At 39.3% G+C, this 72,089-nt stretch overlaps 2 protein-coding genes across 4 annotated transcripts; both read right to left on the bottom strand.

Moving 5' to 3' along the window:
- Positions 1-2,423: 2,423 nt before the first annotated feature.
- LOC132765620 (protein SSUH2 homolog) lies at positions 2,424-14,353 on the bottom strand. Its single transcript, XM_067464782.1, has 5 exons — positions 14,205-14,353; positions 6,619-6,748; positions 3,885-3,945; positions 3,668-3,792; positions 2,424-2,528 (listed from the first exon to the last, which is right to left on the bottom strand). Exons 1-5 carry the CDS (start codon positions 14,351-14,353, stop codon positions 2,424-2,426), a joined length of 570 nt encoding a protein of 189 aa, XP_067320883.1.
- Positions 14,354-15,278: 925 nt separating this feature from the next.
- On the bottom strand, positions 15,279-44,322 carry LOC132765619 (protein SSUH2 homolog). 3 transcript variants are annotated; one of them, XM_067463486.1, is made up of 13 exons: positions 44,201-44,322; positions 41,587-41,645; positions 39,262-39,333; positions 37,097-37,175; positions 33,919-34,048; positions 33,114-33,174; positions 30,774-30,898; positions 28,080-28,142; positions 23,327-23,403; positions 21,139-21,231; positions 20,528-20,633; positions 19,773-19,880; positions 15,279-18,127 (listed from the first exon to the last, which is right to left on the bottom strand). In XM_067463486.1, the coding sequence occupies exons 1-13, from the start codon at positions 44,224-44,226 to the stop codon at positions 17,987-17,989; spliced, it is 1,140 nt and encodes a 379-aa protein (XP_067319587.1). In that variant the 5' UTR covers positions 44,227-44,322; the 3' UTR covers positions 15,279-17,986. The 3 variants fall into 3 exon arrangements, with proteins under 3 accessions (XP_067319587.1, XP_067319586.1, XP_067319588.1); XM_067463485.1 differs by having other exon boundaries at positions 23,327-23,409; positions 44,201-44,321; XM_067463487.1 differs by lacking the exon at positions 44,201-44,322 and adding an exon at positions 43,803-43,958 and having other exon boundaries at positions 23,327-23,409.
- Positions 44,323-72,089: the final 27,767 nt, after the last annotated feature.

A 72,089-nucleotide genomic window follows, 5' to 3' on the forward strand; every position in this document is an offset into this window, starting at 1 on the left:
CATGGCCATATAGCCTGAAAAAACCTACAACAACCCAGTGATTCTGGCCATGAAAGCCTTTGACAATACATAATTCAGACTGTTTCATCCCTGAGCAACAGGCTGTCTCCAGGTCCATTCTTATAGCACCCACAAGCCCCTAAAATATAAATATATCAAATAATCATTTGCCTCCAAATAACCTGTTTGGGAAATTGGGAGAATTATCGCCACATTTTTGGGCCACCTGGACCTTTTTAGTATGGAGTGAAACTTTTTCTTTAAAAGAAAGTGGACAGATGTTATTTCATATTGTCAAGTAAAGACTCCCCTGGAGTTAAAATGACTGGATGAATCCAAAATCATGGCAATGGTGTTTGTAAGCATTTTAGGATTTCTTTTTGGGTTTTGTTTGGTTTGTTTTGGGTTTGGTTTGATTTGGTTTGGTTTTTTGTTTTTTGCAGGAAGACACAGCACTCCAATATATCAAGGGAGGTGATGGCAATGAAGCAGCCTAGCTTCCCACAGTGGCTCATGTTTGCCATACGCTTCCACTTCTTTTATTGTTTATTTGCTACATGCCAAACATATAAACAATCTTTTTCTCTTTTTTCCTCACAAAATTTTATGGCATTCATATTTATAGATAATAACTATCTTTAAGTTCTAGATTTTCCCCCTTCATGCACCGTTATACCTATCTTTATTTATACTTCCTCTCCTGTCATTATTTATTTGCTCCATGCTGAGAAAGTGTGACTTGCCCAAAATCACCCAGTGAGTTCCATGATTGAGTGGAGCTCCAAATCCACATCTCCAGAGTTGCACTCCAATACTGAAGCCACTACACTGGTTTCTTTAAGGGCCTTTCTACACTGCCCTCTATCCCAGAATCTGATCCCAGATAAACTGAATTATATGGCCAATTCCAAAACACAAAAGTCATTTTCAAATCTTTCAGAGCTTTTGAGTTGTATTTTTTAAAATGCCACTGCTTGTGAATTTGGGATGCAGTAGAAAGCGGGATTCTTATCTTAAAATCTTTCTCCTGCACAACAGCATCATCTGCTGGTCCTGAAGATACATAACAAGTTAAGGGGTTTTGGTTTTTTTTGGGGGGGGGGGGGGGGTTATATAATTGTTTTTGTTTTTTCATATACTCCAGGATGAGCTGTTTTAGTTCCATTTTGTGGTTACAGAATGTACAAGAAAACTAAACCTAGACACTAGGCATTCTGATGCATCATACTCTGCACATTCACATTTGTTTTTGATTTGGGGGGGGGGGGGGGTTGGCATGATGGTTAACTTTTTTTTCCTAGTATAGTAAAACCAAGACAGATGGAAGTGCTATTATATTGCCCCTATGTCTCCAACACAGATGACACAGATGTAATATGACATAACATTCCATATACTATGAAAACAATTCAGCTAAATCCTTTTGTTTAGTTTTATTGTGATTTGTTTAATGCTACAGTATGACTCCAGTTCTCTTAACACTGGTATCCAGGGTTCCCCTACTCACATCCAACAATATGTAAAATTCACTAGGCAGGTGATTCTATGGTATGCTTCTATGAATACCATACAGTCACCCTGGAAGGCATAGCAATTTCCTCCAGGATACATCTCTAGGGTTTTTCTAGCTCCTCCAGCATGTTATGGCAACTTCCAATGGTAGTCATTCATCTTAATAGTTTACATGTGTAACTATGTAGGATCACTATGCAACAAGGATGCAATATACCTGTTCTATTTGGTACTAATAGGGTGTTTTCAATCAATATTGTACTTTCTCGGCCTTGGAGATTGTACTTGGGGATTCTTTCCCTCAAACAATGATGGAAAACTATGCAACTTTCATAAGAAAGCTACAGAGCTTCCCACCTTCCCACCCTCCCAAATGCATAATTTTCTAGCAAGTTGTGGAGTTTTCCCAAAAGGTAGAGGAAAAAAGTATAAAATGTAAAAACTGGATTTTTGCACATAATTAAATGTAGTACAACTTTAAATGTTGATATGTTTTAGAAAACAGGTTGGTGCATAGTTACAAAAGCTGTGAACCTGCAAAAAAGTGTGTGTGTGTATGGGGGGGGGGGTGTCACAAAACTGTTTTACAGCTTTAAATGTTTCCCAACTTTAAGGTTGCAAAACTTTAATTATGATACAACTTTAAATTTCTACAATTTGATAAGTTGCACAATTTTTAAAAATTGTAGTTTTCATATTGTTTAACATTCAAATTCATGGCACAGATCAATCACACATGTCTCATATCCCTTTATATATTGACTTACTTACTTGACAATTCGACGTCCAGCACAGAGGGTACATGATAGATTATTAAAAAGAGGATATCCTCTTCCAGTGCACACGAGGCATGGCACCTGTTGGTATTCAATTTAAAATTTAAGAGCCAGAAGTAATCAAAGGCTGAAATCTCATATCAAATGCTTCATAGGTTTGTGTAAGCAGATACTTACAGTTTTGTGACCCCAGCACAAGGTGCATGTTTTTCTGCCTGAACACTCACACACTGGGCATCCCTTTGAATCAAAGAAATAAAAGCATGAAAATGTTGCTACCTTTTTTGATTGAGGTTTTATTTGATGAGACAACAAAGTTGTAAATTGTTGTTATAATTGTCTTGTTTGGGCATCTAATGGTGCCAATTGTGAGGCTGTCTTCAGTCCCCCGTCCCATTCCCATCCCTCAGGGGTAAGAAGGGCTGGATACAAATAGTTGAAATAAATAAATACAAAATAAAGAGCTCAGTATCAGAGCAGAGAAATTGGCATTAAGTATACAGATCTTCTATTTCATGTGCTATAGCCTTATTCTGGCTGTCATTTTTTCAGATAACTTGGTTCTAGATTTAAGAAGACATAACTGTACTTTATAGAAAACTGGAGAATAACTTCCCCTGCCCCAGAAGGCTGACATCTTTATGCATTTTAGGCAGAACTCTAAATAGTGGAGCAGGATGTAGACCCTTCTCCGACATACCTAGATACAGTATGAGGTCAGGAAGATGACTAAAATTTAATGATAACACTTCTTTGATAGCATCACTGACTTTAATGGGACTTTTTCAAATTAAAAAGTCACAGGGTTACACTGCAAGGGATGGCATTATGACCACTAGGCTATGGGTAGAAATATTTGCTTTAGTTTCAAAAGAAAGCAAGGGCAGGGCCATCCTGGTTGTGCTGGGGAGGGAGTTCCAATTCTGGGAGTAGTCACTGAGAATTTCCTGTCCATTTGTTCCCAACAAAACATATCTAAAAATCTGGTGGAAAGGAGAAGGGCTTCTCCAGGTGGAATCGGAGCTCTAGTGGATTCACACTGAGAAACAGTCCTTCAAATAACCTTGACCCATGTTTTATAGGTCAAAACAGATCAAATATCTTCTTTGTGTTGAAAAAAGTCTACCACACCAATTCTGCTGTCATAGATGTGGATGAGAACTGCTAGTTTGTCTTTAAAGAATTTCTTTAGATGCAGGAAAGAAAGAGTTTGAGATTTCTGAAAACTTGAATGAAAGAACTTGAGATTAAAAATAAAAAAATGTGAAGAGAAAACCAAAGTGACACAGAAATCAACATAAAAGTTGCTTTGGCTTCCAAGATCAGTCAAGAATGGCTTTGCTCTTTCAATCATCCATACATTTGCATTCACTATGTACCGTTATAGAAGATGTGTGAGGTACTTTGATCGTCATAATCTTGTCTTTGAACATGTCAGGAACATCTGCTCTTAGATCCCAAGGCAAAGGAGCTGCACCATTTTGAGGAGAATCTACCTCTTCATCTAAGGAAGAAGAAAGAAAAGTTGGGCTACTTTCTAACTACCTCAGTTATGCCATGCCACAAGTAAAACATGGAGAGTCTAATAATACTTACCCCAGTATGGTTCTGATTTCCATGATGCAAACCTTGATTCAGTGAAGGTCTCTAAGCGATACTAAGAAATGGTTTTCAAAAGTCAAATATGAAAACATTAGGAGGAAAGTCAGAAAATAATGAATTATACTTATGGACATTATGCATAGATACTAGTAAATTCTATTTATGTTACAAACTGGGAAGATTGCTTTTTGCAATGAAACTCCCAGAATTCTCCAGCCAGCATGGCTATTATACTTTCCCAAATCCTCGCTCTACTTGACTGAGGAGCATTTGGGGTGCTTTTAAACAAAAAAAATTGTATATCCCTCTAATTAACAGATGAGTAGCTAGGAATCAAATATGGTGAATAGCCAAATGCTGATAATGGTCTTCTGGAGTTTAAAGGTGGACATTTTAAGATTGTGTTTGCTTAGGGAAATATCTTAGGAGCCTAGGAGATGGTATCTCATTAAGGTACCTGGCACAAGAGGTTGATATAGCAATTATTAAACAACAGCATGCTTTTCTTGTTGAGCCTTAAGGGATGAAAATGCTGGTGCTACCAGTACCGTCATGCTGGGTTTAGCTCAATGTCCTAAGAAAATGACAACTGGAAAAAACTGTCTGTTCACATAGAAACAAAAATTGCCTTATCTGAATACAGCAATGTGTAAACAATTAGACATGTTTAATACAAAATAGGAGGGAGTCCTGAGAAGCAAATAGATAATTAGAGAGATACTATTAGGGAAGGCAAAGGCATACTGGACAAGTTCTGTAAACAAAGACTGTTGAATTAAACACTATCGGTCAGGTCCCATGTTTTAGCAGAGTAAATCACTATAGGACTAATGTTCAAGGACAGAGGTTTATCTGAAGAATGTTGGATTGTAAAACTTTATTATTCATGGTCTAAACTGTACATGAAGAAACTTATTGTAAGTTTCTTCCCCATCCCAACTTGAATTGTATTAGCAAATATAGCATACCTGACCCAACACCATACTATACATTAATATGTACTATATAATATATGCTATTTATGTGTGTGTGTGTGTGTGTGCAAAGCACAATGCACAATTCACAACCACAATGAACAATGGACAGCTAGAAAACACTGCACTGAGATATACTGTGACTTCTGCATGCTCAACAACAAACAAATCTTCGTGTCTTGGTTTTTAGTCCTGTTCCTGGGGTTACTGGTGCACTGACTAAGAAAATGGCATTAGGTAAACAGCATTCACTCTACTTATGATTTTCTATAATTATATATATATCGCTTTATCTCCCTGGAAGGACTCAGGATGGATACATATAAGGCAAAAATTCAATGTCTTTTAACACAAACATGGCATACAATACACAGATAGGTAAAGATCATCCCCTTTTATCCATTTCCGGCGTCTGAAGGTGATGCTCAACTTCCGGCCATGGGGAGGTGCTGTTGTTTCATTTTTCCATGCTGAAGGAGCCTGCTGGCCATAGCCTTCTCTGATCTTCTGCCAGCATATTTGCATGTCTGCATTGGGCATCCCTGTACCTTCCTATCAGAGGCAGTACCTATTTATCTACTCATATTGCATGCAAAGGCAAGCAAATGGTGACTCGCATATGGCATGTGTTCTGTATTTCAAAAACTAGAGCTGATGCAGGAACTGGCACTATTTTTTGAATTGGAAGGTCAAATATGTTCAGAAATAAGGCTAACATTTGAGGCATCAAATGTGTGTTGGCCAGTGATTTTTCTCACAAAATGTCAGCTGCAGGAAAGAATTAATGACAAATATAACAACAAAGTAAACATTATAGGTAGGCAGCAGTGAGGTTAGTGGCTTCCTTTTCAATGAGATAGTGAATCTGTCCAAGTTTTTAGTGTGATGCTTAAAGGCAGTGTTGCATCTATTTGGGGAACAAGTTCAGCACCTTGGACAGCTCACTTAAAATCCAATACAAAACCAGGATTAGAATCACCACCGCACTGATGCAGAAGCTACAGGCTACCATTGCAGCAATGTACAACTACTAAGCCTTTTATAGCAAAGTGAGGTAAAAATGTGCAATGCCTAACAGAATTATGTGAATGGATTAAATTATAAGGAATGAGCAATAGTATGCACATGCACAATCACAAATGTGTATTTCAGCTTTTTTATTTATGACATTTATAGTCCGCCTTTCTCAACCATACAGTGACTCAAGGCGGGTTACAGATTGGCACGATTCAATGCCATGCATTCATAAAAGTATGATTATAAACAGTCAACAGAACAATATAAAAACATATATAAAACCATAAAAACATTTCAACCATCTTCTTGGCATTTTTCTAATTACATATTGCCCATCTAGACATTTAAATACGGTTGCTTTACATTTAGCACAAAGTGCTAGCATATATAAAACCTGCCAATTTTTTAAAAAGTTGCATATTACAACCAACAGTATTTTATGTACTTGCACTTTATTCAAAATAGAGGTTATTCAAAGTAGCTTATGCTGCCTTAGTCTAAGAGGAAGGGAATGACAAACTTTATTTGAATCAATTATGCCAAGAAAGCTTATCAGTCAAAATCAATGTAGAAGGGGCCAAGAATAGAAACAAAAGTTGCTCATTGATATATTGTTTAAACTTGTCTTTCAGGTTTCTGACCATGGAACTTCAAGCAGATAACAATCAGAATATTAGGCATATTTGTAGTATATACTAAGAGTAGTATATACTAGCAAAATATATGTGGCTACTTACTCTGTATGTATTCAGTGCTTGCAGATCAGTAATCACCATCTCCCTGGCAGGGGCTTTATTGTAACAACGTTTCCTTGCCACATACTGGACAAAAGCTTCTTTCGCCTCATTTTCTGAAATAGTTGGGATACTGCAAAAAAGAAGAGATTACAAGGGATCAAAAAAAAAAAAGCAAGGAAACAGTTCCAAGTGTTCATACTCCTTTAATGTCTCAGGCAATTCAGAAAAAAAATATGCTGCATAATGTTTGTTGGGTGCCTTCACGTTGTTTCTGACTTATGACAATTCAAAGGTGAACGTATCCAACAGTTTCCTTTGCAAAATTTGTTCCAAATTTGCTGTTTTCTGAAGCTGAGAAGGTTTGGCTTACTCAAGGTCACCCAATGGGTTTCCATGGCTGAACAGGGATTAAAACCCTAGTCTTCTGGGTCAGTCTAATGTTGAAACCATCAAATAAAATGACTTTAACAGAGAACACACATTTGTATAATATCAAGACACACCTAACTGTTCCCCACCATCTCTACTATTTATCAATATCTATTCATCTTCATTGCCCAGAGGTGAGCAGTTACACTACAGTTAGTTTACAGTAAATATAAAGCTAAAATGAATTGTGATTCCCACTTTTGAAATAGACTACCCATCTTACTTCCAATTCCTCTGAGTTGGATGTGGTTCACCTCCATGGTCAAGAAGCAAACCAGTTGGAGGAAGGAAGATTCTTCTTTCTACAAAGAAATGAGATGTCAGTGCGTAAAGTAATTGTTGGGATAAGCAGCTGCAAAGGATCTGTAGTATGACATGCAAGATTAAAATTCTTCTTCATTTGTCAAGGAAATGCAATCACTTTGCAATGTCCATTTTGTTTAAGAATACTTAAGCAGGACAAATGGAGGCGGGAACGTCAATAAACACAGGTATCTTTTTCAGGCAAAACAATAAACCATGGTTTATCAGAGCAAGCACTATCATTTGGTAGAGTCAGATTACTGCATCAGGAAACATGTTTTAGAAGAGCAGTGGCAAGTTGCAATCAATGCTGGTCTTCCTAAGACCACTACCCATCTCTCTATTTGGGATTAAATACGAATGTCATACATTCTGTCTTGAAATTCATACTGCATTTGTATGTGATGGAAATCCCTAATGTAATCAAGGATCTGTTGCCAATATTGATGCAAACTATTCAACATCTCCACATAGAATGGAAATAGATGCTTCTTTTTCATTTGCCTCAGGCAGGAAAATGTTTCAGGCCACCCCAGTGGCTTATTGCTATGAGTATTAGCCACAATTATGCTCATGTTAACACCCTGCCTCTCTTTTTCCAAGCACAGTTCTAAGAATTTCAGAAATATTTCCTTCTGCTTTAGATCACCTTCAACTTACTTTGTTATTTGAAAACTATGCTTGTCAAAATTCTTTATGATGGTTTGTTGAAAGAAATCAACTTCAAACAACTGTTATGAAATTAGCTTGTTCCAAGTAACTATAGTTAAGAATGGCTATATTTAACATATTGGTGGTAGCATTGGGGGTAAAATTACTCAAGAGCTTGGAAAAGTTGGGTTTTTGAACTGTGGTACCCAGCAGCCTCCAGGCAACATCAACAGAGTTCCAAATCTTGAGTTAATCTACCTAGTAGTGAGAGGTTCCAATCTTCTTAAAGTCAAACCAGCAGAGGTAATGAGAAGAAATGCAAGGAAGTCCATTCCTAAGGATTAACGTATTTATAATTGCATCTCATTTTTATTCAAATGTTGTATGACTTGATAATGTACATGTCCCAAAATGACACCATTTTTGTTGGAAAAGCAGGGAGAAATTTCTTTGTAAGTGTCTTTTACAGCCCCCTGCTTTGGTTCAATCAAAATTGGTATATTTTGGGATGGTGATGGGGTGGGTTGCTTAGGATTTTGTCCCTCAATTGATCAGATTTTAAGGTGGGTCTCAGGGGTCAGATTGGAGGACAGAATATATCCACAGCATTGTACCTACATATCTCTGATTGAAGATATCACCCTATGATATTAAATTTATGAATGAAAATCTACTCCATCACATGAATCTTTTCTATACCAAAATACTTGCCTTCATCCAGAAATGTTATGCCTTCATAGCCAGCGACATAGTCTACTTCATAGACAGATGGCTGAGGTGGCTCTAAGGCTTCAGTCATATCCTTAAGAGAGATGGCATCTATGCTATAAGAGATAAATAAATAGTGTTACCATTTAAACATCAAATAAATGTCATCAAGTACCAAATCTTACATACGAATGATTATCTTTAGAACCTAAATAATAAATCAATAATTAAACTGATTTCGAATCTAAGATCATCTTATGATTCTAATGCATTCACATTAAATCTAAAGTAGATGCCTATTCACTTACGAACTTCAGTCATGTGTAGAACTGTGAAACCAAAGACCCCTTTCTAGTACAAAGCCATAACAGTATGAAATCTATCTGAATTGTATCTCATGACATCCTAGGGCAGTGGTTCTCAACCTGTGGGTCCCCAGATGTTTTGGCCTTCAGCTCCCAGAAATCCTAACAGATGGTAAATTGGCTGGGATTTCTGGAAGTTGTAGGCCAAAACACCTGGAGACCCACAGGTTGAGAATCACTGTCCTAGGGCTTGTTGTTGGGTGAGGCATCAGAGGAGCTATCTGGCTAAGAGCCAGAGATGGTCAGTTCCAAAATTTCACTGGATGCTGTCATGCCAGTAAAAGTTGAACCATAACACTATAATTCTGTAGTGTGAAAGCATCCTAGAGCTGGACTAGACTATTGATGTTGACCAGTAACAGAACTTAAACGCTGGTGACCTAAGACATACATGGAACCTCAGTGTTGCCCAAGGCCTCTATATGCTATCACTGATGATGTCTTTTATCATAGAATCATGAATTCATGGTATTGGAAGAGACAACAAGAGCCATCCAGTTCACCCCACAAAATCAAAGCACTGCCGACAGATGGCCAACAGCCCCTACTTAAAAACCTCCAGAGAAGGAGGCTCCGCCACACTCCATGGCAGCATATTTCATGCTGAAGAGCTCTTACCATAAGGAAGTTCTTCCTAATGTTTATGTGGATTTTTTCCTCCAATTTGAATCTATTGCTCCTTCAAGTCTGTTTGCCCCTCCTCAATGTGACATCTTTTCAAATATTTAAACCTTGCTATCAGGTTCTCTCGTAGCAGACAACTTACACATGTATTAGACATGAGAGTCCTGTAAATTTCCCATGGCTGGTTGTTTTTTTCTTTACAAATCGTAAAAATATCATTCTACTGAAATTTCAGAAGAAAGGTGGGACAAAAATAAATACATTTAAATAGCTGAAATTTAGTGCTTTGTTGCTGTTCTGTGGCTTCAAAATATTTCTGATTTATAGCAATTCTAAGGCAAACCTATGATGGGTTTCCTTAATTTGATTTATTCAGAGAATGGTTGCCTTTCCCTTCTTCTGAGGCTGAGAGTGTGTGACTTGTTAAGGTCCCACAGTTAGTTTCTATGGCTGATGAGGGATCCAAACCCTGGTATCCAGAATTATAATCTAATGTTAGCAGGGATTCTTACAGTAGTATTTTGGAGGAAAGTACAAGCATATGTCTATATGCCTTCAAGTCCCCTGTTGATGTATGCGGACCCCATGAATTTCAAAGGGGTATCTTAGCCAATGAATAGATGTATTTTTGCCAGTTTCTTCCTCTTGGTGGTCTCTCATTCAAGTACTAACCCAAACTGTCACTGCTTAGCATCTACAGACAGGCTCTGGTACCCTTAGGGCATTTAGGCCCTAGGTTCTTTGCTTTAGCTATTTAAACTATTTACACATTATAATTTTAACTTTGGAGTTTTTATGTAAGCTACAAGCTGGGCTGGGCTTCTGCGCATAAGGACATTCATTCATTAATTTGATCTCTTAGGGCAGTGATTTAATTCCAAAGTATTAAATACTGAAACAAATTGTTTCTTATCATCAGTGTGCCGCGGTATTTGAACAACAACAATAAAAACTCTTTAGATATATACTGCATTCCAGTAAGCCCCAGTAATCACGGTAGGATTTACTTTTGAGTAAATATGCATAATTAGCATAATAAACTTTAAGCTGTATAAATACAACGATGGTATGATTTTCTGAGGCCACTTTTTGTGCATGAACCAGATTTATCATTTAATTCTTTAGGATAAAAGAATAGGGTAATTATTGCTGAATATGGATTGGTTTGCATACCAAATGTCACTTGGGCAGATGTCTGATGCAAAATTCTGAAATTCTGAGGAGATGATACTCTGGTAGAAGAAACAGAAGTAGAGAGACAGATATACACTTCATGTAAATAAATGAACAACAGATATACAGGAATATTTCCATTGTATAGCAGTCTGAAAGCCTGGATGAACAGTGGTTGGTTTTTAGCATATGGCAGTCATGTATAGGTTTCTAACAAAGAAATTTGAAAAGGCTCACTGGTTTATATTGCTATTTGTTTCCAAAGCTGATGCAAACTAATTTCCTTGATAATGTTCAGCACTTGTCTATCTCCTTATCAACAGCTTTGAAGGAAAAAACTACCCTCAAGCGCCTTAGGATGAGTGCAGTATGCTGGAACCACAGCACAAAACTAAGTCTGGATCTACACTGCATATAATCCAGATTATCAATTCAGATAATCTAGATTATTGATTTTGAACTGGATTATATGAATCCACACTGCCATATTTAACCTGTTAAAAGCAGATCTAGATTTTATATGGCAGTGTAGATGGGACCTAAGGTAGGCAGAAGAAATGTAAAACTCTTTGTCAGTGCTGAAACTCAGGCTGCATCTACACTGCCCTATCTCCCAGCATCTGATCTCAGATTATTTACTTTGAACTGGATTATATAAGACTACACTGTAAGATAATCTGAGATAAGTAGAAAAACTGGGATCAGATCCTGGGATATAGGGCAGTGTAGATCCTGCCTCTGACACACAAGCAATAGGCTGTTGTAAGGTGCCCCCTTTGCCCTTCATGTAGTACCACTGGAAATCAACTGTATTCTGGATGAGAAAGACCTTATCAATGAAAGTTGAAATTTAGGAGGCTCTTACCAGACTGCCTGAGTCAATTCCATCATGACTGTTTGAAAAATCCACTTGAAATTGCTTGTCAGAACTATGCCGTCTCATTCCTTTCTGTAACCCGTTTCCCAGCTCTGAGATTTTGAATCTAGACGATCATCTGTGTAACTTCATTGTGCAAATTAGACACACCCATATAATAAACCAAATCTTTGGAAATGTTCTTTTTAGATTACAGCTTCCAGAAAAACTATGGCTGTTAGGTCTGGAAATATAGTCCAAACATTCTTAAGGCGCTGTAATATATATATTGACCTTTGCAACAATGTTATTGTTATTGACCTTTGCAACAATGTTGGCAGCTGATAATGCTTAAGTTTATTACTCATTCCAATTCAATTCTTAGATGCATGAAAGTTTGAAACTCGGTATGCTGATAAACTCAAAGCAGAATTCAATGCCCCTTTATTCCAAATGATCTTTGGAATATCACATATTTCCATGCCTAGAGTACAATCCACTTCAAGATCTACCATAATTCTCGCCATCTGAACCTACTACTTCATAGGACTCATTAATGTGTGTGATGACTCCAGTTAACAAATACAAAAAAGGAATCAGGAGGAATGTGCATTTGTATTTATTTATTTGTCCATTCATTGTTTATTCAATTTATAAATGTATATCCCATAAATATAAATTAAAAATAATAATATAACCCACACTACTTTATTGATTCCAGTTTCCCTATGGAATAATTAGCAACCATGATCTATAATCCATGATGTATTATTATATGCTCCCAAATTAGATTGAAATATGAATGACATTAGCTAAATTCCATATTCTCACCATAGTGAAGAGAGCATGGTAAAAAGTCATAGTATAAAAAGAGTATGCTCTTTATATAAAAACACAGGGCATGCAGGAAAGAAGAGAAGGCCTAAATATTATAAAAGCAACAGATTCCATCTGTCCTGGAAGCTAAGCAGTGTCAGCCCTAATGAATACTTGGATGGGAGACCACAAATGAATATCAGTGCTGTAGGCTATATTTCAGCAGAAAGCATGGGTAAAACCAGCTTGGAGTAGTCCTTGTCTAAGTAAAACCTGTGAAAAAATCATGGGGCTACCATAAACCAATAGTCAACCTGAATAAACACACACAGGAAAAAAACAAAAACATAGGAAACATCAAGCTGGATCAGACCAGAGTTTTTTCTAGTCCAGCAGTTTTATCTCAGTGACCAACTGGTTGCCCATGGGAAGCCACACACAAGATGAATGCAAAAACACTCCACTCCGATTTTCCCAAATGTCAGATATGCAGTCACACTGTCCTGGAGAGAATAGGTATTGATCACGACTTGGAGCCACTGAGCCACGATAACCATTTTTCTTGTTTTAAAGCAGTCCAAGCTATCTCTTGTAGTAGTACATGCCAATTTAACTATGAAATATGTGAATAATTATTTTCTTGCAGGTGCAGTACATGTCTAGCTGTAGTTATCTTCAAGAGAAGCCCTGTGGAATCTGTCAAAGTCCAAGGATGATGTAGAAATTGTGTCATAGAGCTAAGTCCAATAAAGCCAGCTCGTTCCAGAACTTTAAATCTAATGTTAATGGCACAGAGGACAAATGTATACTTAATTGCCTACTTATTACCTAGCATTTTTCAATTATAAGAAGACTTTGATATATGAGGCAATGAACCACTCTTGCCAGACTCTGAGCTTATTATAAAAGGCATGCTTTCAGAATAAGGTGTGATATCCTAGATCCCTGACCATCATGGGGAATAAGGTGTCTCCACTGAAGCTTTCTCACTAATCCTTGTTTCCACAACAAGCTAATTTTTTTTCAAAATTGAATGATCACATGGAAAGAAAGTGAGGTGAAATCATCTGAGCAGAGCAAAGACAGCAAAACAAACACCACAGAGATATTAACCCCTATCCTATCCAAAGCTTATATGACTGGAGTTACACTTTAAAATGTAATAACAACAACAGCAATAACTTTATTTGTATATCGTCCTATCTCCCCAATGGGACTCAGGGCGGTTTCCAACATATAAGGCAAACATTCAATTGCCCAAAATAAAACCATACAGACAAATGACATCAAGACAAATACATAGACATAGATAATACATAGACAATTTTAAAAAGAACCTAATTTAACTTAGTAAACAAAATAACAAAAAATAAAAACATCATAAAATACAAAAATCCTACTAAAACACTTTAAAAATAAAAAATAAAAACCAATTGCATTATAGCTCCATCAGTCAGGTTCTGCAACCCAATGGCCAAGAATACAAAATGGATGTGGCCAACTATAAGAGGGCTGGGCAAGCCATGGTGCAAACAGCATATCATAGGGTTGGAGAAGTGGATGAAGTGCAGAACAGAGTATTAACTGGGGACCTAGGGACTGGGGCTAGGGATTATCATTCTCAAATACTTGCTGGATCATCCAGGTTTTAAAATCCTTACAAAAGGAGGAAAGTCTGGGGGACTCCCTGGGGATGGTGTTCCAAAGACAACGAGCCACCACCAAGGTCCTCTCCCTTATCCTCACCAGCTGTGCTTGTGATGGTGGTGGAAGTAAGAGGAGGACCTCCCTGGCAGATCTTAGAGCCCATACCGGTTCATAGGGGGAGATGTGATCATGAAGATAGTCAGGGCCTCAACCAATTAGAGCTTTTTTATGTGATAACCTGCACCTTGAATTGGGACTGGAAACTTATCAGCAACCAATGGAGCTGCTTTAATAGGGGCGTTGTATGTTCCCTATAATTAGCTCCAGTTAGAAATCTAGCTACCAACCTTTGTGCCAATTGCAGCTTCCAGGCCATCTTCAAGGTCCCATATAGAGTGGATTGAAATAATCTAATCTGGATGTAACCATGGCATGGACCACCATGGCCAAGTCTGGCTTCTCTAGGTATAACCACAACTGGCGCACATGCTTTAACTCTGCAAAAGCCCTCCTGGCCACCACCAACACCTGGGCATCAAGCTTCAGCGCTGAATCCAGGTGGACCCTCAGGCTGTGGGCCTGTATCCTCAGGGGGAGTGTAACCCTGTCAAGCACAGGTTGCCACCCAATACCCCAATCAGCCTCCCGACTGACCAGGAGGACCTCGGTCCTGCCAGGATTAAGATTCAACTTGTTAGCCCTCATCCAATTCATCACGGCTGCCAGGCACTAGTTCATGATCCAGGATGCTTCCTTGGAATTCGGTGGAAAGGAGTAGTAAAGTTGAGTGTCACCTGCATAATTGTTCCAATTTACATATAAATTCGGCTTAAGAACAAACCTACAGAACCTATCTTGTTTGTAACTTGGGGACTGCCTGTAGTTCTGGGGATAATGATGCAACTGGATTCAAAGCCATTCAGCTGTTGTTGCGCTTAGTGGGAAATCTGCAGTTGGCACATCAGATATAATTGGAACACAGAATATGAAAAGCACGAATCATGGCAAGCTAGACACAGTAAAACAAAACATGGAACATAAGAAGCAGAACATCAGATTGAATTTTGTGAAGCCAATAGACCACATACTTCTTTTAAAAAGTTATTTATTGATTAATTTTGAATACAAACAAATGTAATTTACAATTAAAGTAACATACATTTTTAAAAGCAGAGAAGAAAGAAAAAACTCATATAGCTACAATTAAAATATAGTACTGTTGTAGGTTTTTTGGGCTATATGGCCATATTCTAGAAGCATTCTCTTCTGACGTTTTGCCTGCATCTACTGCAGGCATTCTCAGAGGCTATGAGGTCTTCACAACCTCTGAGGATGTCTGTCATAGATGCAGGCAAAATGTCAGGAGAGAATGCGTCTAGAACATGGTCATATAGCCGAAAAACCTACAACCACCCAGTGATTTTGGCCATGAAAGCCTTTGACATTACTTATGATTAGTGAAGAAAATGTAAAGGTATGTTTACAGTTGATCATAGGGGGAACAAAAAACATGACCACTAGGGGTGTGCATTTTTCGTTAGTCCTCGTAAGCCAGATCACATTCATTAAATTGATACTTATGACAAGATATCTGTCGTGTGAGCACAGCCAATGCAAAAGCTTAAGAATCTAAATTACCCAATACTTTTTCATTTGCATTTTGTAAACCTCAGAAGTCTCCTAAGGTCAGTTTCATTTTCAGAGCAAGGAGGTAAAGCAAATCCAAAAGGCTGCCTTTCCTCTATACATTAATGGCCTCTCGCTATTAGGAGAGGCAAGCAGCAAGAAGAAAGTAGTTTGCAGGGGGAAAAAGCACAAAATTCTGGGAAATTTAGTTTGGGAAGGTGAGGAGTCCTACACCAGGGAATTCAAAGGTCCCCGCCCTAAACTACATTTCTCACCTCAGCATCAGAAAGCCCCAATCAGGTTAAAGGAGAGATTTGTCTCGCCATAGCAGCAGCCAGCCAGAGTTCCAATAAATTGTTGAATCTGCAAAGAGGAGGACTGACTGATAGTTCTAGCAAGTAAATGTCTGTACTGGGCTGGGAAGAAATCCCTAAATGGAAGTTCTCTTGATTAATATGAGAGACATTCATTGAGATTTCTGTTAGAGCTTTTCTTTTTGAAAAAAATGTTTTTGCCCATCCACAGCTGACAGTCCTCAAAGAAAGTGTAGCCCCAATTGTACCATGAATTTGAGCCAATAATCAAATTGTCGATTTCTGGGTTAGTTGGGGCATTTTTATGCTGGTGTGGAATAGTGAGGTCTTTTCAGACAAATGTCCAGAAACATCATTTACTACTTAGCGCCCTTCCACGCGGTCATATAACCCAGAATTATTAAGGCACTGCCATATAATCCAGTTCAGTGTGGATTTTACGCAGCTGTGTGGAAGAGGTCTTAGTGGGTTTCTTTTGTCTGATCATCTGAATACAACAAGGTTTTTACTTATAAAACGTATAATATTCCTGAAGAAATTTATGGAAAATCAACTGGAATTATGTTTGCAATTTTCAGTAAAACCGCTGCTGCTCAAGTATAACCCCTTAAGATCCCTTCCGCATTAGAAGTTAGCTCCCAGATTTGGGGTACATGTACACTGTAGAATTAATGCAGTTGGACACCACTTTAACTGCTATGGTTCAATGCTATGGGATTCTGAGATTTGTAGTTTGATGAGGCATGAGTAACAGAACTTGTAAAATGACAAACCCCATGATTTCATAGCTCTGAGCCACAGCAGTTAGTGATATCAAACTACATTTATTCTACAGTACTGATGCAACCCAACAGCAAGCTAAAGGGGGGGGGGGGAATCTGAGTAGTAGCTAAAAGGATAATGAACACATAACATATGAGAACCCAGGATCCAGAGCCCTCAGATTTCCATTTTTTTTCACCACCAATATTTTCCTACTTCAATTTAGTGTTGTTTATAGATGCAGAAGCCATCATCTTCTCACAACCATTTTGTTTCACTGGCATATGTCCACATGCACTACTGTGAAACTGCAGCTCCTCATGCGGGGACATGAGAGAAGCCTCCCAGAAGGATGATAAAAACTTCAAATCATCCGGGCGTCCCCTGGGCAACATCCTTGCAGACGGCCAATTCTCTCACACCAGAAGCGGCTTGCAGTTTCTCAAGTTGCTCCTGACACGACAAAAAAAAAAACTGTGGAAAAGAATGAACACCCTGAATGCTTCACTGTACAAACTCATATACCCTTGTGCCCAGGATTTGTAGACTAGTAGATAATATTAGTTGTTCACTTCACTGCGTCCTATTTTCAGGCCAATAAAATTACAAACTGCAGCCATTAGAATCTGGAAACTATTCCATTTTTCATCATGACAACGGAAGCAAGAAAACAGTTCAGATTACATTACAGATGTCATTCCAAGATAGTACTAGCCAAGCACATCATTATATAGAACCTAAACTTTTATGTCACCACAAACAAACTATTATTATAAACTGCACTTAATGTTTCACACATTAAAGCTTGCTTTAAAAAAGCTGAAAAAGAGCAAACTGAGTTTGTTTCTAAGAAAGTTGCACAACACACCAGAGGACATTTCCACTTCATAATAGTGGAGTATCATCATCTTTGTTTAGCAAGCTGCATAATATTCTATGTCATTTCCAAATCTCATTTTCTCTAGTGTTTTCTCACCATTCTAATAATTCATGCTAATGAATTTATTTCAAAACCAAGTTTACAAAACAGAGATAGGAAGTAATACAGAATAATGAACCATATTTGCTCCATTGTGCTTGCAATATCCTGGAAATCATATAATAGTACAGCAACATGTTTTAGGATAATCTTTTGCATAAACCTTGCGTTCATTCCCATAAACATAGTAGGAATGGGAATGTCCATGCCACTCATATTCCACTTTGGAGAGAAGTATCAGCTCAATTGTTTGCCTCTGTAAAAGACAATAAATAAATAAATATACTGCCAGTGTCAATAGAAACATTCAGGGCTGTGTTAAGTTTGCTTCTAGTTTTTAGAGACTAGAATATGCTCATTCCCACTTGACTTCTAATCCTGAAAAAACTTCACATTTTGAATTAAGTCATGATAAAGTTTAGAAAGCCTTTGGTGTCTGCTGGAGTTTGGATCCAGGACCTTCTATGTCTACCAACATCTGGGGATGGCCAAGTCCCATTTTATACCACAGTGTAACAAAATTGTGTCCCCTATAGAAAATAGCAAAATCAAGGTATGCTTTTGTTTTTGTTGTTTTTTTTAAAAAAAAATTCAAGATATGGATTGTAGAATCTGTGGATGCAAAATCCATAGACACAAAGGGTCAACTGAGATAGTAGATGCTGAACTCCAACAGCCTTGCAGGTATGATAAATGCACTGTGTTTTGATATCTTTGTCCTAAGCCAAAAGAGAGACAGTAAAGTTGAAAGGACATTTGCAGGGGACAACCTATATCTGCAAAATAGTGACATCATCCCATCTCCTATAGACTGAATTGATTTCATACTGTGAAATGATATCTATATATAGACAGAATCAGATCAATAATTAGGAAGAGTGCAGCATCTGATTCAGTTGATAGATGATTAGAGGTAGAGCTGTCACACACACACGTTCAAAAAAATAAATTATTTGCTCTAAGGTATAGTATTTGTCTGCAGACTGCTCTTTCCTGGAACCAAAAAGAGATCCCAACTATTCTCATTCAGTAGCTCTGGTTGGCATGCAGTAGTACAGATGCTCTTATGGCACCTTTTTTTCTCTCACTTGTTTTTTTTAATTTGTTTTTATTGAAGAAAATTGGACAACACAGATAAATATGCAGACAAGACAAACAAACACACATACAAATTAAAAGGGCTACTACAATTGAGGGCTGAATACTTCCCTATGTATATACTAAGTTCTTACATACTTATCAATACCTAATTTTGTAAAACGTATTCGTCAATGCCTACATACCTACCTACCTACCTACCTACCTACTTAACCCACGCACAAAGACAAAATATTACCACTACACAACCTCCCTCTTGTGGCACTTTTTTTCTGAAATAAACAAACCTCCAGGTCTGTATTGACATTCTGTTTTTGATCACTAATATTTAGATGTATTTGGAGCAGTCTTGCTTACAATATAATTCACGGTGCCTGCAATGAAACTACTACTGCTAGAATTTTAAGACTTAGAGACTTGTCTTAACAAGACTATTTAGACACAGTATGAAATCAATTCAATCTTCAAGGTGCTGTGGCAATAACCCAAAGTCTTTCTGCTATGCTTGTAAGCACAATGCATTTTTCCACACTGAATTCAGTGGCTACAGAGAGCATCTTGCAGAAATAATGAACTGGGGGATTCAAAACACAGAGAAGGTCCAATAGGATTTCCTTTGAAAAGTAAGTGGTGTTTGAGTGTTACTGAAAATTTCACCTAAACCAATGGAGGTTTCAACTGTTGTTTCTCATACAAGAGAGAACATGAAGCTGAAGCTGAAGATACCCTGCACTGTAGCTGAATGTAGCCTTTGTGTCAAGTGTTTTGGCAGCCCGCGCCCCCCCCCCTCCCCCAGCACTCACCTGTCTCAGTATCCGCCTTGTGGATCCAAACTGGAATCTATGCCCTTCAACTGCATCCCGGGAGGCTTTCATGATGACATGGTCAGGAAAACCCAACACTGGAGTTACCTATGAAAATACAACACCTTCAGTACACAGAAAAGAAATAGAAGCCTAGACTAATGAACAAGAAGTGGATGGAATTATTATTTTTAACTACGATTGACTCCTGAATTGTTCTTAAGGCCACAGCCCAGAAAAACCACTTTGATGTATCATAGTTGAACAAGTGACATAGAAAAAGTGGCACAAATATGAAATATAGTCTATGTATATTAGTCCACTACTGTCTTTTTAAAGTAAACAAATTAAATTATTAAGAAGAGAGGTAAGGTCAAAATTATCAACTTTGCAGATCTGATGATTTATAGATTTGTCCAATAGGTTTTCTTTAGGAATGTCTATGCCATTCGGCATGACTCTATGGCCAACTTCTGTAGGCCCTCCAGGATGATTCAATGGCCAACCTCCAGATGAAACTTAGCAGAGAACCATGCTGGAAGACTTAGCAATTCCTAGAAAGGTGATTTCTCCAGTAAAATGGTATTTTTATTCCATGTTCCATGAAAAATAACAAGTTTTTCCACGTTCGTGAGGGTCCTGCATATATTATCCAGCAAATATGGAGGGCTTACTGTATATTTATCGATATTGGGTTGGCTCTTTGGCAACTTTCCCTACATAGCTTCTTGCTTTTATTGGATGTCTTGCATTACCATCAATTGCTCATCTTCAAATAACTTCACTCCATTTACTTCATCAAAGAGTTTAGTTGGAAATCCAATGTTTGGATCTGATACATGTTTAGAAATGTTATTCTTCCTAAGAAGGCAAAAGTAATGAGTTGCAATGAGTACTTCTTGCATGTTTTTATCTTCATGAAAAATCAACAACTGCATCAAAACAAAGCACTTTCAAAAGACTGTCTACGAAGGTATGCAATAGGGTAAAACAGCCTGCTGCAATCTCTACTAAATTAGTAAAATTATGTAAATAGATATAAATCATTTTTAGTCATAAATTACAAGGGTTTTACATAACTAATAGAAATATTAGTGATAATATTATGTAAGAAAATTTGAAAAAAAATCTGTTCCTGGTTTAAAAGTGTCATTTCCTGTTTAATTGTGTGGTACTTACTTTGAAAATAGTTGCTATGCTCCAGGATCATGCTTCTCAAGATAAAGTAAAATACTCTTCCTAACATCATTACTGGGGAACGACTGACTAGAAACATTCAATGTTAGCCTCAAACAGCTATACTTGTAGCACCCATATTTCAGAAACGATGTCTCCCTTCCACCATGTTTTTTTTTACAAGACTTGCCATTCAATTATCAACTCAATGAACACCAGGAGCTGTCCTCTTCCTTTACAGTCAGGGCATTCTTTGGTCCCCATACCAGAACAATCTTTGCACCTGTTTAAAAAAAAACATGTTTTTTCAAGGAAAACCAAGATTAACTGAAGCCTTTAGTAAGAAAGTAAGTAAGGGCAAACTTTCCAACTTGGGGGCCACATTGAGGGCCGGGGTAGGGTGGGTGGGTTGGGAGGGAGGGGGTTCTCCCTAAGTCCCCTCCCTGCCATTTCCTCCCCTTCCTCTTCTCTCTAGGAGGCAGAAAGTGAAGGAAAGACAGGAAACGTTTGGATCCCAAAAGGGTTCGTCTTGGTCAGCGTTAGATGGTGGATGGGAGGAAAAAAAGTGTATACATTAGACCCCTACTCCTGATACAGAATCCTGAATTCTAGAGCTGGAAGAGACCCACGAGGGCCATCCAGTCCAACCCCCTGCCATGCAAGAAGGCACAACCAAATCCCTCCTGATAGATGGCTTCTGTGGAAAAGCCGCCAGAGAAGGAGACTCCACCACACTCATGAGGCAGCCTGTGCCACTCTCCAACAGCTCTTACTCTCAGGGAGTTCTTCCTAATTTTTTCAGTTGAATTTCTTTCCCTACCATTTGAAATCATAGCTCCCTTGTCCCCTGGTCTAGAGCAGCAGAATGTTGAAACATGGTTCTCATGTTCCCTCTCTGCCATCTCTCCTTCCAGCTAAACATCCCCCAGGAGGAAAGGAGGGAGGAAAAAGAGAAGGAAGGGAGGAAGAGAAGGATGGATGGACAGAAGAGAATGAAGGGAGGAAAGAGAGAAGGAAGGAAAGACAAAAGAGAGGGAAGGAAGGAAGGAGAAAGAGAGAGAGGGGAGGAGGGAGGAGAGGAAGGAAGGCAGGGAGGGAGGGAAGAAGGAACGAAAGAGGGAAGGAAGGATAGGATGGTGAGAGAGAGGAGGGCCTGAGAAAAGAGCCCAAAGTGGCGCATCCCCCCCCCACTCGGTCTGGGTTTGCCCATACCTGTTTTAGTACATGCAAACACTGGGGGGGGGGGGGGGGGGAATAGAAACATCCAGAGGAAAAGGAACTTTCAACCAAGTCTTTTTACAGCAAATATTTGGAAAATGTTCCCTTTAGCATCATGAACAAACTATTTTAAGACAAAATGATCCCTTTAGCATAATGAACAAACTATTTTAAGACAAAATATTTATTCACCCTGCATATGTTCTATATAGCAGGTAAATACATAGGCAAGAGCATGAAAGTATCTTACATCACTGCAATTCATGATTTTGGTTCTATTTTCTCAAGTTTGTTTTATGGGAATGAATGCTTTATGTCTGCTTAACATTCTGGAGGACTATAGGATACAAAATAATTTTATTTGCTTTATTTGTGTTGTTGACTTCTTCCATTTTTATTTTCCTATTCCTCATAAACTGGCCAAATGAAAGCTGTTCCTTATAGTTCAGACATTCCTTACATTTTAGGACTTTGTAGCTCCATTTATAACATAAAATGTTTGGGTTTTTTTAAAAAAAGTAAATTCAGTTTGTAATTATTTTCTGAATAAAACACAAGCACTTGTCCCAAACAATGGTTACGATATCTTCCTTTCATATCAGTACAAAAATTCTGCAGAGTAAATGAAGCATTTCTTTGAGTTTCAATAAGATAATTATACAATTACTAGAACACCAAATATGTTTGAAAATTGAGTGCAAACATTCCCATATTAAAGACAGGATAGACATTATAATGCAAACAATTCTGGGCGAGGGGGGCATATGTTTTTGGAGTGTAGTTAAGTGGCCAATGATTATTCCCTATTTATTATTCCCTAATTGTAAAAAGAAGTCTCTAAAATGCTGTAGCTTGATTAAGCCTACCACCCAATTGAGTTCATATCAATAATATCAGAACCTTGCATTTCCGTTTTTGTGACTTACTCCTCAAACCACTGTACTACAGGAAGTACATAAAACAAGAATTCAAGCACGACCACAATGTGTTGATTGCATTCTGATATGAAATAGTAAAATTGTTACATGCAAAGAATTGCATGTAACAATTGTTACATACATACATTCTGATGGTTCATGATAAAACCAAAACCTGTAAAAGGACAAGGGATGACAATTTTCCCACCATACAACATTCAGACCCAACAGTGACTCACGCACATGTCAGTTCCAGTTCCCGTACACCTGCTGCATGTTTCATCATTGATCCGGTATCCTTTTCCATTACATGCCCAGCACTGTTGCTATCAAACAGATGGAGCAGATATTAATAACATTTCTTCAAACAAAACTTTTCTTGGTAAAAACTAATCGTTAAAACCATATTGCATCCACTTTTTTTTGTCCTTAGTATGTCTACCTTGGTTGTTTGTTGCATGCTTTCAAGTTGTTTCCAGCTTACATGCTTATCAAGTTTGCACCAAATTAGGAGTGTAAAGGAGGGTAAAATTACTGCCACCAAATTTGTGAGGAAAGCCAGGCAATGATCAATATCAGCTTAGGAGCTGGTTTATAAAGGGACTATTATTTACAGAAGGCTTTATTCATGTGATAGCATAGCATTTACTGTCCCTGGTTTGACTTTACTTCTTATGCAGGCTGTTTGACTTAGGAGAAACTGTATCAGGCAAGGTTTGAGGAAAACAGTAACAAGTTTATTGGAACAAGCAAAGTATAACAGATTCGATGTTTCTTCTCTAGAGGCACAAATCTTGATAGGTTCCATTAGTAAGGTTTCATGAGAAACTTTAGGTACAGACTTTAAGAGGTTTCTATAAGCAGATGTAACTTTCCTGGATAACTGTCCTAATAAAACAAATAAGCTAAAAGGCTTATTTAACAAAATTGGCTCCCAGCCAAACCCTGATTCTTAATATTAAAGAGCCAGTCTTCCCTATAGTTCTCTAACTATAGTATTCCTGATGGTTTTCCACACACCACAGGATCAACTACCTTCTCCTGTAACTCTTTGTCACAGACTGCCACTTTCAAACAGCTGCGCCGTGAAGTGACAGTTGGCTCCGCCCCTGTTGCTATGGCAACTCAGCTCAAGCCAAACCTGCCACCATCTCTAACAAACTATAATCCTACATACTTACCATTTATTAACTACTGTTTAAACAACACATAACCATAAGAATAAAAGTTACGCATCGTCACAAGGAGGGACAGCTAATACTCCAGAAGACAGGATCAGAATTCAAAATAACCATAAAAAATTAGAGAGCTGAGCTAAAATCAACAAAATGAATTTCAACAAGGAGAAATGTAACATGCTACACTTAGAAAAAAATGAAATGCAAAGATACAGGATGAGTGATACCTGGCTCGACAACAGTCCATGTGAAAAAGATCTAGGATTCTTTGTGGACAACAAGTTGAACATGAGCCAACAGTGTGATGCAGCAACTTAAAAAAGCTAATGGGATTTTGGGTTGCATTAAAAAGAGTATAGTGTTTAGATCAAGGGAAGTCATGGTTTCTCTCTATTCTGCTTTGGTTAGACCTCACCTGCAATACTGCATCCAATTCTGGGCACTACAATTTAAAAGAGATATTGACAATCTGGAAGGTGTCCAGAGGAGGATAATTAAAATGATCAAAGGTATGGAGACCATGCCTTACAAGGAGCATGATAAAGAACTGGTTATGTTTAATAGGCCTGGGCGGTTTCGTTCGTTAATTTTGTAATTCGTTAAATATTCGTTATTTTTAACAATTACAAAACGATTACAAAACATATTTTCAAACCCGGAAGTGTTTTTAAATATCGAAACGGCATCCTCCATCTTTTTTACGGGCTTCCGCCCGTTTCGGAAATGACGTTTTAGGGATGGAGGATGCTGGGTGCGCCGGGAGCCAATCCGGCGCTCCCAAGCACCGTGGCTCATTTGGCGGGCTGCCCTTTAAAAGCGGCTCCGCGTGGCCGCATTGCTCATTGCGAAGGAGACAGGAGGTGCGGGAGGGAGGCTTGATGGTTGGCTCTTGGCTGCTTGCTTGCATTCATTCATTCATTCATTGCTGGGAGCAGCGGGGAGGCTTTGCCCTGTTTTCGCCCCACAACAGGGTAGGGCAAGCATTTTGTTAATTTTCCATTTTTAAATATTTCTGAAAAATATATTTTTCTTTTATTCTTCAAAAAATTCAAAAAATATTCTAAAAAAAAGAAAAGACCCTTGTGTGCCTGTGTGTGTGAATTTGTCCCTGTCCTGTGGCTGTGTTCGCTCCACAACAGGGCAAGCATTGTTAATTTTCCATTTTTAAATATTTCTGAAAAATATCTTTCTTTTATTCTTCAAAAAATTCTAAAAATATTCTAAAAAAAGAAAAGACCCTTGTGTGCCTGTGTGTGAGAGTTTGTCCCTGTCCTGTGGCTGTGTTCGCTCCACAACAGGGCAAGCATTGTTAATTTTCCATTTTTAAATATTTCAAAAAATATTTATAAATAAATATTTCAAAAAAATTCAAAAAATATTCTAAAAATGAAATTAATGAAATTAACGAAATTTCGTAAATACTGAACTTTTTCAAAGGAAAATTTTGTAATTATTTTAAATATCGAAACGCAAAAACCCCCCAAATACAAATCGATTTTAGAAACAAATTTTTGCGTTGTTACCCAGGCCTAATGTTTAACCTGCAGAAGAGAAGGTTGAGAGGAGAGATGATAGCCATGTATAAAAATATGTGAAAAGGATGCCATAAGGAAGAGGGAGCAGGCTTGTTTTCTGCTACTTAGGAAGTGTCATGGGTTCCAATTACAGGAGAGGAGATTCCATCTGAACATTAGGAAAATCTTCCTGTAAGAGCTATTGACTGTAAGAGCTGTTCAGCAATGTAATTGTTTGCCTTCGAGCATAGTGGAGGCTTTTTCTTTGCAGGCTTTTAAAAAGAGGCTGAATGGCCATCTGTCAGTGGTGTTTTGATTGAGCTTTTCCTGCATGGCAGGGGATTGGACTAGATGGTTCCATGTGGTCTCTTCCAACTCTATTATTCTATGATTCTATGAACTTGTGGAATGTTTTCTTGGTAGGTTCTGTTCAGAGAGAGGTTGTCATTGCCTTCCTCTGAAAGTGAGACGTATCCAAAGTCACTCAGTGAGTTTCCATAGCTGAATGGGGATTTGAAACTCAAAACACTACACCACACTGGCTCCCTTTAACCTATTTGCACATATGTGCTTCTGACAAACTTTTTAAAACACCTTATATATCATGGCTTCCTCCTATAAAAACCTCAATTGTTTAAGAAATAGTCTACTTCTCAGTATGTTAGTGTAGCAGAAAGGAAGGTGTCGTCTTCTTCTGATTTAGAAGACAGGGAAAATCCTATTTAGATATCTGACTGGAAAAAACTGTCTTCTCTCCTCCACTTCAGCCTTTCCCCCACCTAACCCTAGGGGGAATACAGGGGCTCTAAAATGATAGGAAAACAAATAACAACATACAATAGGCAGAATTATCCATGAAATAGTTTGTGTTGGAAGCACAAACTTAGGGAGAACTGACACAAAACATATCAAGGTTACTATAGGTCCAGTCCCATCCTATATTCTGGCATACAACTACAAATCAGTTTAAAATGTCCTTATTAGGGCTGGGCGGTTTCGTTTCGTAATTTCGTAATTCGTTAAAAATTCGTTATTTTTTTTAAATAACGAAGCGATATTGAACCATTCAGGAGCAACAAAAAAACAAAACGAATTTTTCCAATTCATTTCGTAATTGTTTCATAATTGTTCCGTTATTGATTCGTAAATGTTTCGTTATTATTTCTGCATGTCTGGTGCAAGTTTTAGGGTTGCTGTTTGTTTTCTCAGTGAAAAAAAATATAATTATCACACCAACAGTCAACAACAGAGGGAGAGGGAAGCTTCAGAAGTTTTTTTAGCGTATTGCGCGATCGCGGCCGCCATTAACGAATCGATTCGTAATTGTTTTATGATTTCCGAAATTTCGTAAATATCGAACTTTTTTTAAGGAAAATTTCGGAATTCTTTTAAATAACGAAACGCAAAAAACCCCTAAAAACGAATCGAGTTTAGAAACAAATTTTTCCGTGTTTGGACAGCCCTAGTCCTTATGCTTCTTCACCACTAAACAAAAGCAGTTAGGCATTTCCTCAAAATCAGCTGGTGCCACCCAGTTTCAAAAACTTACAAACACAAATCTATGATAGTTCCAACCTGCTTGCTCTCAAATGTTTTCATCAAGGCATATCACTTACTATCTCTAGAAACCAAGCAAGTAAATGAGATACGTAATGGAATGTCTTTAAAAAACTAATGTATCATAAATGTAAAATAAAATATTTTAAATTGTCCAGTAGATATTAAACTTGTTAATTATACTATTTATCTTTTAGTTTTCAGTTATGAACAGAATCCTGTTGGGGTGTAAGGGCAGCGTAAAAGTCTTCATGCAAAAAGTTATGTTTTCTTGGAGGTTGTGTACATACCATCCCTTCACCATCAAACATTCTGAATGCCTCCACTCCCCCCTGAGATCATTCACACACACAAATGGATAGAGAGCTAGCTATCTGACCATCACATCTTAGGTGAGTTGAAGACTTTGGCATCTCTTGCACAATCATCTGTGCAACTATGGGATCCAGCTTAATTTCTCTGGTGTATAATATAAAAATCCACCCCAATGACTTCACTGAAGTGACTTTAATAGATTTTAACTGACTATCTGGTTCTTATCTCTGGGTTTCTCCATCAGGCCTGCTAATCAAGATCATCAGCTGTTTAGAAAATACAGTGATTAATTTCAGTTCAGAAATAAAAATGTCACAAGAAGTAGAACAGCCTTTCCCTATCTGTCCCGCCCTTTAGCTTCTCATTCCACAATCTTTCCTCCCAATAAACTCTACACGAAGCAAGACCTTTGCTTTATGCGCAACTGCTTACCTTACTGCCGCCTTTGCATTTTTGGCAAGGGCATCTACCACAGGTTCCACATGTTGGACATGCCTTTCAATAAAAGTGAGAATAACATTAGAATGGAGTCATCTTCATTCAACATAGTGTAAATTTTACTAAAGGTATGTTATTTATTATAAGTTAGGTAAAGGTAGTCCCCTGACATTAAGTCCAGTCATGTCTGACTCTGGAGTGTGGTGCTCATCTCCATTTCTAAGCCGAAGAGCCAGCATTGTCGGTAGACACCTCCAAGGTCATGTGGCCGGCATGACTGCATGTTACCTTCCTGCCAGAGCAGTACCCATTGATCTACTCACATTTGCATGTTTTCGAACTGCTAGGTTGGCAGAAGCTAGGGCTGACAGTGGAAGCTCACGCCGCTCCCTGGAATTGAACCTGCGACCTTTCGGTCAACAAGCTCAACAGCTCAGTACTTTAACCCACTGCACCACTGGGGGCTCAGTGTAACAGTTACTTCTGTTAAAAGTACAGCATTTCTGTTTCCTTTGCCTTAGTCATACTTTGCCTGCCCTCACTATCATTCTCTTAGATCTATCAAGTTCTCTGTTACCAATGTTACTGAGGTAAAGGTAAAGGTTTCACCTTGAAATTAAGTCTAGTCCTGTCCAACTCCAGGGAGTGGTGCTAATCATTTCTAAGCCAAAGAGCTGGCACTGTCCATAGATGCCTCCAAGGTCATGTGGCTGGCATTACTACATGGAGCACTGTTACCTTTCTGCCAGAGTGGTACTTATTGATCTATTCACATCTGCATGTTTTCAAACTGCTAGGTTGGCAGAAGCTGAGGCTGACAGTAGGAGCTCACCGTGCTCCCCAGATTCGAACCGCCAACATATAGGTCAGCAAGTTCAGCAGCTCAGCACTTTAACCCACTGCGTCATCAGTGAGTTCAATGTTACTGAACTCATCAGTTATTCAGGCCATAAAATGCCCTTCCCAATACATTCCTTGGTTTCCTATCCATCTCTTTAACACAGACTCCCTGCTCTAAGCATTAACCCTGTGTGCAATTTGCAACACCATTCTCTTTTTCCTCTTATATTTCTTACTCCTCTTTTATTTTTCAATCAGTTTTGTTCCTCAAATTCTCCATCATGTTTGGTTTGAAAGGCCTCTTTCCTTTGTATGTGGCACTGGTCATGATTCTTCTACCATGACAGAAATCTCCTCCAGAGCCAGAGAAATAAGAGAACACTGTGATTGCCTTTTATGGATAGCACTATGAGTTATAATTATAATAACAGGACAAAGTATGCCTATGCAAAGCATTCTCAATAAAGAACATTGCTGAAAGTGTTTCAGTGTTTGCTACGCAGATACATGTAGATATATTGATAACACTACATACATTTCTCAGTTGATGTTTGTTGTTGTATATTATATTTGAAATCATTTCTGATTCCGGGGGCTTCTACGGCTGTTTCTTCATTGTCATCTCAAAGAATAGGAGGTGTTAAGAGTATTAAGTGGAGCAGAATTGACTACAGTTATGCTCTGCTATATACACATGAGGATACTGGCCTCTTTACAAGTACAATTTGCCTTATGAAATTAATCCCAGTGTCTTTTTGAAATTGGTCCTACAGCAGTTCAGTTGCATATATCAGCAGAACTCTACATTATTATTTACCATCTAAGATATTTCACTATCTGAACCAATATGTTACTTAGTTACTCTTCCAATAGATGATAACAATGGATCAAGTTGGATCAAGAAACCAGAAAGTAATTACCTTAGCTTCATGTTAGGGATAACTTTCTCAAGATTTAAAATGCAATGTTTTCCCTCTTTTCTTAGAAGGATTCCCAGCAGTGAAATGTGTTCTGTAAAACCATGCTTAAGGATGCTGTTATACTATTCAGTGGGCTATTTATATTGATCCATGTGAAAATCAAATTTCAAGTTTGGATAACAAAGAATTTTGTTAGGCTTAGTAACTTTGTCTTGTTTTTTTAATGAACAATATGTAACTTTGTATGTTTTGTAATGTATGCTGGTGAATTCGTAATTGAGAGATATATTTATTTTGCAACTTTGAATCCTCCAGTTTTGTGATGGCTTATAATGAAGCAATATAATCGTGACTCCGATCCAAGTTTGCTATCCTGCCAACTTCTATAATGGTGACAAAAGGAAACTAGTCTCCCTTTTATGAAAAAGGAAAAAGTGCAACTGTACCAGAAGTATTATGACAGGGAAAATGTATACCCATCTGCAAGTCCCAAGTTTGGACTGGCTATTTCAGCAGTTGGCTATTACAGCCTATCATCAAAACAACTTAAACCCCTCAACTCCAACTTGTCCCAAAGAAGGTTGTCGAGACCACATATATTTTGGCTTTGTTAACAAGGCCAACCAAAGTTTGTAATCCTCTCTAAATGATCATATTTATTCGGAACAATGGCTTCAAACTACAGGAAAGGAGATTCCATCTAAACATTAGGAGGAACTTCCTGACTGTGAGAACCGTTCAGCAGTGGAACTCTCTGCCCTGAAGGGTGGTGGAGGTTCCTTCTTTGGAAGCTTTTAAGCAGAGGCTGGATGACCATCTGTCAGGGGTGCTTTGAATGCAATTTCCTGCTTCTTGGCAGGGGGTTGGACTGGATGGCCCATGAGGTCTCTTCCAATTCGATGATTCTATGATTCTATTCATACTTTACCTTGACTGCTGATGTGTGAGGCACTTTCAATTTTATAGTGTAGTCTTTGAACATCGGTGGAACTGATGTCACGACATCCCAAGGTAAAGGAGCCACACCATGCAAAAAGGAATCTACCACTCCACCTGAGGTGGAATAATAATAATATTAATAATAAAATACTTTATTTATAGACCGCCCTATCTTCCTGAGGGTACTCAGGGAAGTTAACACACAAAAAAGGCAAACATTAAATACCCTGAAACAAATACAAACACCTCAGAATAATGAAAATACAACACAATAACAATAAACTTTTAACAAAAAGAATTATCAAAATGAAAAACAGAATACAAATAATCAAATAAAACATATGTATGTATACTAATAACATAATTAACATTAAAACATGTACCCAAGCAATCAAAATACATAGAAAATGGCAATCATGGTTGTTCTTTAAAAAGTACCATAGCAGCAACGGGTACAAATAAATTAGCCAACATATTAACTTTAAACGTGTCTTAGTCCTCCTCCTCTCCATACACTAAAGTAATTTGGTGTGTTTTTAAGAGTTTTTTGACAGAGAGGTGGGTGGGGACCATTTTTATTTATTTGGGGAGGGAGTTCCAAAGATGAGGAGAGATCATAGAAAAGGCCCCCACTCTCATTCCCATCAACCATGCTTGTGACGAGGGTGAGACCGAGAGCAGGGCCTCCTCCACTGACTGCAGTGCACGAGATGGCGATCAATGCAGTTTCAGTTCCATAATCAAGCGTGAAATCAGATTGAAATGGATTCAGATACGCCATTTATTAGTATCATGAAGAAAGATACACCATGTATTAGTATCATCTCATCTCATCATCAAGGACTGTCCTGGAAAGGCTAATTAAAAATTATCAACATATATAACAAGGGACAATATCTATCTTCTTTATATATACAGAATACTTACTAAAATATTTTAAAATGTCCTTATTAAAATATTTAAAAGCAAGCAGAATAACATTTCAATGACCCAGTGCACTCACAAAACCCTTCTTTCCCCTATTTCTAAATTCTTATTTTTGATATCATATACAATAAAAGTGACTATATCCAATTATACTTTACACAAGCCAACATATTTCTGAAACACAAGGTATCATCAGGACTGGGTTTGCCCATAATTTGTTGTAGAATACTAAATACAGAATACTTACTAAAATATTTTAAAATGTCCTTATTAAAATATTTAAAAACAAGCAGAATAACATTTTAGTGACCCAGTGCACTCACAAAACCATGGTCTGTACTACTACTTAGGTACCTGTGGCATAACTGGGAAGTCTTTCCTCCCTTTTTCTCTTCTCCTAACAGAAATGTTCCCACTCAGTTACAATGTAAGCCATTCATTGAAATGACACAGGATACCAACACAAACTATAGTATGTTTCAAAATGACAGGTTCAATTTCAAACTACTTTATTTCATGGTGGCAACATGTTACAATTACACAAAAAGTTATAAATGGTTTAATGCAGTGGTTCTCAATCTGTGGGACCCCAGATGTTTAAGGACACAAAATCCTAGCATATACCAGCTGTTAGGATTTCTGGGAGTTGAAGGCCAAAACATCTGGGGACCCACAGGTTGAGAACCATTGGTTTAATGTGTTATCAAGTTAATATCTTGTTAGGTCTTAAGTTGTAGTATCATCTTGAAATGACTGTGTCTAGGGACTGTTTGTGTATTGGAAGAGAGGCATCTGGTGGTAATCATATGAAACTCTATATCCAACTCTTTCAAATGGTAAGAGTTTCATTCATGGTACTTTGTAATTGCAGAGATACAGCAATTTCTATCTCTTTGAAATACTCTGTATATTAAAAATGGTGTTAGCTTCTATTTGTAAAATTATAGTTTTCTAGAATTCAATTTTGTGTTAGTATTGCCCTCTTCCATACCTGCTCATTACCCATTAGCACAATTGGGAGTTTCATTTGAATTGGGAATCACAGTTTGGAAAGGGGAAAACAGGAATAATATAAAGAAATGGGTAAAGCCCACTTTCTCCCATGTCACAATCCAGAAGGTTCCCAATGAAAAGCTAATGTGATATATTTCATATCTGGTTTTCTGCACTGAAAATGACAAAACATTAACTAGAAAGTTAAAAGTTCCTTCCCCGACTTCCAGGACCTTGCACTTGCTTCCCCTTGAACATCTTTATTACTGCATTCTGGAAGTGTTCACCTATTACTCACTGATTTTATAACTGCAGTTTGGTATCTGAGAAAGAACCACCATTCTGGGACAAGCACACATTTTACCAAGTTGCAAGAAATGTATACATTACTTGATAGCATCCTGCTTACCATTGTACGGCTCTGCTTTCCAGACTGCGGACCTTGATTCAGTGAAGGTTTCCAAGCGATACTAAGAAATCATTGGCAAGAAATAAACAAGGAAAAATTATTCATTCACTCATTCATTCATATATGTGTACATTTATTAAAATATAATGATATTCTGCGTTATTCTAGACAATTTCAGAGTGGCATGCAAGCAAAAAATTAAATCAATGAAGTATAATCTAAGGCAGTGGTTCTCAACCTGTGGGTCCCCAGGTGTTTTGGCCTACAATTCCCAAAAATCTCAGTTAGTTTACCAGCTGTTAGGATTTCTAGGAGTTGAAGGTCAAAACATCTGGAGACCCACAGGTTGAGCACTATTGCTCTAAAGGATAATGCCTAAAATGTATTAAACAAAAGAAATTGAATCAGCTTAAACCAACATATTCAGGTTTGGGCAGAATCATTCAATCCCAAAGGTTTTAATAAAATATTTTAATTTGTCAGCAGGTGAGGCAACAAACAGGATTCCAAAGAGAGGGCATCCCAGTATTGGGGTGCCACAAAAGAAAAGGCCCTGTTTTATGTCCTCACACTGTAAAGGGAAAGAAAAAGCTAGTCTTTCAGACTACAATCTCAGATATATAAACAGAGAGGTATACTTTCAAGTATTGCCACAATTCCACTCACCCCCAATGAAAGATAAGTATGCAGATTGTTAGAAGTGCTCACAGTGGACCTTAAAAATAGAACACCTGATCTGTGAGAAGACAGGTATGATCTGCACAGAGCATGAATGTATGGGTTTGCAACAAAATATACTGTTTACTCTGTAGGTATTGAATGTCTGCAGATCCTGAAGAGACATCTCTATGGCTGGGGCTTTGCTGTAGCAGCACTTGCTTGAAGCATACTGAACAAAAGCTTCTTTGGCATCATCTTCTGAAATAGCAGGAATTCTGTAGAAAACAACAGTGGAAATAAATCAGAAATCACCATCTATTCAGAGACTTCACTTGGAGGAGCTCTGCTTTACAAAGAGCATGTGTACTTTTTAAAAAGATACATTTATTTTGTACATTCATTTACCAATATTTTCACTCTTCCAGAAACAAGCAGCTTATTACAGCTAAATTGGGAGGAAATGTTAAACAAGGTGAAGAACAACCAGCACATCTGAAAGAGTGCAGTTGGTGCTCTGAATCCACCAGTTCTGCACCGGTTCTCCAATCCATGGCTTGAAAATATTCAAAAGAATATCCAAAAAGTAATCCTTGATTTGTACATTTTGGAGAAGGAATAACATTTTACTATGCCACTGAATATAATGGGACTTAAGCATGGTATCAATGATAAGTTGTACAACTGAACCTCAGCAGATATCAAGGACCCACTGCATTCTCTTATTTCGATTTAAGTTTATTATTGACAGGTCTGTCTTGGAAGCTGCATGTGGCTCCAAGACCATTTGTTCTGGCCATTCATCTCCACCCAAATGCTAACCAAGTACTGATTTATATCTGGTGCCTTGAACAATCCTCCCAAAAACTAAATCTCGGATAAAAATTGAGGAAATTACAGTAAGGCACAAAAAACCTGAGGAACTGAGAAGGTTGCAAAACAAACAACAGACCATAGTAATGCACAAACTCATCATCAAATTTTAAAAGTCAAAAGAGAACTGGATAATATGGAGATATACGCAATGTGGAAAAATAAATCCTTAGGAGCAACAATACAAAAGAAGCATGCAAGAAAGTTATAAAGAATATAAAAGGGTGGAAAAATAAGAACCTAAGCATTTTAGGTAAAACAAGAGCAACTAAAATGTTTTAAACCCTAAACTAATGTATTCAGGGACTATTTAGGAAATGGAACCAACCTATAAGATAATGAACATTTGAAGGTAAAAAATCTAGAATAACAGTTATAATTAACTATATACCTCAGGAGAAAATAGGATGGGGATTGCCAATCTGGAATTCTATTATGAGGCTTTTCAAATAAAACTACTACTAGAAATTAACAGTAGAAGAAAAAAATAGATTAGGATAGAAAATGAAGGAAATAAAGGTGAGGGAAGGTATGGGGTGTTCACAAGCAATTTAACGGCAGATATTAAAAAATCATATGGCCAAGTAGAGAAAAATGGCTGACCTATAAAGAAATAATAAAGGGCACCCCAGGCAATCCATCCCTAAAATCTCAAGAGGAACTAAAAAAGTACGATCCCACGCTCTCCTGGTTTCAATACCACCAGATAAGAGAAAGTTATAATTTAAATCACAAAACAGGCTTCGAAACAGAAGACCCCTTTTGGGGTAGAATCATAAATTCTGAGGGAAAGCACATACGGAAAATATATCAAGTGCTACTGAGGTGGGAAATGGAAAAAGAACAAGTTAAAGAAAACATGGTGAAGTGGGCTAAGGACCTAGGCCACCCAATCAACTTCAAGGAATGGGAGAAAATCTGGTCTGAAAAATTAAAATGTACATATTCCAACGATTATAAGGAGAACTGGTATAAACTATTTTATAGATGGTATCTGATCCCAGAACAACTAGCCAAATTTAGTAAAGGGAAATTGGAGGCAAAATATTGGAAATGTAAAAGAAATACGGGAACCTTTTTTCACATGTGGTGGGGGTGCAAAAAAGTGAAAGCCTTTTGGCGGATGGTCCATAGAGAGACAGAAAAAATCTTAAAAAAGAAATTCCCCTTAAAACCCGAATATTATCTCCTGGGAATAATGGATGGTGATTTTGATCCAAATAATAATGAAAGTAAGATTCTTTTCCACCTTTCCACAGCGGCCAGAATCCAGCTGGCTCGGCTCTGGAAATCCAGAGAAGTCCCTACAACAGAACAATGGTCGTTAAAGGTTTATGATGTAATGAACATGGACCTACTAACTGAGAGACTAAGAGCCCATGGAGGCAAAAAGAAGAGTACAGACTGGAGCAATTTTATGGAATATATTGAAAAGAAGAAATAAGAATCTCCGAAGATGTAACGAGACCTAGACTAGTATATGATGAGAGCTGATGTATTATCAGTCGATATTGTTATACATAAGAAACTATTATCTGTCTGTTCAACCTGGAAGTCATTGCATTTTAAATTCCCTTCCCAGTTCACCCTTCTCCTCTTCCCCACACCCAACCCAACTCACACCCACCACCTAGCACCCGATCTAACCCTGCCTGACCAGTCCCCCTACTCCCCCCCAATATCTCCCCCCTTACTTTCCTTCTCTGTTTCCCCCCCCCACACACACACACACACACCTGTTGTTTTTATATGTGTATTGAAAATTTTGCAATAAAGATATTTAAAAAAATCATATGGCCCTAGAAAAAATGTATTTGAAATATGGAAAAACGGCAACTGAAACAGATGCCAGAAATATCTAAATGGACACCTTTAGAAAGTTTATATGAGAAAGAGAATGACCTGAAATAGTGGAAGGAAATGAGAAGTAAAGGACTTGACGAAATTAAAGATATTTATGACATGAATGGTCAACTAATTCCCATGGGTAGGATAATAGAAAATATGGGTAATGGGAATGGGATAAAAAAATATTGGGAGCATAAAATAAACATAAACAAGGAAAATGTGGTAAAAAAATAAAGAAGGGAGATAAAACTTCTCACCCTCGGGGGTGAGAAGGGCAAGGTACAAGTGTATGAAATAAATAAATAAATAAACTGGATGAGATATTTTAAAAATGGAAAAAAACAAGAGAAAGGGGTGATAGGAATAATTTATAAATTGATGATTAAGGATAATGAGTACATGGTAAGAACAATACAAAAATAGGGCAGAAGGAAGGCCCACTCATGAATCAAACAGTACAGAATATAATGCAGGGGATGAAGAAAATTAAACTGGACAAGTATAAAGAATTGGAAGGAAAATTTATACAAAGGGATTAAGTCCAATATGTTAGTATTGCAGGAAAAATAAGGGATGGTATTCCCACAATTATTTGCCTCACTTACTTCCAGTCTGTCTGTTGTAGACATGGCTGATCTCCTTGAATGGGAACCAAATTGGGTGGGAGAGGGAAATGTTTCCTAGCTGTAAAGAAAAAAGTTTTTAAAAGGCTGTTAGAATATATGGTCATCTGAGGATTCCCTGCTCTTGGTTCCACCTCCCTCGCAAGTGCGATTGGTGGGGACGAGAGACAGGGCCTTCTCAGTGGTAGCTCCACGGCTATGAAACTCCTTCCCCAATGAAATTAGATCAATGCCTCCCTCCTGGCCTTCAAAAGAAAAGTAAAAACTTGGCTATGAGACCAAGCCTTGGGGCAGTAAGCAGTATAAGGAATGATCTGGGATTATGTGAAATAGATATATTTGGAATGGCCTGAACAGCAATTGTTGGATTGCGTGATATTGATGTTTATATTGATATGCTTTTAATTTCATGTTTTGATGTTAAATGTCATGTTTTATGATTTAATTGATAATTGTATATTATTATCGTTATGTTAGATTTCTTTATGTGAGATTACATTTTACCATAATTATGTTGGCAGTTCACTAGAGAATTACCCCAACCTTAATTAAGCTCCTGCACTTTAGTTTGGGCCCTTTCCTGTATTTCTGACGCTTTAATGGCTAAGGACATTTTTTCCTTCCAGCTCAGCCCTCTGAATGTTGCACTTTCCTTTGGCTCTATTTAGGAACCACTGCTCTTACTCTGAGCCACCCAAATCCAACATCAATTTTTGTTCAGCCATGATATTGTTTTTATGATGTTGCCTGACCGTTATTTATTTATTTATTTATTTATTTGTCGTGTCATCAGCAACCAGACATTTGTATTACATTTTTAACAAAAACAAACAAACAGACAGACAAAACACAGAATTTGCAAGCTTGGTAGTTGATTAAATGTCCTTTGACCAGTAGCTGGCCACTTGGAGTGCCTCTGGTGTTGCCGCAAGGAGGTCCTCCATTGTGCATGTGGCAGGGCTCTGGTTGCATTGCAGCAGGTGGTCTGTAGTTTGCTCTTCTCTACACCTGCATGTCATGGATTCGACTTTGTAGCCCCATTTCTTAAGATTGGCTCTGCATCTCGTGGTGCCAGAGCACAGTCTGTTCAGACTTGCCTGACTGTGATGTTTTTTTTTTTAATTGACTGAACAGACTTGTCTGACTGTGATTTTTTTAATTGATTTGTTGTTGATGATTGTGTTTTATTGTGCTTGTTTTCACCTGTAATTCTTGGGCTTGTCCCTTTGTAAACTTCCCCAAGTCCCTTCGGGGAGATGGAGGTGGAGTATAAAAATAAAGTTATTATTATTATATTATATTGGAAACTGCTTTTAGTCTCCTGTTGAGGGGAGAAAGGCAATATACAAGTGAAATAAATAAATAAAGATTGTGAATGCTCTGCAAAGTGAGGAAAAACACGTTTAAAAGTCTTTCTTTAAATTGTGTCTTGGTAATAAAGTAAATCAGAATCCATACATTAATATCAATCTACTTTTCCTTTTTGGATAAGAAAAAGTTTTAAGCAAAGCAAAAAGGCTGTGGACAAGGTCAAACATAAATGCTGTGAAACACAATTCTCTTTCAGGCATGTGGTGAAGTGTCATATGCAGCGAGTTAGGCATACACGCTTCCCCTCCTTTGACACAGCCACGAGCTTTCACTTCTGTATTTGATGAAGCACTTTGACTACAGTTTCAATAACATACCAATCTTCATCATGGTGTGCTAAAACCACTCAATTTCAAACAAGAGTTGATGACACCATCATACATTTATGGTAGAGTACCCCCAATTTAGGAATCATGAAACACTAAATTGTGATAGTTCTGAAAGGTAACCAAAAGCTTCTGGCCTCTTTATCATGGCAGTGCCAGGGGATAGGCATCAATCTCACTGGGGCTCATTCTCTACCAATGTTTTAGCCGCAGGAAAGAATTAACCCAAAACCCAACTGACAGCACTATGGATTTAAGACTTACTTTGTTGCAAAGCCTAAGATAAATCTTGCAGCACTTTTGAGCAGAGCTTGGAAAAGAAGACTACAGTGACAGTGACTATGCTGGCAGAAGAACATTTTTTCAAATTCTGCTTTACTGACAGCGATATTAGAGTGTAAACCACAAGCATGGAGTCCATGAAAACCACTGCTTCACTTATATACTTGCCCTGATCTTGAATTCCTATGCCTTCATACCCAGGGAGACTGCCCATGCCAGCAAGAAAGGGAGTCAAAGGTCCTGGGGGTTGAGATTATCATTATTAAAATCATCATCATCATCATCATCATCATCATTTGTTACCTGCCTCTCCTTATGGCTGGAGGCAGGGTACAATGCAGCTAAAACACATCACTATGTAATACATACAATGAATACATCCATTGAAATACACCACCAGAAAAGACATCGATTAAAATACATTATGAACGGATTACTGTACTATACAAATAGGATATAAATATAAAATTAACAATTTAAAATCAACTGTGTGACTACATATGGAAAGACACCTAGCACATAAAGACATACAGTACCAGGGCAATTAAAATATTGTTTTTCACAGTAAAATGCAAAATACCACTGTTATACTGTTGAAGCATATTAAATACTGAATCTCCACATACAAATTATTTCTTCTTTATTACAAAACTACCATGTTAGGATAAAGAGAAACAGAAATGCAAGATTTATTCACAAGATGCAGAAAGCAGAATGATACAGCTATCTGTGCATCCCAATATTTAGTGGATCCGAATAAATCTTTTTAAAGGAATATTTTCCCAATCTAGGACTGCACACGTGCAAAACGATATCATTAGAACCGAGGGTGCATCTACACTGTAGAATGAATGCAGTTTGACACATCTTTCATTGCCATGCTCAATGCTATGGAATATGGGAATTGTACTTTTACAAGGTTTTTAGCTATCTCTGCAAAAAGATGCTAGTGCCTCACCAAACTCCCAGAACTCCATAGCTACAGCAGTTAAACTGAAATCAAACTGCACTAATGTATGGTGTAGAATGAATCCTGAGCCAGTTGGCTACCAGTGGTCTTGAAAAACATGGCAGGTAGCAGTTTCAGAGGAAATTGTCACTCAAGTTTCATCAGTTGTATGATTTATTCTGCAAACTAATAATGTCCTACTGCGTTGTTAAATGTCCTTTTATTTTAAAATATTTTAATTGATACATCCATTCAATTAACAAATTTTGCCATGCAAGTCTTAGCTCAATATACATTATTCCAAAAGTCACTTTACCTTATGTGAAGCATTATATATTCCTTAAATGTGTATTACCCGTACTCTTGCCCCCCCCCCCATTTCCCCCCTCCCTCCTGGAACAGCAATTCCAAATGATGTCATTGCATCGATTTAACCATGTGGAAAGCCTGGTTCAAAATGCTATCATCTCTGTCTATTTTGTTGGTTAGAATAGACCATTTCCTATACCAGTCTTGTTTTGTACAACTACTCATATACTTCTTTTTCTTTTGAGATTCTCTCCTCTGAGAGATAAGCCTGCCAAGCTTCTAAATCCCATCTCACATTGTCTCTTCATTGAGCTATTGCAGTCTGTATTGAGGCTATTATATATTTTAGGATTTCTGTCCAATTATTATCTTCCTTTGCCTCTATAGTGAGGCCCCTTCCACACAGCTCAATAAAATCTCACATTTTCTGCTTTGAACTAGAATATATGGCAATGTGGACTCAGACATCCCAATGCAAAGAAGATATTGTGGGATTTTCTGGCTTGATTTGCTGGGTTAAATGGCTGTGTGGAAGGGCCCTGTGAGACATGAATCTGGCTTTATCCCACTTTAATTTTTCCCTGTTATTTCTTCCATTACATTTCTTATTTTACTGTAATAATTCTGAATCTTTCTGCAACCTATTCCCTCACAATTATGCCAATATTTGTTGGAAATATTTCTCATTATGTGAGCTAACTGAAGGGGGCATTTAGAAATTATTTTCCATTGGGTTTCTTTGATATTTAATTTTCTGACTGTTGCAAATCCAAGATCTGATTATTTTCTCACTAAAGTTTTTTCTTGTTTCCAACTCTCTATAAGAGTGGTTTTTGAGTTCATGCAATTGTTTTATGGGAAAATCTGACACTAAATTGAATGTTTATGTAACTATATTTGAATGAACAAATTTTATATTTATCACATGTGAATTCCTTGTGATTGGGGCTTCCTTCTCTAAAACAGAAATTGCAAATTATCATGTATTGAAACGTATTATTAATCTTGCATTGAAACTCATGTTGCAGTAACCTAGATTTGAAACATAAACAGATGTTTGTTATCTTAGCTTGGAAATAGCTTAACTATAGTACTTTAAAACTGAAATGTGTTTTGATGGATTAGATGCACAGTAAACATGTACAGGACTGCAATGTTACAAAACTCTACCTGAGTGGACACCATTATCATTTGCAATGTTTAAAATACTTTCAATAATTACTTAATCTACATACCAACTGTACTGGGAACAGGCACCTGGACAACAGTTCCGTAATTCTGAAAAACTGGCCCACTGGTAAGAAAGAAAAAAATTAAGAAGTAATACTTTTTCTGTTAGTTAAGATTCGGCAATAGAAAAGGACTGCCAGGACAATTTACAAAATAAAACTTTATAACTAATAGCTGTAGATAAGAGGACCAGAGTGATGTGCTGGTCTGAGACTTTGATACTGGAAGGCCAGAGATGCATAAAAACACAGCATTGCCCAAACATGAATCAAGGAACATGAAAGGCACTGCAGACTCACTCAACCAGAGAAGTCAGCCATAGCAGAGCACTTGATGAACCAACCTGGACACAGCATATTATTTGAGAACACAGAAATGCTGGACCACTCTAACAACTACCATGTCAGGCTCCACAGAGAAGCCACCGAAATCCACAAGCATCTGGACAATTTCAACAGAAAGGAGGAAACCATGAACATGAACAAAATCTGGCTATCAGTATTTTAAAAAACCCTCTAAAACCAGGACAGTAAATAAATAGCAACACTCAAAAATAGAGGAATTCCAGACAAGAATCAATAAGGGGCAACAAATACCCCCAAACAAAGGATTCCCCCAGACAGGAAGCAATCAGGCTTTGCAGCTACAAGGCCATTAAATGCTAATCAAGGTTGCCTATTGCAACAGTTGCACATGCCTCAAGCAGACAAGAGTTCTTTCTCCCATCCTGAACATTCCACAGATATAGAAACCTCACGTGCTTAGTTTCCAACAGACTGCTTTCGACTGGATTATATGGAACGGTAGACTCATATAATCCAGTTCAAAGTAGAACATCTGGATTCAGAAACTGGATTATATGGCAGTGTAGATCCATCCAAAGTGGTGACAAACTGCATCAATTCTACAAGACAGATGAGAGAAGGGAGTTCTCACGCTCACATGAATGACCAGCTCTTCTTTCTAGGCAGCAGATGAATACCCACTTGGAACTTTTTATTTCCAAAGAACAATTAAGAAACAGGCCTGGATAATTAAGAAACACTAAAGAATTACAGTACTTTGACCCACGTCAGCAACATCTTAGGCTGCTTCCACACAGCTGAATAAAATCCCACATTATAGGCTTTAAACTGTAATATATGGTGGTGTAGACTCAGAGGGCCCCCTGGCGGGTTAAACTGCTGAGCTGCTGAACTTGCTGAGGTTGGCAGTTCAAATCCGGAGTGTGGGGTGAACTCCTGCTGTTAGCCCCAGCTTCTGCCAACCTAGCAGTTTGAAAACATGAAAATGTGAGTATATCAATAGATATGGCTTCTGTGGGAAGGTAACGGTGCTCCATGCAATCATGCTGGCCACATAACCATGGAGGTGTGTACAGACAATGCCAGCTCTTTGGCTTAGAAATGGAGATGAGCACCAACCCCCAGAGTCAGACACAACTAGACTTAATGTCAGGGGAAACATTTACCCTTAGGCCGCTTGCATACAGCTGTATAAAATCCCAAATTATCTGCTTTGAACTGGAATATATAGCAATGTGGACTCATATAACCCAGTTAAAAGCAGCTACTGTGGGATTTTCTGCCTTGATATTCTGGGTTATATGGCTTTGTGGAAGGGTCCTCAGAGGCCTGGCATCTGTAGAATAGGAGGAGGCATTCCCAATTCTTAGCCAAAGCATTCTAATGCCTTACCGAACTACGAATCCCAAATCTTCATAGGATGCTGAAATCAACCAGTGACAAACCACTGAGGGTCCTTCTACACAGCCCTATATCCCAGAATATCAAGGCGGAAAATCCCACATTATCTGAGTGTGGACTCAGATAACCCAGTTCAAAGCAAATATTGTGGGATTTTCTGGCTTGATATTCTGGGATATAGGGCTGTGTGGAAGGGCCCTCAGATCCCCTCCAAATACAAGTGGAACAGCTGCTGCTCAACTACAGAGCAAAGTAGACCAGGGGTGGAGAACCTGTCATTGTATCAAAATCTTAGCCTTCCACTTTTGGAAGTTGTAGTCTCCCAAGCTTTTTAGCCTTCTCTTCCAAAGAGTGCTGGTACCCTAACAAACTACAACTCCCAGGTGTCCATAGCATTGAGCCATGGCAGTTCATGCGGTATCAAACTGCACCCTTTCTACACACCGTGGTTTCCCTCCAGTTTGTTGGGGACCACGAGGCCTGGGACAATGGGAGTTGCAGACCCCAAAACTAACCTGGCTTAGTCCGCGGCCTCCAGGTGCTATTTAACCCACAAACACACTCCTGAGTGGCTTTCACGTTGAGACAGACCCTCCTTCGCCCGCTGGAGAAGATCCACAAAAGCGAGAAGGAAACCAACTAAAAAGTCCCAGTTCCCTTTCCTAAAGAGAAGCAAGATAGGGGAGGGACTCCAAAGGTGGGTGGATCTCTACCAAAGCCTTGCAAAAAAAATTACCCAAACCTAGTTATGACATCCCCACCCCACGCCTTCCTCTTCAGGAGAACAGACCAAGAGGGCTGCTTCTTGGAAACTCCCCCAGGCAATGCGGGAAACTGTGCAAGGATCAGGAGGGAAGGAAAGTCTCAGGAGCCCGAGGAGAAGGTCTAAGGTCTAAGGCCTGAGGTCTCTCACCAGTTCACTTGTCTCCCTTCAGCCATGGCTGCTTACTTAGCCCTGGCCAAAGCGAAAGGGCGAGGAAGGGGGAAACGCGTCGCCTTCCGTTCTTGCTCAATGTTTGCCTTCCCTTTCTCGACGCGCACCAACTCTGAAAGCAGAGGTTGCTTCAGCCTGGTTGCGAAACCCACAGGGAAAAACTCCACCTCCCTTGATTGGAAGTCACACGTTCTTTAGGATCAGAAGAACTTTTCAAAAGTGCGCCTCTTTTATGGGTAGTTCCAGTCTTGGACTAGGGCTAGATCTACACTGCCCTGTTTTCCAGGATCTGATCCCAAAGTATCTTCTTTGACCTGGATTATATGAGTCTACACTGCCAGATAATCTGGGATAAGCAGATAAGGACCTGGCTGTGGCACAGCTAGTGAGTAGCCAGCTGCCTTAAATCACTACTGACCAAGAGATCATGAGTTCGAAGCCAGTAAGCTCCTGACCATTAATAGTCTAGTTTGCTGTCAACCTATGCAGCCTGGAAGACAGTTGCATCTGTCAAGTAGGAAATTTAAGTACTGCTTTATGCAGGGAGCTTAATTTAACTAATTTACAGCACTATAAAACCTTCCAGCATAATGCAGAAAAATGAGGACTCGGTGTCACAAGTGGATGGTGAAGCGGCAGCTCCTCCTGTGGCCGGAATCAAGCATACCCTCATGAAGATGGAAAATTGCCTCTGTGTCTGTCTATATATGTTGTATATCTAAATGACATTGAAAGTTTGCCATGTATATGTGTATTGTAATACGCCCTGAGTCCTCTGTGGGGTGAGAAGGCTGGAATATAAATACTATAAATAAACAAACAAATAATCTGGGGACTAGGGGTAGTTTTACACTGACCATTTACCCAGGACTCATCCAGCATGTCAACTGCGGATCAACCCAGAGATAGTTTATAAAAAATATAAAAATATTAGTATTTCAGTGGGAAGTGTGGGCCTGCTTTTGGCTGATGAGATAGGATTGTTGTTGTGTGCTTTCAAGTTGTTTCAGACTTAGGCTGACCCTGATCAAGGGCCGGGTAAATTACGTTGGAGGGCCATATCTGGCCCTCGGGCCCTGGTTTGAGCACTCGTGCTCTACTGCATATAAAATAGGTATTAAAAATAACAAACATCCACTGATAAATCAGCATTTGCAAGGCTTCCTAAGCAGACTGATTTTCATTGTCCCGTTGAAGGCTTTCATGGCTGGAATCACTGGGTCGTTGTGAGTTTTCTGGGCTGTATGGCCATGTTCCAGAAGCATTCTCTCCTGATGTTTCGACCTCATCTATGGTAGGCATCCTCAGACATTGTGAGACCTGTTGGAAACTAGGCAAGTGGGGTTTATATATCTGTGGAATGTCCAGGTGAGAGAAAGAACTCTTGTCTGCTTGAGGCAAGTGTGAGTGCTACAATTGGCCAGGTTGATTAGCAATGAATGGCCTTTCAGCTTCAAAGCCTGGCTGCTTCCTGCCTGGGGAATCCTTTGTTGGGAGGTGTTAACTGGCCTTCATTGTTTCATGCCTGGAATTCCCTTGTGTTTGGAGTGTTGCTCTTTATTTACTATCCTTATTTAGAGTTTTTTTTAATACTGGTAGCCAGATTTTGTTCATTTTCACAGCATTTTCACAAGCTCACAGCAACCCAGTGATTCTGACCATGAAAGCCTTCAACAACACAGTCATGCAAATGTCTAATTTTTCAGAACCCCAACATTCAGCTAAGGGTCCTTCCAGACAAGCCCTATAACCTAGAATCTGATCTCTGGTTTTATACTTTAAACTGGATTATATAAGTCTGCACTGCCAGATAATCTGGAATAAACTATAACCTGGGATCAGATCCTGGGATATAGCACCTGTCTGGAAGGGCCCCAAGGGGACTCCATTTGAAGTTGGGACTCACAGTTTAAGAAACAGTGGTTTAGACTGCCATCCACCCAACTGCTGTGGATATGGGAGGGAGGCTACACTGCCCTATATCCCAGGATCTGATCCCGGGTTATCTGCTTTGAACTGGATTATATGAACAGATAATCTGGGATAGGATCCTGGGATATAGGGCAGTGTTGACCCAGCCAGAGTCCTGACTGTCTGGCATCTCTGAACCTCTTAGGTTCTCATCCCAGCAGCCAGTGAGCATGACTTTGATCATGAAAGTAGAATGTTGCCTGGAGTGACATTGGTCCAAATGCCAGATCAGTGAGGGGGAGGGGTGCCTCTTTGGTCCAAACAGCATTACTTCATGTGAGGAGAGAATGATGGGGGGGGGGGGGGTCAATGACTGATGAGCAATGGGCCAATGAATAGTTGCAGCCCTTTTACGTGAGCTCAAAGTCACAATTTGCTCCAGTCTGCGACACAATTCAGAGCAACCCATGACTTTAGTTAATCTGTGTTTGAGACGGTGTTGGACAGTTTTGGCCTGCAATAATCCAGCTCAGCTCCATGCATTGTTCAGCTTCCACAGAACTTTTTTGTGTGTATTTTTTTTTATTAATTGTGGACATGAGTCGAGTAATACAAATCTCGATAATGAAATTCCACTTACATTTTCTCACAATATAATGTATATAATGTATCTTAATTACATTAACCTTACCTATCCCAGTTCCACACTTATCAACCTCTTGTGTCTAACAGTTTATCTTTGCCCTCCTCCCCTTCACCCCCCACCCACTGGGAACAGTTGTAACTTCAATTCGAGTATTATTTGAAATGATCAATCATGAAGAGAGTTTGCTTTAGTTATTTATATTATATTTATTAGGTAAGATTCATTGAGTTCTCCCACTTTAAAGTTTGGAGGATCAAAAAATTGCTTCCCCAAACCTGGTGAAAACTTTTGCTTTCCTTTAAAAAAAATCACACTTAATGCATCAGGTGTCAAAAACAGTGCACCATTATTGTCTAAAAATATAGCTTCTTCTTACTTAAATGATATATTTTAAAATAAATATGAGAGAGCTGGCATCTCAGCATGTTAGAATACTATTTAATCTCTAGATGTTTGAGCTTCATTATTAAAGTCATTTTGATTTTCTAAATATAGTGTTTCAATATTTGCCTTAAAAGAATTAGCGGCTGACTAATCAGCGACTGCCTATATAGGCAAATATGCCATCTGAAGTCAATTCTGGCCTTAAAAATGTTAAGTATTGCACATTTGAATTAAGTGTGCAGAAAATGTTGATTTCTCTTAGAAGATTGACTGTTATGATTCAAATGCTTAATTGAAGATAGGAAAGTTAGATTAGTTTAGGGAGATCAGACAATCTATAAAACCAAGATTTAGGCATATTTATCAGCCTACTTGCTAGGAAATAAGCCATGCTGCATGTGAACCTATTGGCTCTCACTGAATTTATTTCCAATGAGTCACATTGGCATCTGGTTTTACACAGGCATAGCTCATCTTGGGCCATGGGTGCAGAGCATTAGAGTTGTGTGCAGGATTCGTTTCTCCCGTTTCCTTCATTTCTTTCATGTCTTTCATCTCTCTGGGAGCACGAAACAGGAAAGCCCCTCCCATTATGAAAATCAGTTCAACATGAAAGCAACAATAACAACAGATTTTATTTACTGTGATTGATGATAAGTCGATCATGCTTAATGACTTCAAAAGAGCCTGCATTATGATATCACCAGAGTTTATGCTTAGATCTCAAGACTTGGCATTGAAATCTCAGGGCCTGGGATACTCTTTAACTCGCAAGTCTAGTATTTCATGACCAGGCTTGATCTATCAGTTCCTGTGAAGTGCTTCATCTTTCATGAGGAAGCTCAACCCCACCCATAACAGGTTCAATCCCATCTTTTGAGCCAACCAAACAATTTACCAATAGTGCCTCCATGTAATGGCTCTCATCTAAACCATGTCTGATGAAAGGTATCAATTTAGCACTGTCAGTGTGTCAGAGAAGATACTGTGAAATGGAACAAAATTGGGTGTCAAGAACATACTTATGTTAATTCAAATCTCTGATAACTATACTGTTTTCATGTATGCATTTAATATATAAAACAAAACAAAATATGAGCATATAAGACAAAAGCCACAAGGCTGAGAAGTCAACTTTCAAGATAATCTTCTTGATTTGTTTCTGGGTGTGATGTAGAAAGCCTAGTGACTTTATAAGTTGAGGTACTTTTTGGCGGCACGCACCTGTTCCTCTGTAATTTTATGACAGAGCCTCTCGGCTCCTATCCAGTGATGTAGGACTACTTCCACTGGGGCTCTATTGTAAAACTGTAGAGGAACAGTACATGTTGCTGTGTCAGCAACATGGGAGGTTTACTATGTTGCATTAGATCAATGGGGGGAAGCCGGATAGCGGAAACTTCTCCCCATGGCTATCCTTGAAGTGACTGGCTTGACTTTAAAGGAGCTGGGGGTGGCCATGGCTGACAGGGAGCTCTGGTGCGGGCTGTTCCATGAGGTCACAAAGAGTCAGAAGCAACTAAATGAATTTGTTGTTCATTCGTTCAGTCGTCTCCGACTCTTCGTGACCTCATGGACCAGCCCACGCCAGAGCTCCCTGTTGGCCATCACCACCCCCAGCTCCTTCAAGGTCAGTCCAGTCACTTCAAGGATGCCATCCATCCATCTTCCCCTTGGTCGCCCCCTCTTCCTTTTGCCTTCCACTTTCCCCATGTGCCGTCGCGCCTGGGGCTATAGAGAAAGAGGCATGGACGTGACTGCTTTCCCCAGGGGATTGCTTTCTTGCCCTCCTTTAGGGAAACTGGAACTCCCACACGCGCCGTCACACCCCAGCATAATTGTCTTCTCTAGGCTTTGCTGTCTCCTCATGATGTGGCCAAAGTACTTCAACTTTGTCTCTAGTATCCTTCCCTCCAGTGAGCAGTCGGGCTTTATTTCCTGGAGGATGGACTGGTTGGATCTTCTCACAGTCCAAGGCACTCTCAGAACTTTCCTCCAGCAACACAGTTCAAAAGCATCTATCTTCCTTCGCTTGGCATTCCCTAAGGTCCAGCTCTCACATCCGTAGGTTACTACAGGGAATACCATGGCTTTGACTAGGCGGATCTTTGTTGCCAGTGTGATGTCTCTACTCTTTACTATTTTATCGAGATTGGACATTGCTCTCCTCCCAAGAAGTAAGCGTCTTCTGATTTCCTGGCTGAGGTCTGCATCTGCAGTAATCTTTGCGCCTAGAAGTACAAAGTCTGTCACGGCCTCCACATTTTCTCCCTCTATTTCCCACTTGTCAATCATTCTTGTTGCCATAATCTTGGTTTTTTTGACATTTAGCTGCAACCCGGCTTTTGTGCTTTCTTCTTTCACCTTGATTAGAAGGCTCCTCAGCTCCTCCTCGCTTTCGGCCATCAGAGTGGTGTCATCTGCATATCTGAGGTTGTTAATGTTTCTTCCAGCAATTTTCACCCCAGCTTTGCATTCATCAAGCCCCGCACATCGCATGATGTGTTCTGCATACAAGTTAAAAAGGTTGGGTGAGAGTATGCAGCCTTGCCGTACGCCTTTCCCAATCTTGAATAAACAACAAAAACTCTACCTGAGTGTTGATGACTATTAAATTTGTTCTTAATAGATGCTTGTCCTTCTGCACTGCCACATTAGGTAAGAAGAATTGTGGTGGGGTTTTTTCCCATTCTCCTTTAAATCTTCAACTGGTTGAAAAAATACATTAGATGTCTGATCTCTTATGGCAATTTAATCCACAGTCCTCTGAAAAGGTCCTCTGGGTGACCATTTCCAGTTGAGTTCTGTATCCCAATGGTACTGAAATCAGCTATCTGCCACAAGGGGGCAGTGTAGCTCCATCACTGGCATGCCATGCTATCTTGAAAGCCAGGAAAAACATGGCTGAGTTTGAAGGCAGTAACAGAAGTTTTATTCATCAGTCAAGATGGATGTCAGAACAGCGTAGTCACTCCAAAGAATTGACATAACATATAATACAGTGCAAAGCATTTTACCACTTTTAACCATTCAGAAGACCTGCTCCCTCCCCTGATTGGCTCAGGAATGGTCAAGCAAGGATCTGGGCTATCATTGGCCAGGGACTCCCTGTGATGTCAGAGGTGGATTGAGTCTCCCTTGTGGCAGGAAAAACTGGAAAGCTGTTATTTTCATTAGAAGTTGGGAGGCATAGCCAAACATGTTATGTCACATACTCTCCTCAGCCTATCATGGTAGCAATTGCCTTTAAATGCAGGGGCTATGTTGCTTCTGTCACCATTGTGTGAGCTGAAAGGGAGATTGAGGGTAGTGCGGGAGCTTAATTTGTCTGCTCTTGAATTCTTTTGCATGTACTATGCAGTTGCTTTTTAGTTTGCCTACCAACTTTTAGGATCATTTTTGCAGCAGGCAGACCGCAGTTTACAGCTGCCACAGCTTATCATCCTTTTAGGATCATGTTTCTTTGTGTGTGTTGGGGGGGGAGGGGTTCTGTTTAGGATACATTTGGTTTTGTTTTTTTCATTCTTTCTCCTTTGGATTCCTTTAATTTAAAATCAAGTAATTCTACAAACTGCTTTCTTTATTTTCTAGCCTATTTTTATTCTAGTCTACCAAGCGACCTATTCCTTGCTTTATTTTCTGGGAGGAAAATCCCTTTTCAGGGTTTTGCTGAACAACCATATGAAAAATATTTTGAGGTCAAGTGATCATTCTAGTCTACCAACCAACCTGTTCCATTCCTTTACTATATTTTGGGGGAGCCCCCGGTGGCGCAGTTGGGTTAAAGCACTGTGCTGGCAGGACTGAAGACCAACAGGTCACAGGTTCGAATCTGGGGAGAGGCGGATGAGCTCCCTCTATTAGCTCCAGCTCCTCATGCAGGGACACGAGAGAAGCCTCCCACAAGGATGATAAAACATCAAAAATCATCCAGGCATCCCCTGGGCAATGTCCTTGCAGACGGCCAATTCTCTCACAACAGGGACAGTTGCTCCTGATACAACACAAAAAAAAAACCCCACCATATTTTGGGGTAAATTGTAGTACTAGTGTAGTACAAGTGTGACAGCTGGCAAGTTTCATCCTGATAGCTGTTAAAAAAAATGGAAAGCCTAAAGTTCTCTGAGGCTGAGAGTGAGTGACTCAGCCAAGTTGCTGAAATTGAAAATAAATCCCTAAAAATCACTGGATGTCTGAATCCTTCGGAAACTTTAGAGAAATGATGCCCTATTTATATTGTGTCATTGTAGATAAATCCAAATGGATCACTCTTGTAGTTTATTTTTTTAAAAAATGTTTGTAAAAACTTCATTTTTTTCCAAAAATCAATGGATGAGTGAAACGTTTGAAATGTGTGTGTGTGTGGGGGGGGGGGGGGGTACTGCCTTGAATATGTGCTACAACTGTAGCACGTGTTATCCCAATAGCCCTAAAAATGAGGGAGAAAGGAGCCCCAGAAGTTTCACAACTGTTGGGCGGAATAACGATGCAAAATAATAACAAAAATTTCAGGATTTCATATTAGAAACAAAACAGGTCCCTTATCAATTTTTCAAAACACTTTAGAAATGAAACGAGGTCGCCCAAATTTTTCAATTTGAAATGAAACAAAGTTTCACACACTTCTACTACATGCAGTGATTTGAAACATTCCAATGGATTCTGCATATGTTCAGAATGCTGGAAGTGAACAAGGAAAACCAGAAAGAAGAGAAATGGAAAAAATATTTGAAAACTGAAACATGAGCACTCTAACGTATGCTGCAACATTTTGTTGCCCTGATTGTTAATGTAGATGTCTGTCATTTAGTGTGAACCTCACTAGGGTGACACAGTCATCAAAGAGTCCACATTAATTTATATTGTATTGTCCGTTAGATTGCTGTAGGAAATCCATGTTTGCATATGCTCATGGTTTCTGGCCATATCAGATCAAGCATCCTCTTGAATATATTTTCTCACCTTCTTTCTATTTATTAATATAACAGATACCCAATGCCTAGTCAATGTTTTCAGAGCGACAGGTATGTTAAATTCACATTAGTGTCTCCTTATCATAGTCCAATGTAAATATTAATAGAAAGCATGTGTGTATTTGCTATGCTTTTGTTGTAGCAAGTGTTATGACGAAAACAATCAAAGTCAGGAAGTACGTTATACATTGGGTTATCTTAATTGAATGTCTCTGTCAAAACTCTGCAAACACGCTTATCTTTAATATTAGTGTGGATTGTAAAAAATGTTTTAAAATGATTAATTTGTGTTTTTAAGAATAGTTTTAATGAGTGATTTAACAATATAATTAATTTGATGCGTGTTTTGCTCCTATTATGTGCCTTCAAGTTGTTTCTCATGTACGGCAAGCCTATCACAGGGTTTCCTTGGTAAGGGAAGGATATTTGTCTTTGTCCCCCTCTGGGACTAGAAGAGTGTGACAGGATAAATTTGTTGTGGTTTTGTTGCAACTTTTAAAAATAGTGTAGGTAGTTGCTTAGCTTTCTAATCCTGGCAGAAAAGTAAACATAAATATCATATCATATTATGCAATCAGCCCTCCACATTAATTTTGGCTAGGGGCATAGGAAAAACCACGAATTATTATTATTACTATTATTATTATGATCTGGATGGAAGACGGTGTATATTCGATTTTAGTATGACGACTGACCACTGTAGTTTTAAATAAATATATGTGTTTTTTTAATGTTTTATTGTAATGTGTATTTTGATATTTTACCGATTGTATGTGTTTTTATAGTTGGAAACCGGGCTGAGTCCCTCTTATGAGGTGAGAAGCTCGATATATAAAACTTTGAAATAAATAAATAAATAAATAAATATTATTTATTTATTTCCAACATTTGTACCCTGTCCTTCTCAACCCCCGAAGGGGGACTCGGGGCGGCTTACAACGGCAACAATTCGATGCCAACACATACAGAATACATACATAATATATCACAACATTATACATTAAATAAAACCATTAAATTAAAATCCATTTAAAAACATTATTAACAACCATGTAGTCAAATCCAATCCAATTCAGCATCCTAAGATTAAAGAGATTATTATTTTTTATTTATTACATGACAGGATACCTCTCTAAAAATCTGTAGTCCTTCCAACCTTACTCTATGGTGAACTTCTGCTGGAGCTTGCCATAGAATTGCGCTGGAGAACTAGAGATTCCTAGGGAGATTGTTTTAATCAAATCTGTAAATAATCAAATCCATAAATGTCAAAAACAAAAAATGTGGAGTGATGTCTGTATTATATTTTATTACCTGGGTGGTCCTATTTTTCTAAAATGTACCGTTAGTAAAGATAGATTGTATTTTCTCCAGGTTTTATTAAAGATGTAAAATAACTAAGTGAGGATTAATCTATCATGGATTGCAATTGTATAACCATCAGATCCCTGAAGATGGACTTCACCAAGTAACTGAGTAATGTGTTCAGCATCACAATGATCATGACGGGGGGTAGAATTCAGCACTCTGGATACCATATTTAAACTTCCATCTAAAATTAAATGAATTCACTGTCTGAATAAAGTGGAAACCACCGGTCACCATTATCAGCATCCTGAGTCATCATGATAATAGTTACCATGGATACCGCATCCCAAGTCATTAGCAGTAAGACTACTCTCATTCCTAGTCTATCAAAGGAGACCTTCTTCCATTATCTCGCGTAACAGCACATTGTGCCAAGTTCTGATGTAAGCCCCTGAGACTTATCCTAGTCTGAGAATTCCTCCTCCTCTTCTCCATCTCCATCTTCTCTTAGGTTTTCTTATTCTTTGTTTATATGATTTATGCACAATAAAAATTAAATAGGAAATAATGCTCAATTTTAAAAAGCTATGCTAAAAGTGCTGCAAATGTTCACACATGCCACTCAAGAATGTTGCCTCTTTTTGAAGGAATTTCTTGAAATCCTTCCTATCCTCCAAGTTTCTCTGTCTATAACCAGGATGGAGAGTTTCGAGAAGTCATACTTTGGGTATATCATGAGAAGACATGACTTACTAGGAGGGACAATCATGCTTGGGAAGAGAGAAGACAGTAGGAAAAGAGGAAGACCACAATCCAAATGGATAGACTCAGTCAAGGAAGCCACAACCTTGTGTTTGCAATACCTGAGTATGACTATTGATGATAGGGTGACTTGGAGATCTCGCATTAACAAAATAGCAACAGTAATATACTTGATCAAAAAAAACATCTGCTGAGGCATTAGCCTTCACTTCTAATTTCCTGGGTTGTTGGTATCTGAACCAGCATGAGATAACTTTGGCATTCTTGCATTGGCAGAGGGTTTTTTTCCCCTCAAAAAATGTTATTGAAGAGATTTATAGATGACTTGCTTTAGATTCACAGTGTGATCATAAGCCTACTGACTTAGAAGTTATGTCTAAACATGATAAGCATACATAGAATCGCAGCCTTAAATGTAGAATTGTATGTTCTGATTTATCAAAAAGTTAAATAAAAATTATAGGGACTTAATATTTTGAATGACTCCCAAAGGTTTAATCCATAAATGTAAAAGGAAACTCTTGGACCATGCTGAATTTCATTATTAGCCTATAAACTCTTAGCACACACACCCTATCACACTTCACAAGGCACATATATTTAACTGCTCCTATCCAAAGTCTTGGTCCATGGACTGGTACAAGTCTATGAGCATTTGGGTCCCAGATCAAAGTAAGTTTGCAGTTAATTTATTTCACTTATTTATTTTCACTAAATATTCGTTTTATATTGATGAAAATGAAAAAACAAAAGAAAATGATCATAATTTTAAAAAGGTAGGAATAGAGAATGATCAATACCATCAGTCAGTCTTGTCATTTTCCTGAAGATATGGCCATCACTGAATCACTGAACAGGCTTGTTGAGGAACTGGGGAGTCCAAAAAGTAACTTTCCTACATTCTGGGGACTATTAAGTGAAAGTTAGTTCCAGATTTGATACTGTGTTTCTTTTCCATACTATCTGGACCATCAAACAATACAAAGAGTAAATGTGTAAGGGCTTGATAAGTGTTTCAAAGCAGCATGCAAAACAGGTCCAATAATATGCTAACTATGACAGAGAAACTTTCATCTGAGAAATGCGGCCTATTCTTGCACTGCAATTTTCATCCCACATTATTAAGTTACTCCAAGCAATATCATGTATGAGTCACTAAGTCTGTGATGTCAGGTGTGGCAACTCAACAACGTCATCTATATGTTAACATTTAAGATCTCAGAGATGTTTGGATCCATGGGCTCCACCAGATTGCCCATTTCAGTGGATGATTCCCTTGAAAGCAAAACACCTCCAATGAATCAGTAATGCTTAAACCAGTTCCATGTGACAGCTCTCATTTGTTCTTGGTTTTTTCAACCCTAACCTCAATATCAAAATTTTGTATGTTTCTTGCACAAATTATTGTTGTGTTTCTTTAAAAAAACTATTGTTGCTTTAGGGTGTTGGCATCCCAATTAATGACACAGAAAGACAACCAAGAAAAATATAATGCATCTTCTGTGTCACTAAAAATGGCAGCTCTTGTGGTTTTAGGTGAAGAGGTGGTGATATTCAAAAGCAGTGCTCCAAAACAGTTAATTTTCCTTCTAGAAAAACAAATTATTTGAGTTATTCATCCTAATCAGCAACCCGCACAGATTACTGGAGCCAAAAATATTATCTGTCATATAGGACTAGATTAACCTTTCCGCATGATTTCCTCTTCTTCATACTATGTATAGTACATCATATGATACTTCATACTTCTTCAGTTGGAGGAGAGAAACTTGTTGAAATAACCCAAGGTATCTCTTTAGGTAAGTGGTTTTTTAAAAAGATTTACATGCATGGTTGTGACACTATCATAAGTTTGTTTCCAAGTAAAAGTTGTGCTATGCTACTTATAAACTACTTTAGACCCCTGCATAAAATACAATTTGCCTATGAAAAAAATGAGTCCCAGACCTGAGCATCAGTAGAATCAGGTACACCAATGCTGAATATTTCCAGGCTGAAAATCTCCATTAGATCTGCCTTATAATCACCAAGGTATTGGTATGTGTTATCAGTATCTAGTTATATTTTAAAACATGGACTCCATGTTATATCATCAGGAAACTGTTTAGTGTTTGAAAACAAGGGGTGGAGTGGGGTGGGTGGATTTGCATGTGATGATGTCCCATATCTTTATGAGGAGAGAGACCATTGTACCTCAAGTAAAACACTGTTGTTTTGGGGTTTTTTTAAAGAGAGAATTTGAAGTAGAATTAGCTTTCATAAGAACACAGGAAACTAATGTATGCCAATCAGATTTATTTGCATTGACAACTCTGACAACAACTCTCCATAGCCTCAGGCAGACGTCTTTCAAGCTTCATTTGTTATCTCATCCTTTTTCATTGGCAATATTAGGAATCAGGGTTGGAAGGTTCTCTGTTCAGAACGTGGACTCTCTTACTGATCCTTCTCTAACATAGTTGTAAATCTTATTTTCCTTTCATTCACAAATACCAAAGCACATCACTTCAGGAGGTGGTGGGGTGTTTCTTCTGTAGACATCTTCAAAAAGAGGATGGATGGCTACCTGCTAGAATTGCTTTAGCTAGAGATCCTGCACCAAGTGTTGGTGACTCATTGGCCCTCCCGGCTCAATGATAATATCATTCTAAGAAGGTAAAAGGAAGGATGGGAGGGAGGGAAGATAAATGATAAAACTATGATGTAATTTGGACAACTAAGTAGAAACAAACTGAAGCATAACAAGGTGAGGAGCATATTATCAGGCACGCATCCAAAATGGCATTGTCTGGATAGGGCATTCATTTTTTTTCCTGACGAGCAGCCTTTGTGTCTTCAGTACTGTGGTAACCAAGCAAATAACAGGACATTTAATAATCACATGTTTTTCCATCCAAAGAAATCACAGTCATAAGTTAGTTTGATTAAATTACTCTGCAAGGGGCAACTGAAAGCAGGTGACATATCAGAAACTCATTTTTATCTCGGCTTGTAAAGTGTCTCTTCTCTCTAGGGTGGCAATAATTCTAATTGACATTAGAACTAGTGGCTAGATCTTTAAAAATCTGATTTTCAAAAATCTAATTTGCATCAAGTAGTAGCGAGAACAATTGATAAAACAATATTAAGTTGATGTTTAATTAGGATAGGGCATTGTTGTTAGATTTCTAAAGGCTGCTGTGAAATAACTGCAGTCCTACTGGTTTGGGACTTCCTTCAATTATTTTTTCCCTGCCTAAGCTTTTCTTTCCAGGAAAATGCTAGTGATAAAAATCAAGAAGCCTAGCACAGAAACTATTACTCTTTGGGTTCCAAACACGTCTTTATAAATTTGTTCTGCTATGTTGTGATTTGTTTTTGGTTGTTTTTTTCTCCCTAAAGCAATTTGTGGATTCTGTCCTCACCTTCAAATAACTTATTTTTCTTCAGCTTCACACCCAGTTCTGTCCTCTCATCTCTGCACCAGTTATCTCTTCTGCCTCTCCCTTCATGCCTCATACATTCAAGTCATCTCTGGTTGACTGCAATCTTATCATAGGCCATTCTTGCAAAGATTTGTTCATTGTCTTTTTGTGTCTTGTTCAGTGTTCTGTCCTCTGTTATTTCTTCTTCCTCTCCTTGAATAATGAGGAAAGAGAACACCAATGTAGCAATCCTGGACTCATATTTCCCAAATCGGAAATATTCTTCCACTATACCAACAGAAAACTCAAGTTATTCTTCCAAGATGCAATTCCGGGTTGGCACTTGGGGTCACTGTTTCACAGTGATTCTGTTTTCCTTCTTAGGTGAAAAAACTCAGAGGATGGAGTTGGGAAATCTCTACTCCATGCCCTGGTGATTAGAATGTGACATTCCTCAAAGTTTTATTCTGTTCACAGTGCATTGTAATTTATACACAAAGGTGCCGGGAGAGTTTTGGTTTCAATGTCACCAGTGCATTGACACACTAGTCTCCTTTCAATCTAATTTCTCCTAATCTGCTTTCCATCTCAGTCCTAAACTCATGCATGCTGTCGTAATAAACTTGATAAGGGTGAACAAATTGAAGCTTAAACTAGACAAGACAAAGGTGCTCCAGGTCAGTCAAAAGGCAGATCAGGGAACAGGGATTCAACCTGCGCTGGGTGGTGTTTTATTCCCTAATGAAGTTTTAGATTCACATCTCGGGCATATTCTTGGACTCAGACCTCAGCCTTAGATGTCCAGGTTTCAACCATGGCCAGGAATAGTGTTTGCACATTTAAAGCTAGTGTGCCACCTGTTCCTGGAATTGCTAGATTTAGCTATGGCAAAATAATAAATAAATAGCACAAGTCAGCTTGCTCCCCACAATCCCAGAGTTATTGTTGTTATTGTTGTTGTTATTATTATTATTAGGGCTGGTCAATTCGTTTCGTTAATTCGTAATTCGTTAAAAAATTCGTTAATTTTTGAATTACGAAACGATTACAAAACTTATTTTTAAACCTGGAAGCGCCAAAAAAATTTGTATTTCCGTCCATTTCGGAAATACGTAAGATGGCCGCCTGGCTTGCTGGGAGCTCTCCTCTCTCGGCGCCGGCTGAGCAAGCGAGAGGGTGAGCGAGAGGGCGAGCGGCGAGCGAGAGGGTGAGGGCGAGCGGCGAGAGAGAGGGCGAGCGAGAGGGCGAGCGAGAGGGCGAGCGGCGAGCGAGAGGGCGAGCGAGAGGGCGAGCGGCGAGAGAGAGGGCGAGCGAGAGGGCGAGGGCGAGCGGCGAGCGAGAGGGCGAGTGAGAGGGCGAGTGAGAGGGCGAGCGAGAGGGCGAGAGGGAGGTCTCCTTCTCTTTCTTTCATTGGCTCAATGCTGTAGCATCCTGGGAGTTGTAGTTTGGCAGCCTGGGAAAAAGAGCCCCTCCTGGAAGGAACCCATCCTAGCGAGAGGGCGAGAGGGCGAGCGAGAGGGCGAGCGGCGAGCGAGCAGCGAGCGAGAGGGCCCGCCAGAGTGAGTGCCTGCCTTCCCTCAATAATAATTTCTCCTCCCTATTCTACTAAATTAATAATTAAATTTAAAAAATATTTTAAAAATATTGAAAAAAAAGGGCGCCATCTTTACAAAATGTTTTGTAAATATTTACGAAATTTCGTAAATACCGAACTTTTTTTTTGGAAAATTTTGTAATTATTTTAAATATCGAAACAAAAAAACACCCCAATTACAAATCGATTTTAGAAACAAATTTTTGCGTTGTTACCCAGGCCTAATTATTATATCATTTTTCAGCCATCTTAGCAGCCCACGCGCCTTCTGACTATTCCTGCCCATATTGACTTCTTTTATCAGATTTATCCACTGTTCTTTCTTGGCTTCAGAGATGGAGGGCAAAATGCTCTGTGCTGCTTGAAGAGTTTCCTCACTAAATGGATCTTCATATTGCAGCCTGTAATAGTCCTCCAGTAAGGCAGCTGTATCAGGAGTAATGCCCTGATGGTAGTGTGTTCTGCAGCCTCTAGGTATAGAAACCTGTTAGCAGGTTTTTACTATTTTTATAAAGCACCCTCAGGGATTGGGGCAACCAATATGATTTTGTCATCTAACATATCTGATAATGTAGGCCAGTCTACCTTTCTGAAGTTGAATCTTCATTTAAATCAAACTTCCTGAGGCCCTGAGGTAACACTTGGCATACTAGTGATGTTAGGAACACTTGGCATCCCCTAGTAATGTCATTGCTTGTGTTGTCATCTGTTATGCCTCCTCCCTTAAGATATGATTATTTGATGCAGGAGATCCAACTGAGCAGATAACTGATAGGCAATCCTGGTTTCTCCCAGTTCAGCTTGAGGCTCAGCCAGGTTCTTCTCCAGAGCAAAAGGATTCTCAACAGCAGAAGGTGGAAGTAGGACCACGGGAAAGATGAAGAATCAAGAAGCTGGCACAAACGTTTCCTTGCAGACACAACAATTCAGCTTTGTACTTTGTGAGATGTTTTTAAATGCAGTGTGGCAAGGAGAGTAGCCTGAAGTGATTATCCTAAAAAGCAGTGAGTGGGTGTTTGTTATTCATTGTAAACAACTTTCAGTACACCTCTTAATGGTTTGATGACTTGGCCTTGCTATTAAGCATCTTGGATTGATGAACTTGGATTGCTTATGGACTCTTCTATTTGGACTTTGTTCTCATTTATGTCTTCTTGAACTTGAACCCTGTTTTATAGAATAATGTACACGCTTTAGCTTCTGAACTGAATTCTGCTTAGGGTTAAGAGCAGGACGTCATCCTAGATGACAGAATGAATTCCCAAGAGGATTAAGTGGAAGTTACATTTAATCCTCTTGGGAATAGTAGTGCACAAGTGAAGCTTCTTTTGTCTGGCAATTTGTGATGAAGAGGAGAGAGAATTCTTTTCTCTTACAACCCTATGTTTTTATGATTCTATGAAACCTTAGTCCAGGGTCACCATCTTCTTGACTTGAGGGCATGTAACAACAACAAACAAAAACATCTCTATCCATCCCCACCACAAATGAAGCAACCACAGAAGAGAGAGAAACGGAAAAAAAGAATTTGGTGGTTTCAGCTTACTAAACAAGTTCAGAAATGCCGTGCCTCTGGCAGCTAGCAAAATCTGGCAGCTAGCAGTATTTAACAATGACATATATTTATTGTAGTTATATAATTAATCCCAGTTGCGAGATTTGGGAATTTGCCTAATTTGGATTATTCTGAGGGCCCTTCCAGACAGGCCCTATATCCCAGGATCTGTTCCCAGGTTTTCTGTTTATCCCATATTATCTGCCAGTGCAGACTCATATAATTAAGTTTAAAGCAGAAAACCTGGGATCAGATACTGGGTTATAGGGCCCAGAGTTTGTAGGTTGTCCCTTTATTTACAAGTTGATTCACAATTGCATATTTCATATCTGTATATTGTATCTGTATATTGTATCAATAGGTATCGCTCCAGCAGGAAGGTAATGGCGCTCCATGCAGTCATGCCGGCCACATAACCTTGGAGGTGTCTATGGACAACACCTGCTCTTGGGTTTAGAAATGGAGATGAGCACCAACCACCAGAGTCAGAAGCAACTGGACTTAATATCAGGGGAAAACTTTTACCTTTACCTATATTGTATCTGAGGTCTGATTTTGAATTTGAACTCTGCTTGGGATAGCTTTGTGGAAGTTACCCCAAAGAACTAATTGCTATATTTTCCAAGGTTAAGAATAACATTTAAAACATCTCAATGTAGTGCATTCAATCAATGCTCCCCTTTCAGTCCTTGGCCACCAAATAAATTATTTAATCTAGAAATGGTTCTGGATTTGAGCCACTGTGCTGCTTTTGTTGGCACTTAAGAGAAAGGTACTATAGTGTCAATGAACTATGTTTGCTGATTTAGATCATTATTATCTCCCAAATAATTGAAATTATTTATAGAGAAAGTGCTTCTTCTTGTTGTGTGACTTTTAGCCTTTTTCAGTTGAGGTGATCCTAAGGTGACACTTCCATAGATTCTTGCCAAGATTTGTTCAGAGGGATTTTCCTTTGGTTCCCCCGAGAGATTGGAACTTGTCCAAGGTTTCTCTATAAGTTTCAGCCCTGCTATATCAGAGCTTTTGTCCAATACTCAAACCACTAGCCCACACTGACTCAAGAAAAACTAACGAACTGGAAAAATGGCATAAAAAAGCAGTGAAAAGCCAGGAGCAATCCTACCATTTGACAAAACGAAGTAACTGCTTTAGTGATTGATGCTGGGATGTGGACAGGCAACAATTGTCAACTCCTTGGACAAAGATGCTGGGGGACAGAACTCTAACAGTTGTCAGGAGGGCTCAAGACCTTTTCTTCTGTGCCATATGGTTTGAAGCTAGCTTGGTGCTCCACTCAGATATGTGTATCGGGGAAACTGATGTATTTGCTAGCTCTGAAGTAAGCATTAGCTCCCAAATAGTTAGAGACTAGTGTGCTGTTATCACCACAATCTGGTGGTCCCAAACAACTAGAAACCATTATATACCAACAAGAGAATCTATAACAGTGGTTCTCAACCTGGGGTCCCCAGATGTTTTTGGCTTACAACTCCCAGAAATCCCAGCCAGTTTACCAGCTGTTAGGATTTCTGGAAGTTGAAGGCCAAAAACATCTGGGGACACCAGGTTGAGAACCACTGATCTATAAGAAAGCGGTCACAATCCCATTTGGTTCTACCGAAGCCCGTTGAAAGTAGCTTCCATTCCCTTTACACTCCCTGAACGGTTGTAATTAGCAAATATTATCATAGATATTAGGATGGTGCTCCTCAGACACAGCCAATATCATACCTTTATTGTGATATGTGAAGTGGCTTTTGTATTAAAGCGCACAGAAAGCAAAACATTGTTGGGTATGGCACATTTGTAGAGGAATGAGGGAAGAAGCAATAGATAGAAATGTTTAGTTTTTGTTGAAAGATCAGGTGAAAATCCTGCAGACTCTAGCCTCCGGTGTGATCCTAAGGAAAAAAAGTATTTATTTATTTAATTTATTTCTACCCTTCTCCAACTCACCCAGACAGGGACTCGGAGCGGCTTTCAATTTTGGCAAACATTCAGTGCCGCAATATACAAAAGATAAGACAACGTACACAATTAACCATTAAAATCAGTTAAACAAATAAATAAAAATTTAAAACCATTTAAAACATGTAAAACATATAAAACAAAGCACCAAGCCTGAAATCGTCAAAGGTACAATTTGTAAACAAAAATAAGAATTACAAATAGATTTTGCACAATGAAAAATCTCTGAAATAACAGAAATAGTAGCAGAGGGCCACACAAAGTGGAATTAATTCATACTACAAATAACAGATTCTCTTTTATGTGTTTCAAACAAGATGGGGGTTTTCAACATTTATTTATTATTTATTTACTTCATTTTTACCCCACTTTTCTCACCCGAGGGGACTCAAGGTGGCTTACAGCTCTGGCAAGAATTCAATGCCAGAAAAACCAATAATAAACAGTAAAAACATATCCCACAGCTAAAACAATTAACAGTTAGTAAACGGTTCCGACCCAGCTTATCTATCCAAACGCATCTTCCCCTATGAAGCCCTCAGGGATTTGAGATCATCGGAGGAGGCTCTTCTCTCGATCCCGCCTGCTTCACAAACACGTCTGGTGGGGATGAGAGATAGGGCCTTCTCTGTGGTGATCCTTCGGCTATGGAACTCTCTACCTAGGGATATTAGATCAGCCCCCTCCCTCTTCACCTTTTGAAAAAAACTGAAAACTTGGCTTTTCGAGCAAGCCTGTGGAACCTCAGTATAACTTAGAAAAACATGAATTGGAAAATGACCTAGGAATGGCTATGACGATGAAACGGATACAGACTGAACACGAAGAAATAGTTTTAAAACTTTTTATTGTTTACTATTTTTATGCTTTTAAATGTTTAGAGATTTTTTTTTACTTTTGTTAATGTATGTATTTCATATATGGCATTGAATTGTGGCGACTTGTTCACCGTCCCTGAGTCACCTTCGGGCTGATATGGGTGGGGTAGAAATAGCGTAAATAGATAGATAGATAGATAGATAGATAGATCACATAAAACAGTATACAAATTAAAAACATATAAACATAGTTCCATTTATCTGATAACCTTGCTCAAATACTTAATTCAGACCGTGTCGAAACCCATAGTAATTTATTCTTCGAACGTTTGTGTGTAAAGCCAAGTCTTTAGCTTTTTTTTCTGAAAGCCAGAAAAGATGGAGCCTGCCTGATGTCACTGGGAGGACAGCCAAGGAGCCACCACTGAGAAGGTCATCTCTCGTCCCAACCAATCATCCGAAGAAGGTGGGACCAAGAGCAGGGTCTCCCCAGACGATCTTAAAGTTCTAGTATGCTCATAGGACAGCATGGGCTCAGACAGATAAGTTGAACCAGAACCATTTAGGTCTTTATAGGCCAATACCAGCACTTTAAATTGGACCCAGTAGCATATCAGCAGCCAGTGCAGGTGACGCAACAGAGGAGTTGTGTGTTCCCTGTACGCCACTTCAGTTAGAAGACTTGTTGAAGCTTCCAAGCTATCTTCAAAGGCAACCCCATGTAAAGTGTGTTGCAGTAGTTTATGCAAGATGCAACAAGAGCATGTACCACCGTGGCTAAGTCTGACTTTCCAAGGTATGGGCATAACTGGGCGTAATTGTGCAAAAGCTCCCCTGGCCACTGCCAAAACCTGGGGCTCCAGGCTCAATTATGAGTCCAGGGGAACTCCCAAGCTGCCAACCTGTGTCTTCACGGGGGAGTGCAACCCCATCCAACACAGTTTATTAATAGTTTATTAATAGTGTAAAATTCTGTACAAAAGCAATAGCTTGTAGCTATAACTTGTTTGGCCTTCCGACTGACCAGGAGTACCTCCATCTTGTCTAGATTCAATTTCAATTTGTTAGTCCTCATCCAGATCGTCATTGCTGCCAAGCACCGGTTCAGGACCTGAACAGCCTCCATCTCGGTACAGGTCACTTAGGTTCCTTTTCTCATAGTATGAGAACAAATCCAGGACCTAATCTTACCCAAACTCTTTAAAAATACATTATGCAAAGTATGATCTCCAAATCTATCAATTCCCACAGAACCGTAAGAAGTATTGCTTTAGTATGCTTCCCTCACAAATACATTTCACCTTAATTGCCTTGCTTTGAAGCTGTTTCCCTGAATGCATCTACTTTGCAAAAGAAACAACATTAATTCTGCTTTCAATGGTTTTGTCTATGGAGAATCCCCAATGTATATGTTTGATCTCTCTCCGCTTCACTCTATGCTTTCCAAAATATTCAGCCTCGCTGCATCAGTAGCCAAAAAGTGGATTCCTTTATGTGTCACCCAAAGCAATATCTTGACGCACTTGACTTGCTAATGTATTATGTTAGCCTGGAAAATATTCTGGCTTCATTGAAGTCTATCTAAACTTTGCTTGAGACTTCACTGGAGACGGATTTGTAATCATTATGCATAATGAATGCTTTTCCCCACTCCCCCATTTCCATTTTCATATACATATAGAGTACACAAAACAAGGTAACATTACCAAAAGCATTAGGGAAGACATTAGAATAAGAGATTGATTAGTGCCTCATAGTAAACATATTTTAAAAGCTTTAATTAAGTCTCGCCTACCTGAATGTGATAATGAGGGTCTCCATAGCAAATAAAATGGATCAACTCTCATTTATGTGAAATTGGTAGTCTTAATTGAACTGCATGCTGCAGCTTGTTTGAGCTAATCATTCAGAGAAATTTTCACCCACTTGTCATGTACCAATTTGTTGTGATAAGTGAATTTTATTTACAAGCTTCATTTAAATGCCACTTCCCTTGTTGCTATCACTCTCTGAGGTCACCCTAGTGGTGTTCATATATTATCCTAAACATAAACATAGGATATATGAGGTGGGAAGTAACCTCATTCCACACATTAGTCTCTCCCCACTCTCTAAAGGCGATCTGGTTATTGGCTTTTACTTGCTGCTAAGCCACTAAGTGCAGAACAAGTCAGGTATCTGTGGGGTATAGGTGATGGTAAAGGTTTCCTCTTGATGTTTAGTCTAGTCATGTCTGACTCTGGGGAGTGGTGTTCATCTCCATTTTTGAGCCGAAGAGTTGGTGTCAGTAGATGCCTCCAAGGTCATGTGGCTGGCACGACTGCATGCAGTGCCGTTACCTTCCTGCTGAAGCAGTATCTATTGATCTACTCACATTAGCATGTTTTTGAACTGCTAGGTTGGCAGAAGCTGGGACTAACAGCGGGAGCTCACCCCCCCCCCCCCCCGGATTTAACTGCCAACATTTCAGTCAGCAAGTACAGCAACTCAGTAGTTTAGCCCGCTGCGCCTCTGGGGGTTCCCAACTGTGGGGCATACATTCCAAAAACTCGTATTGATTCTTGAAATTGCAGATAATAGCAAGCCTTATATTTTGGGAGTATTTGGAGTGGAATAGCACTGGAGAACCAAGGTAGCAGCACAAACACTTCCAGGGGAAATATTTTTTGGAGCATGGATAAATTCAGCCCTGGATATTGAGTCCATGGATAAAAGGCCATAGTGTGCCTGCCACTTCCATACTTAGCTGCTGCAATTTTGCATAGTACTAGGAAATGACACAATATGAAGTTACTTTTAAATATCAATTGTGAAAGAACCTTAGAAAAGAAAAACTGATCACAGGTGTAGAGCATATATGGCGGAGTCTGATCCAACCTGGCCAGAGTCCACTGGAGAGTTTATACCATGGCAATGATAGCAGCAAAGAAACATTTTCCCCTGCTGCCATTACATCTGCAAGGTGTCACCAAATTGTGGGTGATCATGAACCATCTATACTCTGCATTTACCCCATCCAGTGTTACTTCTCCTGCTCATTATAAAGATATCCTTTGGCAGCTGCTGTGACTCCTGCACTAAACAAAAGACCGGGGTTCCATAACAGCCATCCAAAACACCATGAAGTATAGCTATCTGAGAGGCATTGCTAAATATATGTAACCAGAAGCTCATAGGTGCCCTGGTACAGATTACAGCAGGTTAAGCCACTAGGAGGCATATGAAAGAACGTGCATTCAGTAGGGGCTCCCATGAATTTGAAGGACATCCTGGTCCATAAAAAACACTTTTATTTTAAGTATTCTTACATCAGTGATGGAGAAAGTACAGTCTTTGGACATGTGTGGTCCCAGTACCTATTTTTTGTGAGCTGCATGATTCCCCAGGACTTCCCTAAAAGCAAATGCTACAAAAAAGTAAACATCAAGTGGGTGGGCAGCAAATTCCACCTTCAAATAGCCCCCAAAAATCCAATAAAAATAGCTGTGAGTCCCGAATCAATCTTTCACCCTTGTGACAAGGCCTTCATGGGAGTTATAAACTCAGTTCTTTTTACATCGAATATAAGCTCTGATCAGGAGAAAACAGCCAACTCTGGGGACATAGGGACAGAACTGGGCTTCCAAACCACTGCAGAGAAAAGGAAAGGTTATCTTAGCCTTAAAGGAATAGAATCTGTTAAGAAGTCATTGAATTTTGGGAGAGAAGTTCATGGGTGACATTCTGAACATTTGTTCTTTCAGAATTGTTTCATTATTATGAGGGGTTTTGTTTAGCGTTCTTTCCTCTCGTTTAACACAAAAATGTAATGGAAGGTGAAATGAGGATTTTGATGCAAATGGAAGAGCTATGCTGAAGCATTCTTGAGCTATTTTCATGTAAAAATGCAATTTCAGCTGCTCACTTTACCTTATCTGAGTATGTGCTCTTTCATATAAGTCTGTTGTGGAAAATGGTTTTGCAATTTTCTTCCCCGTGTTTTACTACATTAACTGCTTAAGAACAGATATGTAAGCCTTTAACAGATAACTGGTTTCTAACTCTCTAGAACAGGCATGGGAAACTTTCTAACTTGGGGGCCACATGGTGAGCTGAAATGTGGTGGGTGGGCTGGGAGAAAGGGGGTTCTCCCCAAGTCCTCTTCCTGCCCTTTCCTCCCCTTCGTCTTCTCTTTCAGAGGCAGAAAGTGAAGGAAATATTGGCAACCTTTGGATCCCAAAAGGGTTAGCCTTGGTCAGGATGAGATGGAGGACAGAAGAGAAAAAGTGTATCCTTGAGACCCCGTATTGCCTACTCCTGATAGAGAATTCTGGAGCTGCAAAAGACTCCCAGGAGCCATCCAGTCCAACCCCCTGCCATGGAAGAATCAAAGTACTCCCGATAGACAGACTACGTGGAAAAGCTTCCAAAAAAGGAGACTCCATCTCACTCTGAGGCAGTCTATGCCAGTTTCCAACAGCTTTCACTCTCAGGAAGTTCTTCCTAATATTTTCGGTCAAATCTCTTTCCCTGCCATTTGAACCCATTGCTCCCTTGTGCCTTGGTCTCCTCCTCAATAGGACACCCTTCAAATCTTGAAACATGGTTCTCATGTTCCCTCAGTATCTTCTCTTCACCCAGCTAAACATCCCCCAGGAGGAAAGAAAAAGAGAAGGGAGGGAGGGAGGAAAGTGGGAAGGAAGGAAGGGGGGAGGAAAGTGGAAAGGAAAGATAAATGTGTGGAAGGGAGGGAAGGAGAAAGAGGGAGGGAAGGAAAGAAAGGAAGGAAGGATGGAGGGAGAGAAGGAAGGGAAGATAGGTTAGTGAGAGAGAAAAGGGCCTGAGAAAAGAGCCAAAGGGGCCGCATCTGGCCCTGGGCCTGTGTTTCCCCTGCTCTAAAATGAGGGTGGGAAAAGTTCAGTCATGGGTCACAAAACTCTCATTGGACCACTAAGTTAGGCCACTGAAGCTCCCCAAAAGCTTCCAGGATAAAACAAATAACATTAGACTGTGATATTATTTTTGTCACCTAACTGTGCTAATGTAACAGAAATTTGCATCCCCTGACCTTCTGCAGCCCCACAAAACACACCCCAAACACATAAGACATTTTCAAAAAGCAGTGAAGAAGACAGATTGGGATTGCCAAAATTCACAGGTGCCTTGTCTAAAGAGTTGTGCTTTTAACTGCATTAACATAAATAGATCGTAGAAGAGTTTTTAAAATCCAGACCACACAGCAGGCACTTGCTGTTGTGTGCCTTTAATTTGTTTCCAACTTATGGCAACCCTATCATTCTGCTTTCTTGGCATGATTTGTCCAAAGAGGGATTGCATTTGCCTTCCTCTAAGGCCAAGTGACTTGCCCAAAGTCCCCCACTGAGGGCCCTTCTACATAGGTCCTAAAACCTGCGATGGGTAATGGGTTTACCTGAAGTGAGGTGTTGGCCTTATGGGGATTGACTCCCAGGACCACATTCCACAATCCCAGGGTCAATCCCCTCAGCAATACTGGTTCTTCAAGCTCCTGGAGACTGAAGGAGCAGAAGCAGGCATGTAGCCGGGGGGGGGGGGGGGGCGAAATTCTCATTGTGCTTCGCGAAAAGGCCTTACTGGTGCATTATTTAAACTGTTATGTTTATTCATATCATGATCTGATCACCATACTCAATATATCCCATATGCATGGGGGTACTTTACTTAGGCGATCCCTTGCTTTCCGAGGATGATTGTCTTCCAATATTCTTGTGGGTCCGTATGTGGCTGTGGAGCCCTATTCTTGCTCTGCATCTTCTTCCTCAGTGAGGGCATTGGTTTCCAGGTGGAAGGCGGTCTCGGACGGGGTTGGCTTGACGCACCTTCCTCTTGGCACGTTTCTCTTTTTCACCCTCCACTCGTGCCTCCTCAAATTCTGCAGCACTGCTGGTCACAGCTGACCTCCAGCTGGAGCGGTCAAGGGCCAGGGCTTCCCAGTTCTCAGTGTCTATGCCAGAGTTTTTAAGGTTGGCTTTGAGCCTTCTGAGAGGGGCAGAAGGCGGTTTGCAAGGATTCTTGCGAGGATTTTCCCAGCGGAGGTTAGAAGGGAGATACCTCGATAGTTTCCGCAGTCTGTTCTTTCCCCTTTTTTGAAGAGGATGATGATGGTGGCATCCTTGAAATCTGCTGGGATTTTCTCGGTCACCCACACTTTTTCTATGAGCTGGTGGAGTTGGTGTGTCAGCTCAGGTCCTCCCTCTTTAAAGATTTCAGCAGGGATCCCATCCGGTCCGCTGGCTTTGTTATTCTTTTGTTGGCTGATGGCATTGCTGACTTCTTCCAGACTAGGCAGTGCTGCAAGCTCATCCCTGGTTTGTTGTTGCGGGATTTGTGAGAGGACCTCTTTGGCCACATTGGAGCTGTGGTTCAGGAGGCTTTGGTAGTGTTCTTTCCAACGTAGTGCAATATAGTTTTGGTCCTTCAGGAGTTTGGTTCCATCTGATGAGCGTAGAGGCTGTATGTCATGGTTTCTTGGTCCATAGATTACCTTTGTGGCTTTGAAGAATCCCTGAGCATCATGGGTATCTGCCAGGTGTTGGATTTCTTCAGCCTTCTTTGTCCACCAGATGTTCTTGAGTTCTCTTGTCCTTCTTTGGAATTCAGCTTTTGCACTGGCGTAGATCTTTTTCTTAGCAGCACAGTTGATGTCTCTCTGCCATGTTTGGAAGGCTTTCCTTTTCTTGTCAATTAGCTGTTGGATCTCGATGTCATTTTCGTCAAACCAATCTTGATGTTTCTTGGTTTGATATCCAATATTTTCTTCGCAGGCTATGATGATGGAGGTCTTCAGTTTGTTCCAATGTTCCTCAACATTTTCAGGGTGTTCTGTGGGTAGATGGTTCTTGAGTGCTGTTTGGAGATGGGCTCGTCTGGAGGGCTCCTGAAGGGCTTGGGTGTTCATTTTGCGCCTTGTCTTTCTTCCTTGGAGCCTGCGCTTGGGGGCAATCTTGAGAGCCATCGTTGATCGAATTAGCCTGTGGTCAGTCCAGCAGTCATCAGCACCTGTCATGGCTCTTGTGAGGAGCACCTCACGGCAGTCTCTGGCACGTGTGATTACATAGTCTAAGAGGTGCCAGTGCTTTGACCGGGGGTGCTTCCATGATGTCTTGAACTTGTTTTTCTGGCGGAAGAGTGTGTTGGTGATGACAAGGTTGTGTTCCACACATTTGGTGAGAAGCAGGGTACTGTTTGAGTTGCTGTTTCCAACCTCGTCTTTTCCAATGGTCCCTGGCCACAGGTCGAAGTCTCGCCCGGCTCTTGCATTGAAGTCCCCCAGGAGAATGATTTTGTCCTCCTTAGGTATCCCCGATAGGACGGTGTCCAGCTGACAGTAGAATTTCTCCTTGATGTCTTCATCAGCATCTAGTGTTGGTGCATAGGCACTTATGATGGTTGCCTGTTGGTTTTTGGCAAGATCAGTTCGGAGGGTTGAGAGTCGTTCGTTGATGCCAGTGGGTGCTTCGGTCAGATGTTTCACCAGATCATTCCTGATAGCAAAGCCAACTCCGTGCAGTCTTTGGTCTTCTTCAGGCAGTCCCTTCCAGAAGAAGGTGTAGCCTCCTTTTTCTTCCTTTAGCTGTCCCTCTCCTGCTCTCCGGGTCTCTTGGAGGGCTGCTATGTCGATGTTAAAGCATCCCAGCTCCCTTGCAATGATGGCAGTTCTGCGTTCAGGACGTTCGCTGTCACTGTTGTCCATCAGTGTCTGTACATTCCATGTACCAAAGTTCATATTTCTTTTTTGGCCGCAGGGTGGTGACCCCACTGGACGCGGCAGTCCAGTCAGGGATGAGAGAGGCAGACTATGTTTTGGGCACCTTTTCTAGCCCCCTCCCCATGTGGGGTGAGCAGAGTGGGTCCTCAATAGGGCTGCTCAGTCGCGGATACAGCTGCCGAACTACTCAACTGCCTCGGACCTTGAGGTAGAACGACTGAGTCTGTACCCATGTGCAAGTCTGTGACTAGAGGCTTCCAGATTTCACAGTCCTGCCCCCGTCGCCACTTGTTGATCGCCATGGAACTTTGGTTGGTTGGTTTTTATTTTCTTTGGAAGATGCCTGTGTGTGAGTTTTTTTTAATGTGTGGAGGTCAGTGCACAACTGATCAACATACAGTCTTCACAGAGTGAGGTTCCACTGGTGATGTAGAGATGTTCTTTTGCTTGCAATATAAATCATGTTTGCCTTAGGAAATATAACACTTGATAAACATCCAGGTTCTATGGCAAGGGTAAGCAATTGCCAGGGTGTAGAGTGGTACCCAGCACTGCTCCTCCGTGTTATTTTGTTTTTCTTTTGCAGGGAGAGGACTCAAGATGCTTCCCAACCTTCTACAGAAACACAGGAGACAATTTTGTCATGCTTTCTTTTTAAAGTTGGGGATATCAACACAATGAAAACACAACACAATGAAAACACAAAATACATTGTATTAAAATAAAAGCAACAAATTAATGCAGAGAATGTAAGTAATATAAAAATGTTGAATGTTATACCTTATTCCCAAGCATGAATACAAAACATTTGCTGCA

This window comes from Anolis sagrei, chromosome 2, assembly GCF_037176765.1.
Source record: "Anolis sagrei isolate rAnoSag1 chromosome 2, rAnoSag1.mat, whole genome shotgun sequence".
Lineage (NCBI taxonomy): Eukaryota > Metazoa > Chordata > Lepidosauria > Squamata > Dactyloidae > Anolis > Anolis sagrei.

Coding starts and splice junctions, on each gene's coding strand:
- LOC132765620 (XM_067464782.1), bottom strand. CDS start 14,353: ATGGGCTCTAAGATCTGCCAGGGAGGTCCTCCTCTTACTTCCACCACC. Junction 6,749..14,204: donor CCCCAGACTTTCCTCCTTTT/GTAAGGATTTTA, acceptor TCTTTTTTGCAG/TATCCCAACTATTTCAGAAA. Junction 3,793..3,884: donor GAAATCAGAACCATACTGGG/GTAAGTATTATT, acceptor CTTCTTCCTTAG/ATGAAGAGGTAGATTCTCCT.
- LOC132765619 (XM_067463485.1), bottom strand. CDS start 44,226: ATGGCTGAAGGGAGACAAGTGAACTG. Junction 21,232..23,326: donor ACGGGAACTGGAACTGACAT/GTGCGTGAGTCA, acceptor TTTTTTAAACAG/GTGCAAAGATTGTTCTGGTA. Junction 18,128..19,772: donor CAAGGCGGATACTGAGACAG/GTGAGTGCTGGG, acceptor TGTCTTTTACAG/AGGCAAACAATTGAGCTGAT.